The sequence below is a fragment of the Symsagittifera roscoffensis genome, chromosome 3 (genome assembly GCF_963678635.1).
Source record: "Symsagittifera roscoffensis chromosome 3, txSymRosc1.1, whole genome shotgun sequence".
NCBI lineage: Eukaryota > Metazoa > Xenacoelomorpha > Acoela > Convolutidae > Symsagittifera > Symsagittifera roscoffensis.
Genome location: NC_087064.1, coordinates 67,305,440 through 67,374,524, shown reverse-complemented (window position 1 = coordinate 67,374,524; position 69,085 = coordinate 67,305,440). Strand labels below are relative to the sequence as shown.

At 35.4% G+C, this 69,085-nt stretch overlaps 5 protein-coding genes across 5 annotated transcripts; all 5 read right to left on the bottom strand.

Moving 5' to 3' along the window:
- Window positions 1–9,895: 9,895 nt before the first annotated feature.
- LOC134841793 (uncharacterized) lies at window positions 9,896–12,021 on the bottom strand. The gene is made up of 2 exons (XM_063857830.1): window positions 11,984–12,021; window positions 9,896–11,232 (listed from the first exon to the last, which is right to left on the bottom strand). The coding sequence occupies exon 2, from the start codon at window positions 11,114–11,116 to the stop codon at window positions 9,896–9,898; it is 1,221 nt and encodes a 406-aa protein (XP_063713900.1). The 5' UTR covers window positions 11,117–11,232; window positions 11,984–12,021.
- Window positions 12,022–15,698: 3,677 nt separating this feature from the next.
- On the bottom strand, window positions 15,699–17,561 carry LOC134842880 (WD repeat-containing protein 5-like). The gene is made up of 3 exons (XM_063859386.1): window positions 17,237–17,561; window positions 16,662–16,877; window positions 15,699–16,297 (listed from the first exon to the last, which is right to left on the bottom strand). The coding sequence occupies exons 1-3, from the start codon at window positions 17,481–17,483 to the stop codon at window positions 15,747–15,749; spliced, it is 1,014 nt and encodes a 337-aa protein (XP_063715456.1). The 5' UTR covers window positions 17,484–17,561; the 3' UTR covers window positions 15,699–15,746.
- A 4,714-nt stretch (window positions 17,562–22,275) lies between these two features.
- LOC134842879 (lissencephaly-1 homolog) lies at window positions 22,276–41,267 on the bottom strand. Its single transcript, XM_063859385.1, has 8 exons — window positions 41,131–41,267; window positions 40,287–40,371; window positions 36,181–36,252; window positions 35,730–35,911; window positions 34,284–34,689; window positions 26,690–26,896; window positions 26,201–26,357; window positions 22,276–23,123 (listed from the first exon to the last, which is right to left on the bottom strand). Exons 1-8 carry the CDS (start codon window positions 41,157–41,159, stop codon window positions 23,050–23,052), a joined length of 1,212 nt encoding a protein of 403 aa, XP_063715455.1. The 5' UTR covers window positions 41,160–41,267; the 3' UTR covers window positions 22,276–23,049.
- Window positions 41,268–46,318: 5,051 nt separating this feature from the next.
- On the bottom strand, window positions 46,319–48,224 carry LOC134842627 (stress-induced-phosphoprotein 1-like). Its single transcript, XM_063859053.1, has one exon. It carries the CDS (start codon window positions 48,174–48,176, stop codon window positions 46,503–46,505), a length of 1,674 nt encoding a protein of 557 aa, XP_063715123.1. The 5' UTR covers window positions 48,177–48,224; the 3' UTR covers window positions 46,319–46,502.
- A 4,150-nt stretch (window positions 48,225–52,374) lies between these two features.
- On the bottom strand, window positions 52,375–61,853 carry LOC134842550 (serum response factor-like). The gene is made up of 5 exons (XM_063858939.1): window positions 61,655–61,853; window positions 60,925–61,433; window positions 60,480–60,776; window positions 60,352–60,408; window positions 52,375–53,642 (listed from the first exon to the last, which is right to left on the bottom strand). The coding sequence occupies exons 1-5, from the start codon at window positions 61,839–61,841 to the stop codon at window positions 52,686–52,688; spliced, it is 2,007 nt and encodes a 668-aa protein (XP_063715009.1). The 5' UTR covers window positions 61,842–61,853; the 3' UTR covers window positions 52,375–52,685.
- Window positions 61,854–69,085: the final 7,232 nt, after the last annotated feature.

The following is a 69,085-nucleotide window of genomic DNA, read 5'->3' as shown; positions in this document are numbered from 1 at the left end:
ATACAATTTTCATGTATGGTACTACGTTTTCAATATGACACAATACTAGTCATACAATTCTTTAAAATGTGAGAAAACTAACCTTATAATTTTCATGCAATTTTTTAAATGTATGAAATGTATGGGCTATCTATGAGAATTGTATGACTAGCGTTTTGGATCAACCCGGGCATGAGCCAATAGAAACGCCAGTCACAAATATTGTATGAACTCTACATGAATGGCTCACGGAATAAAAATTATAGACACAATCGGGCAACCATCTACCCACATTACCGTCGGTTGCCTTGCTTTATTGTTTAGTTTTGTCTTTAGTCTCAGATTTGATTAGTCAGCTATTTTTAGAACAATTTGAAGCAGCTGGATGATGGTCTTAGAGAAGCATTTGAAATGGCTATGAAATGCACGTATATTAAATGCATTCTACAATACTGAATTGCAACCCAATCAACTTAAATTTCAATTGTGATGCAACTCTGAAAATTAGTTTTTGGTAGCAGTCTAGTGAAAGTAACTCAACGGACGTTTTTGTTCCGACTTTCGATGAAAACAGAATATTTATGCTTAGTTTGGTTTGTTCTTATTCAGTTTTTTTTCAGCGATCCCATTGAAGATCTAAATCAAAACTAAAAAGACTTTTTTTTAACTCAGATCATTTTTGCAAAATTTGGAAGTTGCAAATTTGGAAGTTGCAAATTTGGCTAACTTACTTCAATTTGACTAAATTCAATAAAAAACCTAAATAAGGAACCAACTGTTCAATTAAATATTGAAGAGATCTTTCTTCTTCTTCCTCTGACAACTGTTTTAGACAAAACTGTTTCCAATTCCCTCATGACAAAAAACGCATTGAGTTTTGTTTTGATGTCAAAAAATCAGCAACATACTTTAAGTTTGAATTTTTCAGAAGAAAGAACAATAAGATTGTGCATTAGTTTACTACATTTTAACTTCTATTAGCTATTTCATAATTAATCAATTTTTTCTAGTAAAAATTTTCAAATTTTTTAACATGGATAAAATCAAAAATAACACCAAATGTGCAAGCCAAAAAATGTTCGAATAAATGCAAAAGAATTTTTGACGAGTTCAGAGTTCATCAACGATCTTAATTTTTTAAATTATCTATTATTGTTTTTGTTTTTGATTATGGAACCCCTTATAGTTAATATCTGGATAAAAATAGTTGTACATGGGGGAAAAATCAGAGCTAAAAACAAGATGATCAGGGTCGTAGCGAAAGAAAACAAGGAAAAAGATAAAGAGCAAGATAGACGGGGAATAAAATAATCATTAAAAAAATTAATTTAAAGGTCTCTCAAATTGTAATTTGTCATAGTTCTTTAGTCTAGTGTTAGATTGCTTGATTGTAGCTCCGGAAAAGGGGGATTCAAATCGCATTCGAACGTTTTTTCCAAAATCGTTTAATTAATTAACTATTTAAAAATTATTAGTATAATAATAATTATTATTATGATTAGCATTAATAACTATTTTCAAAACAAATATTTTTTGACTCTTCAGTTGCTCACGGTAGGCTTAGAGCTGATCTCTAATTTTATCCTTTTCAAGTCGCTATCTTTTGCTCTTATTTGTTTATTTAGTTATATCAATTTATTTTGACTTGAATAAATTAATTCTTCTTCTTCTCATCTATATCCCAACAAAGATTTCTTTTCTTTGCTTTAACTGCTAGATTGTACACTTCCTTAAGTATTTCGGCAAAGAATGATATCGACTCGGTCAGAGCTTCTAATGCTGGGGCTTGGTTCGGATGGCGGTCCAAAAATTCCAGAGCACATCGAATTGGCGCTTCAATTAGCGATGGCAAGATTTCGTTTTTGTAAGTATTTAGCCGAGAGATAATTGTCTTGTGTTCAATTTTGGTCTCTTTGATTTGAGCCAAAGAATCTTCAGATAAATCACACAGAAGTTGAGCCAAATTTTTGTTCTTTTCGATTGACTTATCGAAATTTATTTCATTGTCCAACAAAATAAGTTGTTGTTTGTAAGACTCACATATTTTGGACAAAACCGGGTCTAAAACAGGTTCCTTCGAAATAAGACCCCATGGGCTATTTTCGTCATTTTTGCTCATGCGTGTTCTTCGACTCAGAAAATCATCAGTACTGTAAGTTGACCAGTTGCCTGAAAGTTGTTTGGCTCGTACGATGTTTATCTCAAAAAAGCATTTTTGTAAATTTTTTGGCAACAAGGATCAAAATATATTGCATTCGCAACTTTTACAAATGCCTCAAAAACTAACCGATTGAAAGATAGGTTTTCTTTTGATTCTGAGATGAAATCGCTGGTGAAATCGCTGATGAAATCGGTATAAGAATTCGCTGTTTTTTTCTGATTTTCTCCTGTTTAAGTTCCCGATTGCTTTCAGTCGTGTTGAGTAAAAGATGGCAAATTTTGCTCATTGTTAAAAAAATATGAAATAGGCATTCCTAAGCGACAACACTCGTTAGCTTTGTTTTCCCAGTTTTCCCAATTACACCACGGTTCACCATTCTGGAAACCATCGCCAACCTGTTTTTCGGAAAACCTTAACGGATCACTGATGTTATTTGAGTCCATTTGGTTTAAAAAGTTCACAACTCCAGAATTTCGGAAAATACTGGAAATCATATTAATAACTTCAAACTGATGGTAATACTTTTCGGAAAGAAGAATTCGCTCGGTATAACTATAGAAATCACATTGCAATGGCGTATCGCTGTGGTGGTTTCCAACAATAATGAATCTCCTTATTCCCACCTTAACAAATTCTTGTAAATCATTTCTTGTGTAGACGTCGTTATCTGAAGAATGATAACTTCATTTGTTCCCTTGAAGTATGTTACTGCTTTAACTTTGGGTAGATCGATATTTTTGCTCTTTAATTTAGATTTCGACATTTCGGTCAAAAAATTGAAACTGTTGTTAAAACCCACCAAAACTGCAACGCCATTCGTATTTGTGAAGGTGTTACGCAACGCATTTTCGAAACATTCGATTCTCATTTTTTTCCGATACAATTTTTCGCTAACTGTCTGAACAACCGTTACTAACTTGGCGCTTGTTCGGGTGATGGACAGGTAAAACTGCTGTGCCATGTAAGGATCGGAGCCATCATCAAAACACAAAACGACAGTTATCGCAAACTCCATTCCTTCAATTTCATAAGATGAAAATAATCGACTTGGTAGTAAGTCATTACTTTGGTATTCAGAATTCAATTTAGAATACAGGCTCTCACTATCATCAATATGAAGTTCCTTACGCCTCATTTCTGATATTACTTTAAGTTTCATATCTTCAGCATTCAAAATAATGACAGGTAAATACTCTAGTCCTCGTGAAATTTGAAGGTATTCTTCTACAGTTAGAACACTTGTGCTAATGAAATCAGATGCGTTTTCGCAAATTCTTATGTCAGGTTTCTGGCCATGAAAGTTACTAGCCGGTTTACACGGCAAATAGTGCGGTCCATGATTCTCGCTGTAAAGTCTGTCTTTCAGAAAAACATATAATTTCACTTGTAGATCTGAGATTGGCACCCAGGTGCAAAATTTTTAGGTTTTCATTCAAATAAACCAGGTCTTTTTCAGACGTGAATAAAATGTAATGTTGAGAGCTGTTCATTTTTATCAGAGGAAGATAGGTTTGCTTGATGCTTTACAGAAGAAGTATAGCTAACTTTGAGAAAGATTCAGTAAAATCTAACTGTGTATAAGAACAACCTGAATTGACAAGGTATCAGGGAAACCTTATTTAATGAGCTAAAAAACAGAAACGAAACTTCAGTTTCAAAACTTTGCCGAAAAATGATACCAATTGTATCAGCAATCTTTGCTTACAGTTCTGATCACAAAATAAGAAAAAGGTTTGGCCTCGTGTGCTGTTTTAAAAAACTAAACACTTGAATTGCTAGATGAGAATAAATCATTTTGCTAGTGTGCGTCATGTTGATGAGTTTTACAGAATTCATAATGATTGGACAAAAACAAAATAATGGGGCTATAGTTCAAATATAAATCAATAGTAATATATAAAATTAAGTTGCTTCCAAGAAACCTTTGCATAGGTTGCCACTGATGGATTTTCCTGAAGAAATAAACGATAAGAAATGGTTGAAAGTAAACTGTTTTTAAGTTAAACAATTGCAAATTAAATTAGGATTTGATCTTGATTTTGATTCTATATTGAAGCTGAACGTCTGAAAAAGCAGTTTTCGATGTAATGACAGATAGATCGTTATTAGAAATATAAGTTCTTGGTTCTTTTAATCTGTTTGATGCCACTTTTTCGTAATTGATTATTCTGTATGCTGGTGGAATGTTTTTTTCCAGAGCTATACTAATTTGCAATCGAGAAACATTGATACTGATAGTAAGTTGTGACTCAGTTTAAAATCAGATGAGAAATCGAAATTCTTTCTCATGCAGCAGCTCTTACTTGCCCAGCTGAGCTGTTTTTCAATTGAATTTGGTGTTATTTCAGTAAGGAGTATTGATGAGTTGTGTAAATGAATAATTACCAAGGCGTTCATTAATAATATTCGAGTATTGATTGGTACAGATTTTAAATTGATTGCAGAATTTTAATTCCACAAGCTAATTTTCTCAAGATTTTTTTTTTACTTCGCCCTTGCATGTTTGTTTTGGTCACTTCTGTTTGCTTCGTGCTGAAAACAATGAGCCCAGTTTTGTTAGTGTTTAGTTTTAATTAATGTCATGTAAAACAATGAAAAAGTTTTTGACAAGATTCCTGCAGATGCTGAAGAGCAAAATTAATATTATGATGATTGCGAAAACTAAGGTATCCTCAACATATTGAACTACGTTGCAATTTTGGGGTGAATGATTGCGTATATTATTTATGTAGAGGTGAGAAATGAAAGGTCCTAAGACTGTACTTTGAGGCAAACCTTTGTGGAGTGATGTCCAGTTCGATTATATAGTATTTACTATCGTCTACTGTTGCCTGTTGCTGATGAAGTTACAACTCAACTCAAGTAGCGATTCTGAGAAAACCAGACTACTCAAATTAAATTTAAAAAACTCATAATAATTGAGTCAAAAGTTTTTGAAAGATCCAATCAAGCTACGGCGACGTATTTTTTTCTGTTCATAGATTTTCCGGCTGAAAACAATAATCTCAATTCTGTCAGTGATTAGTTTTAAATTATATCCTGTAAATTATTCAGAAAAATTTCGACAAAATTCTTGCAGATGCTGAAGAGCAAAATTATTATTATGTGACTGTAAAAATTAAAGTATCATCTGTATATTGCACTACTTTGCAATTTTCGGTTAATTGTTTGCTTAGAACATTTATATAGAGGGGGAAAATTTAAGGTCCTAAGACTGTACCTTGATTGAGGCACATCTTGGTGGAGTGATATCTAGCTCTTTACTATAGTATTTTGTTGCCTGTTGCTGATGAAGCAATAAATCATCTCAATAACCGATTGAGAGAAACCCAGACTGTTTAATTTAGGTTTAAGGAACTCATGATCGATTGAGTTAAAAGCTTTTGAAAGATCCAATCAGGCTACGGCGACGTACTTCTTTCTGTCCATAGGTTTTCTTGCTGAAAACAAAAAGCTCAATTCTGCCAGTGACTAGTTTTAAATTATGTCCTGTAAAATAATGAGAAAAACTTCCTCAAAATTCCTGCAGATGCTGAAGAGCAAAATTATTATGTGGTTGTAAAAAATTAAGGTATCATCTGCATTTTGCACTACTTTGCAATTGTCGGTTATTTGTTTGCTTAGATCATTTATATAGAGGTGGAAAATTAGAGGCCCTAAGACTGTACCTTGAGTGAGGCACATCTTGGTGGAGTAATATCCAGTTCGATTCTGTGTTATTTACTATAGACTTTTGTTGCCTGTTGCTGATGAAGTGATAAATCATCTCGTTAATCGATTGAGAGAAACCCACACTGTTTAATTTAGGTTTAAAAAACTCATGATCGATTGAGTCAAAAGCTTTTGTAAGATACAATCAGGCTACGACGACGTACTTCTTTCTGTCCATAGAATTTCTTGCTGAAAACAACAAGCTTAGTTCTCTCAGAGATTAGTTTTAGATAATGTCCTGTAAGTTCATGAGAAAATTTTTGAAAAGATTCATACAGATGCTGAAGAGCAAAACATACAGGCGAAGTGTATTAACGCACAGTTTTTTCGATTGAACTCTTCATTTTTTATTTGATAGGGTAGTTTTTAAAAAAAATCAAAAAGTTTCTGAAAAACGGCAAAAAAAATACAAATTTTTGACTTTCCATATTCTGTAACTTCTTTGGTAAAAAAGGCGGGTCGTGGATGCTTAAGCAGAGAAGAACCAGACAACTCGGTTTCTCGATTGAACTTTTAGTTAGAGAAGAGGCAGGGTAAGTTAGTCAAGAAAATTATAAAAATTTCTAAATTTTTTACGAAGACTATACCTGTTTTTGAAAAAAAACGGTCGTAGCCAATTAGAAAGGCAGCTTTTTCAACAAACAGGGACTTCAAGCAAAACCTTGATATTAGATTTGGCAGAATAATTATTGGGAAAAATCGAAAAGATTCAAAAAAAGGTCAAAAATCAAAAATTTGACCCTTCTGAGAATTTTAGCTTTGTGTTACAAAAAATGAGCGTAGCTGTTCGAGCAGCAGAGGTTCACGCAACCTGTATATTCAATTGTACCCAAAAACTCAGTAATTTCACGAGACAGTAAAAAAAGCAAAAATTGATTTTTCCGAAGGCATGAATTTTTGTGTAGCAAAAAAAATCTACACCGGATGCGAACACCCCCAGACCCTAGGGTGCAAAAGCAACCAAGTTACCTCCAAGCCAAGTGGGAAGGAACCTGGAAAACGTTAATAAAGCAATTTCTGTAAGAAAAGTTAATTCCAGAGGAAAAAAGTCAAATTCCCGATTACAAGACACTTGCTCTCGTAAGTGTAATTACCCCAAATTGATCAAATCGATAAAAATTAAACTCTCATAATTCTACCAAAACTATGGGTTAGCTATACTTCGAATTGCAGTTTAAACTAGGGGAAAATTCGTCACAGAAAAAAACGGTTGACTCTCGCAGATGCCGTTCAATAAGTTCTTGTTTCTGCTGCACCTTTTTAGGTTTTTTCCATTCGCTGTAGGATCCTGAAGTATTTTGTCAGTTATACTAATCATAATATTGACAATTTGTTTTCAGCGGAAATTATGCATCACTATAATGACACTTTCTGAATACTAAAATTTCACTGCTACTTGAATTAAATTTTTGAAAAAGGTTTTCTGTTTTGTGAAACTTCTTGTCGAAAAGAATAATCGAACGTTTGAAGTCTTAAATAAATGTTTTTTTAAAAAATGCTAGTTTTTGGAATAATTTTTAGAAAATTTTGCCATTGACGCAGATGGGACAGCAAAACGCATAATGCTGTTATCTTACGTACTTAAAGAAATCATGAAACTAAAACCTATCCATTGTACCCTATGTCCTTTTACCCTATATACCAATCTACCATATGCCAATCTCTTCTCTTAATTACCCCAACTTCATTTAATGTTTTACCATATCTAGTGTTAGGGATATAAGGGTGTCTTACAAAACTCTGAAATGCTTCAACTTTTTGATGTCAAACGATTTGTTACCCCTCAACCTTAACGAATATTCTGACAAGCAAAAGAAAGATTTTTTCGTCAAACTTAAGAAAATATACCTGAATGACAATCGATTGCTTGTTGACATGCTAATAGGATGATTATATGTGGTATCCAAAGTTGCAACTCTAATAACTCTGTTTTTGCCTTCACTTAGTTACCTAGGTTTCCCTCGGGTTACTGCCAGTTGGGCTGTACTGCCCGTACAGTAACCCTGATGCAGTTTATTAGTTCATTAACGTTCTCTAAACTGTATCTAAATTCAAATTCAATTAAATGGAGGTGTTAAATATCAATATGGGTGAGTCCTGCCATGTAGTCTCTTCAGGTGCATCGAGACCCCTCGCGTTGCGATTGAACACTTAAAGTTTGTCCGATGCAATTTTATCAATTGTACAACATATTGTACAACATTCGCATTCTACTGACTGAATTTTAACAATCGCATATTCACACAAGGCTTCCAAATCGGATGCAACATTTTTTTTTCAATTTTGAGCTCAACGCATGTACACCAAAGAACCTTTAAGAAAAAGAAGCAACCTGTCCGGAGAGAAAACTACAGTGAGCTTCTAGGAAAATCTAGGCGCTTCTAGGAGAAAACTTTTTGGAAAATCGGATTAAAACGAAGAAATTTCCGCATTCTGTGAGAAGTTTGAGTGATTTTATTGCGGTTTAATTGGCGACAAGAATGAAGACTGCGTTAAACAAAAATACGCAGCCAATATCGCACACAATTTTGCACGATGACAATAAACAGCCACCAGCTTCGTCCCTCGTGACTTGGTTGCTGAAAGAATGGCAGATCGTTTCGAGCCGGACGCTACTATTCACGAAAAACTGGACGAAATAGCGTCTGATTTCCAACGCGACTGAATCAAAGAATAAACAATCGGAAGCGATTGTCCCGACCTACTATGGAACCACTCAATCTGAAAAAGCAGCCTCCACATGACTTACACGAACGACAAATGCCGTGTAGATATGGCATCTCTGCGTTAATGCGCTCTTTTAGGGCAGCCACCTCTCCCATAATATCTTCTTGGATCAGATTAAGCAGGATGCTTGCTGCAAACCAGAAAATCAAAATTGTAAAAGCAATGGGGAAACATCAACTCAAGTCACATAAGTAGAGACTGGAACCATAAAATGAGTAACATATCGAGCAGTTGGTAGGTTGTGTATTCCCTGGACCCGTTGAGTTACTTGATTCAATTGATTTTCCTAATATGTATATTTTCAAAGGTTCCCGGCACGTTAGACAATTGGTATTTTTGTAGGCTATAGAGGTTTTTATCCAAAATTTTTCCAATCTCTCTCGCCACATCAACCGTAGCATTTTTGTTCCGACTTTCGATACGAAAGTAACGGAATATTTGTGCTCGGGGTGGGTTTTTTTTTCTTCAGACAAATTTCGACTTTTTAACTAGCCGTTTTTGACGGAATTTTTTTATATCATTCGAAAGGTATTGTTTGCTTGAGCTCAAATTTGAAAAGATATTTCACCTGTGATCATTTTTCGTAAAGTTATGGGGGTTTAAAGATTGGCATTTTGGCCAATTTGGGACAATTAACGCGCGATATATTTCGCGCTATTAACGCGTAAGAGGAGAGTTAATCGTTCTAAATTGGTTGAAAGAAGCTTATTTGCCATAATTGATTTGTTACAAGGAACGAAATCTATCCTTTTGTACTTTATATGGCGTGTGGGGGGATGATTTTCATAAAAAACTTCAAATTTTAAAGAAAAAAAAATTTTCATTTTTTTACGTTCCAATTTTTAATGTTATTACTGCTCCATAAACCTTAAAAGGCAGTCGGAACATTCAGGGCTTTGCCCTGACACGAGTAGTCTTGTCTAAATTTCAGTTACATTTGACTTCGCGGTGCGTTGATCTTTCAATCTTGGCATACTAACCCACTTGCATTATCCACTAAGCTATAGCGACTCAGTGATACATGAATTTTGCTCGCTTAAGAATAAGGCGCAGTGACATTCTTGTGATGCAATCAGATTTAAATTTCGGTTCGTTCATACTTTGAACGAACTCACACTGATTAGGAAGAAACAAATTTTACGTTGGTTGTGTTGTTAAGTAATTCACGAGCGGTAATTATTCTTTTATCAAAATTAATGGTTCACTGATCTCTTTGAAAATGGGACAGATTGGAACATGGTGTAGGATAGTATAGGGTACAATGGCGAGGGTAGAATGTCATTGAACCCCGTTTATATGGATTTAGTATTATGATTTTCAAACATATTTACCCGCGGCGTCTACAATGACACCAGATGGTTCAAGAAGATGCTCCAATTTCTCTGAGACATATTTGCGAGTCAATGAGTCTCCGTTATAAACAACCACTTTGCCATGGTTATTTTGGCCAGGGTGCTGACTTTCAATTATCTTGACTGCAATTTTTGCGAGAAAGATTAGGAGCATCGTTTTTCCCGATCCTTTACATCCTCTAACGAGAAGCCTCAAACCTTCTCGGCTAGGATCCTGCAAATGCTCAACAACAGTTGATATTATCTGAACTTGTTCAGGTTTCCAGATAATATAGCGATCCCTCTTCTTGGAGTTGATACTTGTTCTTGAGGCCTCATTTAGAACTGCTTTTGTGTCTTCATCGGTCGTCCCAAACTGATTTTTGTTTTTATTGGTCGCTTGAGCGTAGTTCGTACTGATCTGATCGTGAATTAGGGCAAGTGAACCTTCAATAGAGTTTAAAGCCGCCAGTCGAGCTATGAACACCTCAAAGATCTCCGTTAACTTGTGATCGAAGTCCGGAACTCCATCTAACTTCTGACTCCACGATGAGCAAAATGTTTCCGGCTTCAAGTCTGATTTGGTGCAAATCAAAAGCGCGCCGCCCAGCTGTTTTGAGATACCCTCGAATTTTTCTTTGTTGTCATCAACTAAATGGCAGTAAACTGAATGTATCGGGGGAAAGTCGGTTTCGTTTTCGTAGCCATATTGCATGAGCATGCGAAGAAAGTTGGAATGCTTCTTGAAGTCCTTTTCAACTTTCTGTGGGGTCAACCCCTTGCCTCCTTGGGCTTTTATATTAAACAGAAAAACTCCTTTAGCGGGATGAATCAAAACTGTGTCAATTTCAACCTGCGCCGATGTTGTGGCAAACATTTCTCGTCCGTTTACTTTCGAAAGCACTAAAACTCCCTTCCGATTTTTATCGAGACTTTCCAGAAGTAACTGGTAGATTTTTATTTCACCTTCTTCGCCCTTTTGAAGAGGGTGGAACTCTTTTTGCTGGTCCTTGGACATGTAGACATTTTTCAGAAACAGCCTCGGTATCCTGGCTATCGGAATTGAGGTAACTTTTCCCGCCTCTTCCCAATTAGGGTACTGGGATCGCATGATCTCCAGGAGTCTCGCATTATTATTGAAAGAAACTTTTTCTCTTCCCGGCAGGTCTAACTCGAAGTTTTCCAGCTCCTTGTGGAATTCGCGCATGCCATGCCACTCTCTATCATTGCTGTTTTCAACTTCGAATAAACCAAAATGATAAACGTTTATTGTTAACTAATAAAAAAGGTGTTGCTGATTCAATGAAAATTATGCTGGTTTTGCTATACTTTCGAAGGATCAATTGAGCAATCTGCCCCCCCCCCCCCCCCCATTCTCGCGTGGGGGGGGGGGGGGGGGCAGATTGCTCAATTGATCCTTCGAAAGTATAGCAAAACCAGCATAATTTTCATTGAATCAGCAACACCTTTTTTATTAGTTAACAATAAACGTTTATCATTTATCGAACGACTGTGGAAAGCCAAAATTCACAATATCAAAGCTCAAAAGTTTCATTCAAATGGAAAAAAAAATCAATAAATCAGGCATAAAAAGCGCCTTTTTTTTCTTAAAATGACAAAAAGCTTTTGCGTACAATATTAAGGTGCTGCGGAGAACCGTTTTTGCTATTCAGATACAAGGCTAGAGCACCAACCCTGGTAAGTCGCTTTCCTCGATGAGGCTATGGTCGCTTATACAAAAATTTGCAAAAAAAAATTCATATATTTCGAGTTTTTTCCAAAATTTTTCTCAATACTCGTATAAAAAAAACTTCATTCGGTCAAATGATTGCGTGCTATAAACAAAACATTCATCTACTTCCGTTTGCTGACGTCTTTTTGAGGAGTTTATTCGTTTTTGCTGGGGGGGGGAGATAGCTCAATTGGTCATTACGGGGGGGGGGGGGGGATTGCTCAATTGATCCCTTTCGAAAGTTTTATTGCCAGTGAATAACGTGCTTAAAAAGAACCGAATGTAAAATTAACAAAAAACATCAAGCTCTGAGATACTTTTGTGGAAACAAAACAGATTTACCAGTAGAATTGGCAGTCGCGTACCATGTGATTGTGGTCATATGATAAGATATCTAGCACTAAATAAAAATATCGTTCTATCTTTTCAATAAAAGGAGCATTTTGCGGCCGCCTACATTTTTTCCAATTTCTCACTGCATGTAACAGCAGTGAAAGGAATGCGATTGAAAAATTAGCTTCTCATTAATTTGCGGTCTCAATAGTTAAAACTTTCACAAAACGACTAATTTCACAATTTGCTTCTGATTAGGTGAATGCATGAAATCGCTCCAATCGCCTAAAGTGACTTTCGAAGTGAACTAAAAAAACTACCAGTTTTCATTCCGTTCAATCTCTCTCAGTTTCATCCCAAAGCTCTTAACTGCTCTGCTAAGTTAGATGATACTTTCTTGTAGTCTAAGAGGCAACTTTCATTTATCGCTGGCCTTATAGTTTAAGCTATAAACCTTATATGCCTAAGTTGATGTTTTAAATAGATAACCTTCATGTATTGAAATGTTAATGCAAATTTCAGTTTACTTTCTAAAAGAGAAAGTAGAAAGGACCCTTTGTTCCTAGCTAGCGTTTGTCCGGCGGTGTTAAGAATTAGCTAATGTAATAATATGCCAGCGTAATACGTCTTCTCAAGTTGAACTTATAGCCTCCGCTCAAAAGTGAATATCGGATTTGGGGGTGTAGGGGATTAACACAGAATAATTAGAAAAGAAGGGGCTCTCAATAACGCAAGTCACTTTTCAACAGTGCCGTTTTAAACGTTCGTTTAACTTTTTAAACTGAGTTACGAGATCGAAAACTGGGAGTTCATTTTCATTTCTTTTCTAATCCATTCTCTAGTAGTAAAAAAATCACTAGCCGACCGTTTTACACAGAGGCTTAGTTGTTTCTCTACAACAAGTAAGAGGAGTGAAAATTTTTGAGATTATGGAACTTTTCAAAAAAAAACCATTCTCCTAGAAATGAATGACTGCTTCTGCAGGAAAACATCGCACAACCGCTTCTTTCGATTGAATTTTTTCCCAGAATTTGATAGGGTAGTTTTTAAGAAAATTCAAAAAATTTCTAAAAAACGGTTTAAATTCAAAGGGTGGACTTTACGAAACCGTTTTTCTGCTGAAAGCAGGTCGTAGCCGGTAAAGAAGAGAAGATTCTCGAAATCGTGTTTCGCAATTGAACACTCAAACTGAAAATTGGCACGGTAATTTTCGAATAGTCGAAATTTTCTTAAAAGCGGTCAAAGATCCAAATTTTTCACTAGTTAGAGACCATGATTTTTTTTATTAAAAAAAAACTGGGCGTAGTGAATTAAATAGGTAAGCTTCCAAGAACCTGTTGTGTCGATTAGACCAACTATATTCAAAGGCGCTTGCTAGAACCAGTTCTTTGGATTGAACCTAGATCTCGGATATGGGAGTGTATTATCTGGTAAAATCGAATTTAAAAGAAAAACGCTGAAAAAATTGACTTTTCCGAGGAAGTTAAATTTTCGTGTAAAAATGCTGTGACTGGCCGCTAATGAAGGGGAGCTTCCCGCTACCCGTTATCTCCATTGAACCCACAACCTCAGGTTTCGAGGTTAGAGTTCGAGGAAGTTATAAAAAAGATTTAAAAAATGGTCAAAAATCAAAAAATTGACTTTCCGAGGGTTCTGACTTAATGTCTAAAAATTTTTGGACGTAACAGCTTAAGGAGGAGAGCTCTCAAGTCCGTTCAGTTCATTGAAACCAAAGTTTCAGATTTGGTAGGCTATTTTATGAGAAAACGAACAAAAATCAAAAATATAGGTCAAATATTCCCCCAGAGACTTTTCGGTGTAAAGCAAAAAGAGACCATGGCAGTATACAAGTATACAAAAATGTGGGCGGTCTTTTTATGAAAAATTTTTTGAAAATCGTTATAAAAATTTTGAGAAATGTTTTTTTTGCAAAAAGTGATAAAACTTTTCAACGCGTCTCAAAAAACCCAATCCCATACTTTTGCATTATACCTCTTTTATGAAACAGGAACTCTAGGCAAACCTGTTTAGCAAGACGATTGAAACTCAAATTAGCAACTGAACAAACGTTACGAAGCGGAAACAAGACCGCCAATTTTTGAGCAGACACCAGTTGAGCCGAAAAAAAACTGATTTTGTTCAAAACTTCAAGTAGTTTCAAGTTCCCCTGAAACTACCCTACAGTAACTAGTTATTACGTAGTTAATACTTCTGTGCCGGAGATTGAGCATGAGAGCACGTGAGTGGAAGGACTGCACGTGAATGAATTCTAGAGATTCCAATGATTTTGTTAAATTAGTTGTTAACCCAAAAAATGTCGTAAATCCGATTTGATAACGCTTGCTAATTGCAAACGTAAAAAAAACCTATTCGGATTCTATGTAACGAATGGAAATACGAAATGGAAATACGAAAGATAAACTTAGCTAATTTAACCAAAAAATTTTAAAAAACTTCAACAAAGCCAACAGACGGATGGAAAAGTCAATGAACGCAATTAGCCAACAGACGGATGAAAAAGTCAATGAACCCAATTTACCAGGAAAAAAACCGACTTGATTTTTTGAGAAAATCTCAACTTTCGAATTTCAAAGAAAAAATAGATACTCTCAATGGATAAAATTTTTATTTCGCTGGATAACCTGAAAATTAAATTCCAGGTTCATAATCAGAAATCAATAATAGATTTTGCCTTCCTTTCAAAAAAGCAAATGAACTGAAATTTGAAAAAAAGTAAAACCGCGAAAAAGTGAATTCGAGCTTGAACAAATTTTATGACTTTTAGTGAAAACAAAATCATCGCGACCTATATACAGTGCTGATTTAACTTACCTGGACAAAACGAACAAAACTTGAATTTTCAAACACGTTTTTCTCCAATTGGGTTAAGATTAGACAAAAATTGAAGAGAACAAAAGTTGCTCAGAATTTCATCAGAATTAATATGGTGCAATTTTTTTTTCTCTGAAATTCTCAACCAAAATTTTAAAACCTTATTAATTCTGCTCAAATTTTAAGCAACTTTTAGTATCCTGTAAGAGGCTTCTTGTGATATACTTTTCTCATCTATAACCAAAGTAGTTTCAACGTAATTCTTGAATAATTAAAAAAAGCCAAAATGACTCATTTTTGAAGTAAAATTTTGGTGGAGAAATTCAGAGAAAAAATTGCACCATATTAATTCTGATGAAATTCTAAGCAACTTTTGTTCTCTTCACTTTTTGTCTAATCTTTACGCAATTTGAGAAAAACGTGTTTGAAAATTCAAGTTTTGTTCGATTTGTCCGGATAATTCAAATCAGCACTGTATAAAAATTTAAATTAGTTCATCGACTCATAAAAAAACTTTAACTGCAAAAGACAGAAACTAGATCCTTAAAAGAAAAATTAAGAGCTTAAAGGATTTGCCTCGAACCGCGGACCTCTTGATTTCTTAACATGTGCATTAACACTGCACTGCCTCAAGGATACTACCTCTAAAAACTAAAGACCAACAGCAACAATGTGCTTCAATCCAGCGGATAGAGCTCATTAAATTCAAAATCACTAACGAGAAGCTGAACTGAACACATAACTGAACAATTGAAGGAACGAACTTATTTATAGAAAAAAATTGCCTCTCATAAAAATTCGCTTTCGTAAGTTTGACACAAAACAAAATAATTTTGGTCCTCAAAAAACTATGCAATAATTCCTTATCGACCCCACAGGGCTGGTCATATAATACATTGAAAGAGTTTTTTCAAATAATTTAACTAAAAAGACAAATCGTTCAGTTTACAGAAACAAAGCGTTCATTGTTTGACCTCCAAAGTTTCACAGTTTTGTCATTTTCTAGCGACCCTGAAGCCAATAAATTGTTCTGTGGGTGAGCATCAACGCTTACTACAATATCAGTGTGTCCAGTCAATTTCTGAACAATCTGTCTCGAGTTCATCTCCCAAATATATATCTGATTGTCTTCTGAGCCCGACACAATGTACACTCCGTTACCCGTATGCGACACACAGGAAAACAGACAATATTTCTCATTTTTATGACCCGTGTATCGTTTCTTCGGCTTGCCTTGGCTGTAGTCCCATAGTTTTATATGACTGTCCATAGTTGATGCCAAGAGGAACTTTCCATTAGGGGTGAATTTGACATGTCCGACTGACGGATTATCGGGATGGTTGACAATGGTCTTGAAACACTGGCCTGATCCGGCATCCCAGATGCGACAGAGTCCATCGTAGCTGCAGGAGACAAGCAGACTTCCGTCCCGGTTGAAGTCGCAGGATGTGATTGGTTCTCCATGGGCGGGCAGGAGTCTCAAAGAGGTACCTGCAAAACTTTTATGAAGTAAAAGATCTGGCATTAATCCCGGGGGCAATTATAGAGGGTGGGTATGACGCGCTTTCTAATTTAGACAAATCAGGATCGGTGCTCGTTTATTAAAGAAAGGACTTAAATGCGATCCCGGATTAATAAAAAATACAGTTAGCTTATTTAAGGCCACACCACTAGTCACCCACCACAGCTCAAAAGCTGATTCTTTTTTCTTGTGGAAAAATAGATTTCAATTTGCAGTCTTATATTTACAAATTCCAGCTTCTAAAACAACTAACAATTTGTAAATGACTTCGATTCGCGTTTTTGGGTTAATATACAACGAAAACTGGGCATTTTGTATGAAAACTTTGCCAACCTGTCTTGACATCCCAAATCCGGATGGACTCGTCGAATGAGCCAGAGGCGACGATGTTTGACTGTGGGTTGAATTTGCAGCAGAACACGTAGCTGTTGTGGCCCTTCAGTGTCTTCACACACTTGCCGGAGCTGAAGTCCCACATTTTGAGGGTCTTGTCATCGGACGCAGTGCACAACAGACGCGAGTCAGAACTCCAGCAGACGTCGGATATTCCTAAATCCCCTCTTAGAGCTTATTATACTAATCATTTTACTTTCGAGCATAAACAGAAAATCATAGACAAACGCAGTATGAAATATTACGTTTACGATTTAGTTAGGCTTGGGAGAAAACCAAAAAGTCATCAGACTGAGGTTAAATGCTTGTCGGATTTCATCTTATAGCAACTTTTATTAAGATATTTTTCTATTTATTAATAACAAAGCGTCAAAAATGTTCGGATAACTTTCCATGTTTGCGACAAGTACCCATTGAAATTAAGAATATTTGCTTACAAAAAAGAAGCAAAAATTTACTCCATATCACTATCTAACTGAAAAATAATTTTTATCCAAGTTACTTTTGAAACGTACCCAACTTGTGTCCTGAGATTGTCTTCTCGAATTTGCCGTCATGTGCGGACCATATCTTGAGAAGTTTATCAGCAGATACTGTGGCCAACCAGTCACCACAGGGACTGAACTTGACAGCCGACACACTTCTCGTGTGGCCACTCAAAGTGTACTTCAACTCGTAATTAGGTTTCGCAATACTGTTCACACCCGAAAGCACTGGATCCGCAACCGACTGCTTGTGTGTTGTATCTTCATCGAGAGTCATGACAATTCTCGGAAACAATATTGATTAAATAAAACTGATCCTTACTGCGAAAATTAAGTGCAAAATATACTTTTTTATTAGCCCCCGGCCATCCTTCTTCCTTGCTATTTTGGGCATTGCTTCCATGGGGGAAATCGATTCCATCTATTTTGCCGAAACAAGGAGGTGGGTATCACTGGAAACCCTGCAACCGTGATGAGCGATCGTCAACATAGATTCGCATAGACAAAAATATATGCCAAGTGTTCAGGCGAGGAACAATCACTTTTCATATTTTCATTTCTGCGACACTTATATTTTCCAAAAACTAATGAAATTTTAAAAATAGGCACGGTGCCGCCAATTTCTAATATTATATCGATTCATAAAATAGTATTTGAGAAACTCAAACAAGACTAAGTAACCATTCGTGAAAATGGGAAATTATACTTTGAAAAAAAATCTTTGCAGTCAGATAAAATTGCGATATAATCCAGTAAGGATGAAAATTTACAGCGAGGTTTCACTGATTGCTTTCTTGTGATTAAAAATGAAATAAAACAAATAAAAAAAACGAAACAGCCAAAAGACCGTTGGAAAAGTGTCAATGGACGCAAGAAAAAAAGAATGAAGACTGGCATGTTTTCAGAAAAAAATTCAACATTCTAATTCAAAAAAATATATATACCACCTTAGAGCTCTTTGAATTTCATCGAAACATTTTTGATCGAAACTTATTTGACACAGAGGCGAAGCCGAGCTTCGCACCACTTGCGATACCAAACAGGAAAAAAAATGAAAAAATTTAAAAGATTGAAACAATAGATCTGTCAAAATGAATAAGGCTAATTTGAAACGAAAACATGCCAAGATAATCGAATGAGGAATAAGCATCGGAAGATAATGTACTCAGCGGTAACAAAGCCGAAAATACCTTGTCAGAATTCCTTTAGGCCAACAAAAATCAACAAGACTTCAGACTTCTGAAAAGATAATAAGTCCACCTCACTCTCAAAACACTCATAAAACTTTATTTGCTCGTCAAACTAAACAATATCAGGCCAATAAGCCGATATAATACAGACTGAAACCTATCAAGCCGAAAAAAGGAGAAAAAAAGCCGGAAAAAATTGTTATCATGAAAATGTTATCATTTTCGGTATGTTCTAAGATCCAGTGAGCATAAAAAATTTGTTTCCGTTGAAACGACTCAAATTTAGTTCAAAAAGCCAATAAAAATAGAAAAACAAGTCGAAATCATTAAGGCAGAAAAAAGTATTTCATCGAAAAAAAATTAAAAAATGCGAAGTCAGTCTAGTAAAAATACAAACAACAGGTGAATCAGAACACTAAAAGCAACTATAATGTAAAAAACACAATTCTGCAATATGGCAACTCAGCCGACAAAACATAAACAGACAATAATAAGCCGACAATTTTCTTTGAAACGGACTATTTCTCGTTTTAAAAAAAATAGGTCCTGTCATATTCAAACCCAGGAACTTTGGCGTACCAGGCGTATCCGTTACCTCCAGACTAAGAGTGCCAAAAAGACGCTTAGAAATTTGAATTCAATCTGAAACAAGATACCAATTGACTCAAATGCTTCTGGTAAAAAAAAGTTATTAACGTTATAAAAAGTCTATATTTCGATTTGATAACGCTTGCTAATCGCAAGTGCAATAACACTAGCCTAATGGGGGAAAACTGGATCCATAGGATCTTTTTCTTTGGTAGCTGGAGAGCGTTATTTGCCTTCTTCTTTTACCAAAAAAATGGAAATTGATTTTTAAAATTCAAAAAATGAAACCGCAGAAAATCAAATTTGGAGTAAGCCAATTTCGATTTTTTTTTCTGCTAAAACAAAAAATCAAACAAGCCTTAGAAGTGTCTTGTTCACGGTCATTGACATTTATACCGTACATCGCAAATTTTTCGTATCAGAAAAATTTGAAATCTGGACCTTCCAGTACCAAGCATGGACGTTACCTCCGAGCCAAACTTGCAGATTAAGACATTGAATTTGAATTGACTATAAGTCAAGCAACCGAATGATTCAATTATTCTATTAAGCAAGTTGTAAGCCTGTAAAAAAGTCTTCGCCCCTTTATGATAACGCTTGCTAAACCAAAGCGTATTGGCAATCAAAAGAAAATAGCCAAAAACAAATTCTGATACTTTACAAGAAAAACTTTTTTTTCTTTCACTGAATACACCTCAGGTGCTGACACACTACGGCTTTGCACGCTTTTCACGAAAATTACGCCTTCTAATTTGAATTTTTTTAAAAATGATTTCAGAAGCTTAAATATATATTCTGTCATGCTTCACCATTTCATGCACTTTGATGATCTATAACAATCTGAATAGCAACACTTCGATCCATTTAATATCTGCTTTTCAAAATCAGGATTACGACCAATAGGTCTTTATTATGACACGAAAACAGAAACCCCGGCCGACTTCCCACGAGTTACCTAAAATCGGGCCACAAAACCCAACCTACGCCATAATTCCTCGCCTTCGCCTGGTGACTCGCTCGGAATAAAAATTTGCATTGCTTTGTACAGCAGAGTATCGAATATCACATTAGAAACCCCAAGCACAAGCTTAGAAAAATTGATCAAAAGGTCAAACCATTTTTCGCCAAAATATCAATATTCAACCGGTTTTCCTTCAAATCCAAATCACTTCTTTCTAAAACCAAATCTAGTTTAAAACAGAGACGAAGCTTCGCTTCGCACACACTTTCAAGACGACAAAAAGCAGCTCTATAAAGTTCAATAACAGAAATTAGAAATAATCCTCGAATTAGCAAAAATTCGTCAACCTCTGAGATTCGAACTCAAGACCTAGAGATTAAGAGTCGTAGACACTAACCACTACGCCACGGAAACTTCATAGGTACCATTAACCACTCAGACACAAAAAAAGCAGAGAACAGATGCTATGCAATTTCGAATGCTAGTTAAATATCCAAATAAGTGAACACTTTTATTTGCTAATTGGGTTCGAAAAAAAAGAAGGTTCGTAATAACACAATAAGCTGATCGCTTAATTTATCATTAATTTGAAAAAAAAAACATGGCCAACAGACAGTTGGAAGTGTCAACGGATTGGTAGTGTCAACGGAAGACCTGTTTTTTGCAAAAAACGTCAACTTTCAAATTCTGAAAAATTAAATATATGCCACTAAAGCTCTTTGAATTTCACGAGCAACTTATAATTACCATATTTTTGATAAATATAACCCAAATTGAATCAATAGATAATTTTTGTATTCCACTGAGAAACCCAAAATGAAAATCCGCTTTCGAACCTAGTCATTCATAGTTTTCGTGACCTTACAATTTTACTGCTCGATAGTGGATTTTGCGTTCCTTTTCACAAAGTAAATGAATCAAACATGAAAAAAAAATCAAAATTCAAACCGCGAAGAGTCAAATTTGAGCGTAAACAAACTTGAAGACTTTCTCCTGAAAAACAAATCATCACGATCTATATAAAAGTCTTTTCTTTGTTCACTGGAGATTCATTTATGCTTCAATATGAATAAAGAAGAATTTCCGCATGTGATTTCCAGAAACTTTTGCGGCGGTTTACCAATTATTTCAAAAACATTTGCCAAACTACACGGCTAGCCAAACTACACGGCTAGCCAAACTACACGGCTAGCCAAACTACACGGCTAGCACTTTTTTCACTACGTCAACCATCCCCATGAAATATGAAAAAAAACAGGTTACCTTAAATATTGAATTCAATTACATGTAAGAATGTAAAGTAATTGTAAGAAATTCCAAAATCCATTTCACTTCTCTGACATCCGCGTAGTAAAGAGAAGACAAGATAAACAAATTGGTGTTTATTATTCCACTGCCCAATTTACAAGTCACATTATTGAATCATCGCATCTAGAAAAGACAAACCCGCCATCTTTCTTCTTCAATGGGGACAATATAAACGGGATGAATTTATGTTTTAGCAACGTGAACAACTGTACAAACCATTAACAACACACTGAACTTCTTGGCAATCCAATTGAGAGGGAAACTACTTAATACTACGTATTTGACCCTGAAAAAATATAACTATAGTTAAAGCCGTGTGTTAGCCGATGTTAAGCACTGATGATAAAAATAGTCACAAAATGATTTTTGAGAAAACTAATCAAGACAAAAAATAAAGAGAAAACTAATTTGATTTAAACCATTTAGTGTATTGGAAAGGTAAAACACCGTTCTCTATTTTTCTCACAAAAAATAATTAATATATCTAAAAGCAGAAACCCATTTTCGCATATTGATTTCTACTTTGTGACTACTTTTTCGTGTAAGTTTCTGCTCGATCTAATGCACACACTTTGAACACTACTAAATATTGAGATGAGATTGAAATGGTTAATTTGCTTTACAATTCAGAGACGAGAAACTCTCTGTTTTTGGTGTATATGACATAGCACAAGTGGAGAGGGTGACTCTAAGGCATTCAGATCGGAGGGAGGGGGACCTTTAAACTCTTATGACAGAAGCACCCTTTCGTTTCTGTTCTACGGTCCAAAATTGATCTTTTTGTTAGACTTTTTTCATTTTGAAAAATGAATCAAATTGCTCGAATATGATTGGTTGAATAATTAATTCCAGCAAATAAAAATCTAGATTTTCATCAAAAAGAGAAACTCAATAAACAAATTTGGTCCGTAAAACGGTAAAGACCCAAAGAATCAAATGACCGAAAGTTAAAGTAGCCAATCATAGTCAGTACTCAAAAATACGAAGAAAACCGTGCTTTTTGTACAATTTGATTCGATAGATCTTTTTTGCAATTCGGCCCTTCTGTCATGAGAAATTGGCCCTTCAATTCACACATCGCTGCATTAGCAAACTGTAGAAAACTAAGACGAAAAACAAACCTTTACATTCTCCATACACATCAAACTACCTCGATTTTAATGTCTGCTTATTTTGCTTACTTATTAAACTATTTATTTATTAATAGGGTAAGGAAGGGTGAGCGAATTCATTCGATGGCAAAGGTTAAGTAAGATGTAAATAAAAGCGATAGATGGGCAAACGTAATCAAGGTGAAATTGGATTCGGGTCAAATTATACCTTTCAATTTAAATTAACTAGGGCCGCTCAAATCAATCAAAACAAAATCTAGGGACACTTATGAAACAAACAAGGAGAGGATTCAATTGAAAATGGGAATTTTAAATTCTACGCGGATAACAGGGAAGCTAAAGATTCAATGTATATAATGTTTTGTTTATTAGGGGAACTTTCTGTAATAAGATTTCATTCCTGGAGAATCGGAATTTTCTTAAACGTTAGTTTCAATATCATAAATCTTTTCGAGATAACCTTCTTGATCTTTTGTGAACACTACTCTATCGTTCATCTGTTGTGTAAATGGTCTGTCTTCTGAGATCTAGTTTTTCAGTGGCTGTTTTTATTTTTGTCTTCTCTGTTCTGTTATTTTGTAACGATCACGATTGTCTGTCCAATGACAGCGAGGGGGTAAAAGGGAATGAGGAGAAAAGGAGGAACGGGGAGCGAAAGATTCTTCTGGATGCAATATTCTGGCATCACCTGCATTCCCACACTTTAATGAATGTGTCGACAGAACCAGTGATCACAAAAGGCCGCTCGTGGTGGAAGTCTAAACACAACAAAGCCAGAAAAATCATCAAACAATTTGATTGTTCTGAGAAAACTAATAATCCAGCCAACAGAAAGTTGGAAAAGATTCAATGAATGCTAAAAAACGGGAAAAAACGAATTTTTTTAAATTAAATATCTCTCAATTTCAACGAAAAAAAATAAAATGGCTCCGAGAATTTCTAAAAAAATTTTTGATTGAAACTTTTTTTTGCTAAAACTAACCCAATTTAAGATAACTTGGTTAGTTTCTACCTTTACACTTTAGCTTTTCGATGGTGGAGTTCGCCTTGCTTTTAACAAAAGAAATATACAGAAGTAAAAAAGAAACCAAAAACCAAACCGCGAAATCCAAATTTGAGCATGAACAATTTTTAAGAATTTTCCTTAAATACATAGTCAAAACTTCGCAAACACTAGCAAGACCATGACAAAAAACAGCTTTATAAAAAAAATAAGAAAAGATGGAAATAAGCTTCGAATTAGTAAAACTTTGCTACGTATGGGCTTCGAAGCTGCGACCTCGAGAATTGGAGTCTCATGCCCTGCCCTCGGCCACGAACGCTTAAAAACCGGCAAACACTAGTCACAAATAAAGCAGCTACATATGCTAACAAATTGCCAATGCTATGCAGCAAAAGTGGAACCAAATACAAAAAGACACAAATTTGCTATTAATAGTTTGGAATATAACAAACTGAAGGCATCCACATTAAATTTGCATGTAATAAATTGGAAAGCATAAAGCCACACTATGTATAAATTATTCATTTTTAAAAAACGCGAGATATCTATAGTTTTAAAATTTCTGAAATCGAGTGTTTAATATTGTTATGTTGCTTGAAACAAATAAGTTTTTTTCGGTTCATTTGATGAATTTAAAATGGATCAACTGTGCTAGCGTATTACTATTCGAATGTCAAAACACGTGCTATCAAAAAGTCGTGAAGGTGCCCCAATAGTGGCAGCAAAATTTGCGACTTAGGTTAAAAAGAAGAGAATAGTCTTAGTATAACAACAACGCTCACTAAAGTTCGCTAGTGTAAGCAAAACAATAAATTATCACGATCTATATAAGTGTCTTCACTACACTTTCATCGTTTCTTAAAAACGAAAATATGTTCGCAAACATAACTGCATAAGCTTCAAAACTTCACGCAAATGCAAAAGAGTTTTCGCACTACTTGCGATACATCACAAACATAGCATGGATAGTTCGCCGACATAAAATGACACAACAAAGTCACTAAATCCAAAAAATGGGAAAAACATTGGAAAATTCAAACTTTACAAATATGGATTTGCTACCAATGAAATTTTGAGGAAAACATGACAAAAAAGACAATTACTAGCGTTTAATTAGAATTGAATAAATATTCAGTCACGAAGACGACAATATTGGAAAAAACTCTCGTCGAGCCGAAATACAGAATATTTATGAACTACAGAAAAAATTGAACCGAAAAACTTGAACTACAGAGTATTTTGAAATATATTTTGAAACGGCACAATAACAGGTATTTAAAACGTACAATATGCAAACATGTTGGTACAGACATATAAGTTGGGAGTCCATCTCTTATTGAAGATGAGTCTTGTGAACAAAGTTTTCAACAGAAAAAAGTCAACTACACGGTTAATCGCAAAGATAAACATAGCCAATCGACACAGAGGCGAAGCTTCGCTTCCCAAATACTAGCGAGAACACGATCAAAAAGCAGCTCTAACAAGTGACATAAGAAAAAGCAGAAATAAGCCTCGAAAATGGCAAAACTCGAGGCTAGCAAAACCTCGAATTAGCAAAAATCTGCGACCTAGCAAATTTGAATCTCACTCACTAACCATTCAGCCACGGATGCTTAAAATTCCCAAAAACTAGCCACCAATAACGCAGCTACATATGCTAATAAATTGCCAATGCCATGCAGCAAAAGTAACACCAAATACAATAAGATCCAATTTTGCATGTAATAAATTGCAAATCATAAAGCCACATTATGTATAAATTATGCATTTCAAAAAATTGCAAGATATTTTGAGTAAGAAAATGTCTGAAATCGAGATTTTATTATTGTTAGGTTGTTTGAAAAACTTATAACTATTCGAATGTCAAAGCACATGTTATCAATTAGCTGTAAAAGTGCAACAAATAAGTTGTCATGCCAACTTGATGCAGCAACAATTTTTGCTTTACATCGCAACAGTATTTGCGACTTAGTTGCAACAAAAGTTGGTAAAATTGAAAGTTCATACTATAACACTTTGCTTCGCAAGAGTAAAGATCGGAAAAGATTAATGAATGCAAGTAAACATGAAAAAAAACATTGACTTTGTTTAAAAAATCTCAACTATCGAATTTCAAAGAAAAAATAGATTCCCTTTAAGCTCTTTGAAGTTCTAGAAAAATTTATGACCGGCGCTTTTTTGATAACATGAATCCAACTAGAGAAAACTGGATCAATAGGTAAAGTTTTTATTCCGCTGGATATCTAAAAAATAAATTCCACTTTTGAAACTTGGAGAGTGTTATTTAAGTCACTTTCAGCAGATGAATTTCAATTGACCTCAAACGTGCATTATACCTAAGTGCATCAATATTTTAAGACTTTTTCCTGAAACTATTTATCAATCACTTTCAGGCTCAATGATTCTTTAAACTTTTAAAATTAACCGAACCTTTTTGACTTTCCTCATAAAGATAAACACAGAGGCGAAGCTGCACTTTGCAAACAAATGCGAGAAAACGGCAAAATTAGCTTAATAGGCAAAAAAGCCGAACACCGAAAGAAAAAGTTGAAATACAACTTTCGCTATAAGTCAGAGTCGAACCACCCACCTGCAGATTATGAGTCTCAAGTCATCGCATCTGTGCCATTGCTTCTTGATAGGCAAATACTAGCCACCAAAAAGGCAGGCAAAACAGAGGCTATTAAAATGCCAATGGTATGCAGCAAATTGAATTAAAATTTTATTTACAAGCAGCTGGGTTGGAAGAGAAGTAGATTCATTGCATAACACTATTTCGCTAGCGTAAATAACTATATCAACTCTATTGGAAACAAAATAAGCTATACCAACCAATAGAGGTAACAAAATGTGAATGTGCATCGAATGACTTGGTGAGTCGCTTGTTCTGTAGATCCCACACTCTCAGTGTCTTATCGTCGCCCACACTGATCAATTTAGTGCCCCCAGGATGGAACTTGAGCCCACGCACCCAGTTGTCATGACCGTGCTAAACAAACAAGAGTAGAATATTGGGCTCGTTTACAGTTTCCCTCAAACTTTTTCCCTCAAACTTTTTCCAGTTTCCCTCAAACTAATTTTTTTAGAGATACCTCAGCAACAAAAACATCTCTTAACAATTAATTCAAAATTTAAGAATTTTGGCTTAAAGTCGCCGATGGAGGCGCTACACGCGCGTCGCCGGCTCTAAATTTCGTATAAAGTCCTGCTTTCTATTGTTAAGCTCGCAAAGCAATGACGCGACTACGGCGAAGAGTATATTTGTCCTTTAAGGCGTTGAGTTGTCGTATTACGATTTTACAGCTTCATTTCATGACTGACCAGAATGTGTAAAGCTACTCCGACTGCGACGTCCCACAGGATGATGGTCTTGTCTCTGGCACCACTGGCCAGAAAGGGACCGGGGCTGCCCGGCTTCAAGTTCGCGTGGCTCTTCTCACATGCCCAGGCTATACACTCTACCACGTGGGTGTGGTCTCTCAACTCCATTTTGCACTCTTTACTCACTGCATTCCAGATACGCACTGTCTGCACAAACAAACAAACATAAACATAGCCAACAGACAGTTGAAGAACCATGAATGCAAGGAAGCAGAAAAAAAACTGATTTATTTGATAGAACAATGATTTCGAATGAGATAAAAAATTAAGCACTTAAAGCTCTTCAAATTTTGAAAACAATTCACGGTTGACGTTTTTTGACAAAACTAACCCAATTTGATAAAACTGGATCAATGGTAAATTTTAAATTTTGCTGTGAAATCTGATGATTAATATCCACTTTTGAAACTAGAATTCGATCACGTTTTTCGTGATCTTTACACTTTCTGTTCGATAGCACTTCATAATAAAGAAAATGAACAGAACATAAAAAGAAATCAAAAGTCTAACCGCCAAAATTCAAAAATGAGCGTGAATAATTTTAAATGATTTTTCCTGAAAGGGCTCTTTTTCCTTCCTCGCCCCCACCTGAGAAATTTCCAAGTAATCTATGGTTCCATATTTTTTTATTTTTAGAAAATTTCGTATGCGGACTTATGAGGCCATGTCAAACATTTGGTCTGCACATTTAACCTTGTAAAACCAACCGTTAGACCAGAAAACTGATGCTTATGCGAGGTGGGAGGAAAAGTAAAGAGCCCATGAAAAATTTTTAAAAATCACCACGACTTATATACGAGTACTCACTGCTTAACAAAACGGATCTCAACTATTCCTCCATGGCATCTAGCAAAGAATCTTCACGCTCGTGTGAATTATTTTGATTGTTATGCATTCAGGAATATATTATCTTGGGAAGGTATGGTAATTATATTGCGTAATATACTACAATAGGCGGCAATTTAAGTGAAATAGCTGGTTTGCTCTTTGTTATACACCAAACAGTATTTATATTTTATTTCAAAAGCCAAATTTTTGGCAAAAGAAAAAAAATTGAATTTTCGAATAACTTTTAAACTGGCAGACTAATATGTTTTCGAAAACTATTTTAGTAGGATGTACAATTGATTGGGTGAATGACAAGGAGACAGGTCTGATCTAGACAATGAACTTAATAACAAGCAAAACAAAAAAAATGAAGGCATTTTGGCAGGTGATTGAACGGATTCCGCGGTAAACGAATAATTATTTCACACCATGCTTGTCTCAGATCGAACAAAAGTAAAACTAACTGCTGTAATAAATAGTGATTCAACATTCAGCTAATATTTTTCTTCTAATTGCATGCTTTGCTTCGTCTTTGTTTGTTTTATAGTCTCTCATAATTGCTTATTAAGTTCACTGTCTGGATCAGACTCGTCTCCTTGTCATTCACCATTGACTAGCGTGTACCGCACCTCCGGTGCTTCGAATTTTCAACAACTCAAAAAACTATTCTTTGAGTGTACTCTGACAGCCTCCAATTACAGGGTTCGTAATCAAAAATTTTTTATTAAAGTTTTTTATACAAATTTTGAAGAACCATAAAATTTGGTAAGTTTTATAAAAGTTCTTCGAAAAATTTAAAAAAAACTAAGAAACGTCACATCTAGGAATTTGAAAGCAATTGAGCTGTCGCATTTGGACGCAAGATTTGCAACTCTTGAGAGTAACTTCAAATGTTGTAACATTTTTCATTCGATTTTTTAATTCAAATTTTGAAGAAAAAAAAAACCATAAAAATTTGTGACAATTTTTTTTATATCTAAGTTTATAATGAATTAAGAAACGTCACATCTGGGAAACTGAAAGCCATTGAGCAGTCGCATTTGGACGAAAGATTTTCAACTCCTGAGAGTACCCATACAGTACCCAACTACAACATTGGGAAATTCAGATTTTGAGAAATTTTACCTTAAGTTTTCTGAAAGTTTTTTTGAAAACCAGAAAAAAATTCACGTTTCGAAAACTACCAAAATTTGAGCAGTCTTTTTTGATGGCAATATTCGCAATCTTTGAATGTACACAACTACAGGGTTGGGAATTTCACTTAAACGAATTATTTTGTGATTTGAGTTTTCTGAAAACTTCCAAAAAAGACACAAATATCGTCTTACCTCTTAAACAAAAATGATTTGGGCATTCTTAATTGGAGGCCGAAATTGCAACCCATGAGATAACTCTGACAGCCCCGCAACTACAGGTTAGGAATTTCAAAATTTGAAAAAAATATATAATTTAATTTTCATGAAATTTTTTTTGAAAAAATCAAACAAATCGTCATATCTGAAAAACTGCAAGATTTAGAGCAGTCCAATTCAGAGTCAAGATTCGCAAATCCCTGAGAGTACCCTCAAAGATTCCAATAACAGGATTGATATCTTCAAAATTTTGTAACTTTTAACTTTTAAGTTTTTTTTTTTGAAAACTTCGGAGAAAATCATAAAAAACGTCAAATCTCGAAAACTATAAGGATTTGAGCATTCAAATTGGGAGACAAAATTCGCAACTCCTGAGAGTACCCTGACAGAGCCTCACTACAGAGATGAAAATTTCAAGCTTTGAGAAAATTTTTTATACCTAAGTTTTCTGAAAAATTTGGAGAAATTCCTAAAAAAACGTCATATCTCAAAAACAACAAGAATTTGAGCAGCCATATTCAGAGGCAAGATTTGCAACCCCCCGAGAGTACGCTCAAAGATTCCAATAACAGGATTGATATCTTCAAAGTTTCGGAACTTTTTAACAATTAAGTTGTTCTGAAAAATTTTGAAAAAATCCAAAAAAACGTCATATATAGAAAACTGCAGGGACTTGAGCAGCCATAATCAAAGGCAAGATTCGAAACCCCTGAGAGTATCCTCACAATATCCAACAACAGGATTGAGATCTTCAAAGTTTTGGAATTTTTTAAAAGTTTTTGAAAATTTTTTGAAAAAATCATGAAAAACGTCATATCTTGAAAACTACAAGGATTTGAGAAGTGAGAATTGTAGGCAAGATTCGCAACACCTGAGAGTACCCTGACAGCACCCGACTACAGGGCGAGAATTTCAAAAATTGAGAAACCTCGAAAATTGCCTATCTCCTAAACTGAAAGGATTTGGTTAATCATATATGGAGGCCAGAATCGCAAAACCTGGGAAAACTCTGACAATATCCAACTATTGGGTTGCTAATTTCAAACTTGATGGAATAAACCCCGAATTTAAACTGGAAAATTGAAAAACCTGAACCATTGCAATATACGATATAGCTTAAACGTGAAAAAATTCATTTATTAAACATGCAAAAATAATACGTTGAAAAAGCTTAAACATGGCGAGATAGTGAAGCCCGCATTTAAATATATAACAGATAGATAGATAATAAATGAAAGTTGAAAAATTAGGCGACGGGTAGACAGACATAATCAAATTAAATTAAAAAGCAGGTATACAGACAAACAGATAGACTTAATTTGGCCTCGAAAAAAATACTAAACAATTAATGACCTTACGGAAAACTAATTGAAAAATGTTCTTAAGCATTGCAATATATAATATGGCTTAAACATGAAAAATTTCTCCGATAAACATGCAAAATTATTATGCTTAAACATTGGAGATAGCTGTCACTCGCATTTAAATATAGTATAGATAGATAGATAGATTGAAATTGAAATGACTATATTATGCATTATAATTCGAAAATTGAATTTGAACGTAGGCAAAGCTGAACTTGGCAAACACTAGCCACAAAAAGCAGCTCTATAAGGTACAATAAGCCTCAAATTAGTGAACATTCAGCTACGCCTCGGATTCGATCTACGACCTAGAGATTATGAGTCTCACACACTAACCACTCAGCCACGGATGCTAAGAAAACACAAAAACTACCCACAAATGAAGCAGAGAACAGATGCTATGAAATTTCCAATGCTACAGATCGTGATTAAAGCGAAAGTGCCACCAAATAAGTGAACACTTTTAGTTGCGAGTTAGGTTAGAAAAAAAGAAGGTTTATACTAATACTCTAACGCTCGCTGGTGTAAACACATGCATTATACCCAAATAGTTCTCAAAATTACCACCTATTGTAACTTATCATCTTAAATTCATACAGAAAACACCAATTTTTTTACACTATTCAATTTATTTGAGCAAAACAAAATGCGTCTTGTTTGAAGCTAAATGTCGAGTTTCATTTTTGAAAGCTATTTACAAACTAAGCCCTTTGTTGAAAGTTTCAAAACCCGCATAGGCAACCCTAACTGCGAAACTCAATGGGCAACTCACGTCAAACTTTGATTTTACGGAGTACAATTATGTCTCAATTAATCACAGAAGTTTATATTGCACGCAGCAGTTTCTAACGCACAAAAAAACTTTTCATTATGATCGTATTTTCAAAATGACCTGTTTACTAATAACTATCGCATGATTTCTGTTAAAATTAAGTGATATTCTATTATAATTCATGAACTTTGCGAGAAATGTGAGAAAATTGTTGCTTCTTTGAAAACAGTTTTATGGTGCAACACTATTTCTTTTCTGATGCAACTTAATGTACAGGTTATTACACCCGATTTGTTTGACGACAATGCTTGATGTCATTGATATCTAATTGCAATGAGCATATAAGAAACAGCGTATAGACGTCAAATGAACTTATGACGAATTCAACCAGTTAAAAGCTAGCCAGCAGAAAGTTTCTGCTTCAAACACGAAGTGGGGGAGAATTTTTGGATCGGCGTATGATTTTATTTTTTTTTTTCAAAACCTTTTCCCCTAAGATCAGGTAAAACAAAAACGCTAGACAACGTCAATCAACCTTGTCTAGCGGCCGAATTCGTCATAAGCCGAGTCTCTAAAAATAGTCGAGAAAAAAATATATTTTTACTTTGATTCATTTTAAGCTTTAATTGCTATAATCCTTTTACAGGGTTGAAGTTCAATAGCAACCAAACTTGAAGAAAAAATTTTAACCGTCTATCTAATAAGCAAAAAATCGTCACCTATTTCAATTCAAGCCAATGCCATCAATCGTTCAGATGCTAAGAAGTACAACAGCTTGAGATCCTCGGCCTCAATTTAAGTTAGCGCTGGATTCCATGCATTTACGCAGAGGCGAAGTTGCACTTCGCATACACAAGCAAAAATATGACCGATAATGCAATTGGGAAAAACTGAATGAGTAAAACTTTGAGTGTACATAATTTCTTAAGTGACGCACGCCAATTATGAATCTGCATAATTACCAAGTGACGCATGCCAATTATGACGCATTAGCAGTACCAGTCAATTTGAAAAAAGAAATTTACCAACTTAAATTCCTCAATTTATAGAGCGGACGCATTTTAACTAGTCAGTCTATAAAGCAAAAAATCGTCACCTATTTCAATTCAAGCCAATGCCATCAATCGTTCAGATGCTAAGAAGTACAACAGCTTGAGATCCTCGGCCTCAATTTAAGTTAGCGCTGGATTCCATGCATTTACGCAGAGGCGAAGTTGCACTTCGCATACACAAGCAAAAATATACCAAAAAGTTAATAAAGTTAATATACTAGTTAATATAAAAGTTAATATACCAAAAAGTTAATAAAAACATGCGACCCTACCCAGGTTCGAACCCTCTTTTTTGTTGCGGGTCTCCTTCCCTACCTCTACGCTACAGATCTACGATACCTTGAAGCTAAAGTGCTATTTGTAATATAATAGTCTGTGTTATATCCTTAGCATTGGCTGAACTCAATAGCTTGTTATTAATCTTATGCACATACTGTTAATAAAAGAACACTTTCATACTTTAATAAAACAACACTCTCATATTTGCGAGTTCATACTATCACACAAGTTTTGCTGGTGTAATTAACACCGTTATAGAACATACGCACTAACCTATACGCACAAAAAAGAACGAAAAATTGAACGAAAAAATCAAGTACGAAAAGAATCAAAAATTATTTTTTGCATAAATAACTGTGGTAATTGCGGTACATTAAAATTTAACACTCTGTACTACCAACTACAACTATTGTTGTAAAACTTTCTGGATATCTTAACCTAACCCCCTTGCAACCGGGGGAGATCCGTTAGTATGTACAAAATTCAAATAAGTTTAACCGTTGAATTGGTCCTTTTTAGGACTGACAATTGTTTACACAGAGGCGAAGCTCCGTTTCGCAAACACAAGCTAGGAAAATGCAGAAAACAGCTCTAAACAGGCAAAACAAGGTGAAATAACAAAAAAATTGAAAATACATTATGAAAAAAAAATTTGGAAAACAAGAGTTCATACTATCGCACTATCTTTGCTTGTGTAATCACATATTGCGATGATACTGAAATGCGTAATTTTCAAAATTACAAAAAAAGGACTTCACGCAAAACCCTAGTGTTTCTCTGCCTAATTACGGAATCAACCACCCAGTTAAAGAAGAAAACTAATACTCTTTCTTTCAATTGAAGTCTTTATCTCAGATTTGGCTGGGTAGCTTTCGAAAAAAAAACTCCGAAACTCGATCAAAAATTCAAAAGACTTTTCTTAAATCCTTAAATTTTCGCAACTAAAGCATGAGATGGACATCGGCTGTCCGCACCTTGATTTTTAGATTGAAGATTTCCGCACCCTGATTTTTTAAATTGAACCCTTAATTTCAGATTTAGCTAGTTTTCGAGAACAGTGACGAAAATTCTGAATAAAAAACGGTTCAAATTCAATAAGGAATTTTTACGATGTCTATATCAGCTTTTCTACAAAAACAGGGTTAAATAGATAACGCAGGGAAAATCTAAGCACCTTGTTTGTTTTATTGAACTATCAACTTTAGAATCAGCAGGTTAGTTTTTGAAAACAAAAGAATAACTTCCAAAAAACGAGCAAAATTTTCAAAATTTCAAACGCACCATAAGTTTCTACCGCCATATTTTCTTCAAAACGCACGGCATAGCCACTTTCGCAGGTATTATTCGTATAACTGGTTTTTTCTTCGGTTTTGTAATCGGTTATGTCTCGTTAATTTTCGGTTAGGCTTTGCTTGTATAATTAGGTAATCATAGGTGTGAATAGTTGAAAAAATCCAATTTTTTCAGCCCTCTAGCTTACTAGGGCAAACTATTCCATCTGCATCTTCAATAATCAATTTCAAGAGCACTTGCGGAATCAAATCATTTTATACTTTTAAACTATGTCTACTTCTTAAAAAACAAAACATTTTACTCATGAATCAAAAATAACTTTGAAATGTGCGTCGGTACTTAGGTTCCATAACAAATAACAGCCTGAAATTTTATTGTTAACACGACTACAAAATGTGTATTCGAAAATTTCAGAAACAAATAAGAAAACCTACTCAGTAGTTGATAAATATGATGCGTTTATATCATATTCAAATCTTTTTGACAGTCAAAGATAATCGGTCTAGCTTTTATTGCATTTAAGACGAAACTGAAAAGTAAAGTATAAAAACCGTCAAATAACCATTATTTAGATATTATTGAAGATATGCTCACTTGGTCATTTGAGCAGCTAGCAATTAGGGATCCGTCACTGTTGGGCTTAGCCACTCGCACCCAATCTGAGTGGCCCAGATAAGTATTGGTGCAGAAACCAGTATTCATATCCCACAGTTTAATCGTCTTGTCTCTACTGGCCGACAACACATGGTCTCCCGAAGGCATCCAGGCTACACTGGACACATTATGGTCATGTCCATGTAGGGTCTTAATACATTCGTAGGTACTGAAGTCCCACAATTTGATGGTGATGTCGGCAGAGCAGGAGACTAGGCGGGTACCCTCGGCGTCGAACGCCAGACACTGGACTGAGTCACGGTGGCCCTTGAGGGTCCTCTCGAAGTCCCCGTGCTCCCAATCCCACACTTTGATGACAGTGTCTTCTGACCCAGACACGAACACACTACACACAAATCAAAATACTCATCCTACGATATTACATTTCATATTATCATAATTTTGAATGCGATCAAAAAACTTCTATTAGAGGTTCCACTCGACAGGCAAACCTTTCTTTTTGGCATCCTCTGAAAGATGCAGCTAAAAACTAGCTGAAATTTTATAAATCTTCTGTATGTAATAACTGCTTCCTGGAAATTCAATTGTTACACAGAGGCTTACTTTGCTGCTGGTCTCCTTCCCTATCTCTACGCTACAGATCCATGATACCTTGAAGCTTAAGTGCTATTTGTAATATAATAGTCTGTGTTAATATCCGTAGCATTGGCTGTACTTGATAGCTGGATCAAAATGATCCGTTTCAAAATGAACGCATTTTGTCGCAACAATTGCACATCGCATCAAAATTTGCGACTTAGGTTGGAAAAAAGAAAGTTAATACTATAACACAAGCTATGCTTGAGTAAATAAGCTAAACGCTAGTGTAATTATTGTAATTTCAATGAGTTACTTTAAAATATAGGAATTGAAAAATTCTGATCATATGGCTCTTTTTTAGTCTTAAATTTTTGGCCGACCTTTAGGCAATAGTGATTTTGACGAACACTTCAGCTATTTGGGAGAAAATTCATGGCAGAAAGGATTTCTAAAAAAAACTAGAAAAAATCTATTATTGAAAATCAAGTTCTGCCTTCGATTGTTGAAAATCAATTTAGATCGGAAAGCAACCACCAAATTTAAGAAATATGAACAGCAACAATTAACGCAGTTTTCTGATCCAAGCTTGAGAGGATATCATTAAAAACCTGCTTTTCCGTCTTCCCTGGCAATCTTCGATGAAATTCAATCACCTGGGAATTAATATCACCAAACGATCTCAAAATTGCTAACAATAAAAATTTCAAAAAAAAACGGATTATGACTTTTACTAGGGGCAATCATGCTAGCTCTCTCTCTCTCTCCCTATGCTGATCTATCGTAAAACAATTCGAATTTAAAGTCTAATCTGCTGTGGTTGGTTGGTTATGTTGCGAGGAGTCTCACTTGAATTTGGGGTGGAACACGACACAGTTGATGGTTGCCCTGTGCCCGGACAGAGTGTACTTTGCGGGCACTCTGGGAATCCACTCGGCCGGGTCTTTCTTCTCCCCCCTCGTGCCACCGCCCCCTCCCCCCGAAGAGGACTCGTTCTTGGTCGCTTGCAAGCTCTGTTCTAACTCAAAAATCTAAACAGCAAACAGCCCCTCTTATTAAAACAGTCAAAAATGAACAACCAATGGGATTCACCATTCTCAATCGAAAAACGCTAAATTGCAATCTTTCACAATTTTGGAAAATAAAGCATACTATCAATTTGTTATCAATTGTTCAGTACTTCACGTTTTATTTAAAAACTGATTATCTGCTTCCTAGTTAGAATGAACTAAGTTAGAACCAATTCTGACATCTGGCCATACTTAGCACGGGACTTTTATGGCATTTGCATGACACTCACTTTTTTCTGTAATCTGATCACACTTCCCCACTTCTTCTCCAGCAGACCAGACTGCTTTGATGTCAGTTCAGACTGAAACAAAACACTGTTGTTAAAACTGAATATTCAGAAAAGAGATTTTAACAAATCTGAAACTGAACCTAAATCAATTTCTATTTTAACAGTTTCTTTTAACTCAGATGCGAAGCAGAGCTTCGCATCAATTGCATTTTCGAAAAAATATATAGCCAACAGATATTGGAGAAATGTAAATGAATACAAAGAAATCAAAAAATGACCGAATTAGCTGCTAACAAGATACGGAACTCAATTACACTTTTAACACAGTCGAAGCAGAGCTTCGCATCAATTATATTTTCGAAAAAAAAACAGCCAACAGATAATGGAAAAAAGCAAACGAATACAAAAATGACTGAATTAGCTGCTAACACGATATGGAACTCAATTTCAATTCAAACACAGAAGCAAATCAGAGCTTCGCATCAATTGTATTTTCGAAAGAGAAAATATAGCCAACAGATATTGGAAAAATTTAAATGAATACAAAGAAATCAAAAAATGACCGCATTAGCTGCTAACAAGATACGAAACTCAATTACACTTTTAACACAGAGTCGAAGCAGAGCTTCGCATCAAATATATTTTCGGAAAAAAAGCAGCCAACAGATAATGGAAAAATGCAAACGAATACCAAAAATGACTGAATTAGCTGCTAACCCGATATGGAACTCAATTTCAATTTAAACACAGAAGCAAATCAGAGCTTCGCATCAATTGTATTTTCGAAAGAGAAAATATAGCCAACAGATATTGGAAAAACGTAAATGAATACAAAGAAACCAAAAAAATTACTGAATTATCTATTAACAAGATACAGAACTCATTTTCAATTTGAACACAAAATCAAAGCAGAGCTTCGCATCACTTGCCATTTCGAAAGAGATAACATAGACGACATATAATGGAAAAATGTTAAAAAAACGCAAAAAAAACCAAAAATTGACCGAATATTCTACACAGAAGCCAAGCATCACTTGGGATACACCAGAAATATAAAAATCATAGGCCGAAGAAAAAAATGTTTAAAAAGGGAGTTCTACAAGAAGTTCAACTTTCTTATGTCTGGATAGAATTTCATTCTAGGCACACATTAACAGTAAATTAGCAACGGTAAAAAAACTTACTGAGAGGAAACAACGCCGACAATCTTAGAACACACGAGTTGAGCCCAAAAAAATGATTTTATAAAAACATTCCTTTCAAATTTAAGTACTTCTTGAAACTACAATGAACAGCACTGGCACTTGCAACTACAGAGAAATTGGCTAACAAAGAGAAAAATCGTGATGCGGCAACGAAGCCGAAAACCTTTGAACAGACACCAGTTGAGTCGAAAAAAAAAATAATTTCATTTCAAAAATTATTAAGTTTCAAGTCCACCCTGAAATTACATTGAACACACTTGCACTTGCAACTACAATGAAAGTTGCTTAAAATACTAGCAAAATTCTTGATGTGGTAACTAGCAGTCAAAACTTGAGACGACAAACGAAAGTCCGACAATTCATTTTTACCGGAAAAAAATTTCAATTGAATACGTACCTAAAAAAAGCAGGTCCGGCCGGGACTCGCACCCCAACCTTCGGGCGCTGAGTCAACGTCGTTACCTCAACGCCAACCGAGAATGTATCTGGAAGTATTTAAGTTTCAATAATAAAGCAAGCAAGAAAAGCAAGTAAGATATGTACGAAAAGTTCTTTACGGGAATAAAGTCGAATTCGCATAATTCTAGTTTTAGTCTCGCACTCAAGATACGACACTAAAATTCAATTTAAACACAAAGGCACACAGTTTCGCGTCAATTGCATTTTCGAAAGAAAAGACTCAAATTTGGAGAAAAAACCTTTAGAGACCGTACAAAAATATGACAAAATCAATCTAGCATGGTGGTTAAAAATACAGAACATTATTGAATACCGCGTAGAAAAAGAAAAAAAATAAACAATAATGCAATAAAAAAAGTTGAGCTTAGAAAAAGAACAATTTTCAAGAAGCTGTATATCAGCATTATGTAGGCAGACACTTTCTAAAACAAAAACAAAATTAAGAAATTTCAGTCGAGTAGCTAACTTGAGTCGACGCTACACTTCGCTAAGGCAAGCAAAAAGAAACTAAAACACAAAAATACAAAAAAGTATATGAGCTATGAAACGTCAAAGAAAATGTTCCCTATGAGATTTGAATTCCAACTTCCAAAGCGAGTCTAATGTTTTCACCACAGCGCCAAGTAGAATTAGAGCAGCCAAAAAATACAACGCAAACAAATACAAAAAATTAGTCAGCTTTGAAATGTCGAAGATTTAAATTCAAAATTCGAAAGCCCAACAGCACCACGTAGAAAAAGAGCAATCAAACATTATTCAAGCAGTAGAAAAAACTGAGCTGAACACTTTTTGATCACTTACTTATCCGACTATTTATAGAGCCTTTCATTTATATCCTGATTCGCATCAATTGCGTTTTCGAAAAAACTCAAAACATTGGAGATAGACTTTTGGAGACATTAAAAACATAATACAAAATCAACCTAGTACGCTGGTTAAAATTATAGAAAATTTTTGACACAGAAGCGAAGCGGAGTTCCGCAGCACTTGCGATACAACGCAAACATAAAAACACAAAAAGCCGAAAAAAATGAACATTTATGGAAAAAAATAGGTCATATAAACTTTCATATGACCTAATTCAATAGTTCATTCCAGGCAAAAATGTCAGAAACTTGAACTTTAAAACAGCAACAATGGAACAGAAATTACGAAAAAAAAACAAAGCCGACAATCTTTGAGCAGATACAAGTTGAGCCGAAAAAAATATGATTCAATCAAAAATGTTTATAGTCCCACCATATAAAACAAGGGACAACACTTGCACTTGCAAATATAATGAAAGTTGTTTACAGCACGAGAAAAATCAGTGATGTGGCAACTAAGTCAACAATCTTTGAGCTGAAACCACCTGAACCGAAAAAAAAACGATATTTTGATTTTTCAAAAAAAAGCTTTCATGTCCCCCTTGAAACTAGACAGAACAGCACTTGCACTTGCAACTCCCCGCTGATATAAAAAAATGAACAAAAGTCCCCGCTGATTTTAAAATGAACAAAACTTGCACTTGCAACTACAATTAAAATTGTCTATATCACAAGCAAAATTCGTTGTAACAATTTAACCGAAAAAACTTCAACGGAGAACCAGCCATTCATTTCTCTCGGATTTTTTTTTCAATTTTCTTGATACTGAAAAAAAAGGTCCGGCCACGACTCGAACCCCAGACATAAGTGTACAAAGGCAACTTATTTACATCCAAGCCAACGGGAAGCAACCTGACATGTTAACAGAAGAGAACATAAGTGAAAAGAAGTCAGCTTCATAGAAAAGAAGTCTCCCCTCCTCAGCAAGTTATTCAACCGATTTTACTAAACTAGTTGTTAACCCGAAAAAAGTCTACATTACAGTTTGATAACTTATCCGGCTATCGCGTGTAATTAAAGTTGAGCCAAAAGCAAACTCAACCGAAAAACGGTTCAAGACTCAAAACGAAAAAGCAGAGACTACGGGATTTGAAAACTAGGTCTACGGGTTCTGATATACACACTTTACCGCTGCACTGCTGCTGCCCAGATGGTCCCAGATTCACACATTCTTGACTAACACATACAAGCAGCGAAGAACGCGCAAATACAGCGGATATTGCTCGAGCAGTTCAAATAAAAGCGCATTAATTTTTCTATAAAATTTATCAATGAAACCTATAACTTTTAGTGGTTTCTTAATATATCACAAGCTCGCTGGCAATGAGCGAGCCATAAGCAATGGAGTTCAAAAGTTATGATATAAAGACAAATTACATATTTTATATGTATTTTTTAAAATACATATATCATAACGATACACTCAAAATTTCACGTGTACATGTTCGTTTTGAACCTTCTCATCGTACTTCAATGACAAAACCACACAACTGTCACATTTTTCAGCCCTTCGTTCTGATCAAGAGTTATATCTACACAATATATGAACTGATACATTTGAAATGTGATAACGTACGGCATCTATGTTGGCCTCTTCCTGGAAAGACTGGAACGTCTCTGTGTAGCCAGAAGCCCTCAAGTAATCTGCTATTGCTTTGTTGCTGAAACAAACAAAGGCAGCCAATTAAATTTCAGCTACAATCTTCCAGTTCTCCTATCCTTTTTTGACATTCAGTTTTGTCTCATAGTCGCATTCCAGAATCAGGTTTACAAGGGTGCAAACTCAATTTATTAGTCACAATTTGAGTCGAAGATATCCAATGGTTCTGATACACTTGCCATATTAATTCTCAAATCTACTTCTGTATGGTCATTTGGTTGTTGCGCATTTTTACATCAATTCAATTCAGCTTAACTTTCAAAATTTTGCAATGAATTGTTTTTATGGCATAACATTAATAGCATTTGTAATCACAGAATTGCCGCTTTGCAACCAACAAATTTCGTTTTCAAACAAACTTCGTCTCACGATTCGTCTTGAGCAAAATAGTTAAATGCAAATTTGAACAGCTATATTTTTCATCCTTTAAATTTAACTGGCGGATTTCTGTTCACTGAATTCATATTTCAATGAATGGAAAGATGTACATGTTTGACCTATTTAGGTACAGCCAAAAATGGAAAGAAGCAAATTGGCAACATCACTAACTTTCTACTTTGTTTCTTGTTTTTAAAATTACAAAATATAATTATTTTCCAATAAAAAAAATTGAATTTTGCTTTTAAATTCGTTGTTGAGTGAATATTTTCATCTGCTAAGTATGCAATTTTTTCTGGCACTACATTTTCTCAAACGTACGTTCATCTATTTTAAATTCCTTCGAATTGTTTTTTTTCCAGAAAAATCTACCAGGACTTACAGTTCTTCTCGCTGTTTTTCGGTCAACATTTTGATGGAAATGCAACCATGTAATAGAATTAGGATTGACTTATTGTTGGAGTGTCTTTACGACGAATACTGGAACAAAGCGAATCAATGATCAGCCTCTTTTTCATGATACCTGAAAGCAAATGATGGTATGTTTTAATAAGAAGTAATAATCAAACATTTATACTTGTAATAAAAAGGCAAGATATAACCAGGATAGCCGGTAGCTCTGCAAGTAGCACTAAATATTCCGACTATATTCTTAAAAATACAAAATGTATTTTCATGTTCATTTTTCAAATTAGTGTTGCTTTTTGTGCGAGTGATATGATAGGATCTGACGAAAACCTGAAATTTAGACACATCAGACAATTACAATAAATTAGACAAATCGGGAAACTGTTTGTGTCAAAAATGAAAATATTAACGAAAACAATATTTTACTTTTTTGCAGGAAATGTTTTGAATTAATTCATGGTGTTTTTGTGTTCAAAAACGGCGCCAAAAAACTTCAAAAAATTATTTTACTGGAGTTGAACTAAAAATTCATAGTTTATCTTTCTATAATAAGCATGCTCGTTTGCTTTACTCGCTCGAAATTAGACTAACTCAAAACCTTCAAACCGATGTTTGCCGACACTCGGACAACTTTTTGAAAATTTTCGCTCACCTTTTAAATAACTTTAGAGAAGTTACGCATAAAAAAGTTAGAGAAAACTCAACAAATGGGCACTACATTGGCGATTTATGAAGAAATATAAGCATAATCATCAGAAAGAAAAAAAACGTTGAAGAACTTAGCAAATCGATAAAAAGTAATGGCTGTATGAAATTTTTCCTAACTAGTTTCATAAAAGAAAATACAGCTTTAAAATTATAATATTTTCACGAATATTTTATGACTAGACGGTTTCCGATTAAACTAACGCAGTTTAAAAAAATCGCCTACCAATTCAGGGATTAGATTCGATGTGCGCGCCAAAAATACGATTCTTGATCAAAACCTTCAAAAAAAGCCCAAAAAAATAATTTTGACCAGTTTAAACCAATTGTCTGCAGCGCAGAAAACTTCAGTAAAATAGGGCCTTTTTAGTGTTTCGGAGGAAATCAGAAATTCAATTCAGTCAACATTAAAATTTTTTGAAAAAACTAGAATGGGGATTATAGCGGAGCCGTAGCCATTGGATACGAATGAGAAACAAAACTTTTTTTGTTATATTTCCGGCTTTTTTAAAATAAAGGCAACCCATTTTGAGAAGACCAGTTTTCAATGCTAATTGGAATTACGACTGAATGGTATTTATTATAAAAGATCACTTGACTTAAACGAGGGGCTTTTGCGTACCTGGTTTTATCAACAAAAAATGGTAATTTTTCTACCTCAAACCAATTAACTTTTATCAAAATTCCTGCAGTTTTAAACAGCTTCAATGTGGGACTTTTACTTCAATTATTTTTTAAAAAATAAAATTTTTGTTTCCTTTAGCAATGATTTTAAGACACACCTACGATTGCGCCAACTTCTATTTCTTTTGAAGGATAAAGATGAGTCCCTGTTAAAATCAAACGCGAATTGCGACAAAACATTTTGCGCCAAGAAAGTGGTCTTTCGAATGAAACAACCAGTAGACACTTCAAAATAAGCAAAAAAGGACTAGATTTCATTAAAATGTTTCAACATTTGACCGCATTTGAGAAAAAATACTTAAGATCCGTTTTTTTACTCGCGAGAGCATTTTTCCTTCCAGATAGCAGATGAAATTGAAGAAAATTTGAGAAAAAATCTTGTGTCAGACAGCCAAAACAAAAAAAAAACAAGACTTATGGTACAAGAGCGAAGCTCTAAATGTTCCCAATTCCAATTTTATGGGTCGGGTGCAGTTTTGAACAAAAGATTGATAAATTTTTCATTTAAAAAATCTCCCCTCACATGACAACCAAGCACCAAATAAGAGTTTGCATTTAGTAACGCAGCAATAGAAATTTTTTAAACTTCGAGCAAAGGACATCAGTATCATTCAGATGTTATAAAAACTCCGTAAAAAATTGCTAGTTAAGAAGCAAACCACAAGAATCAAACCTCAAAAAACAAACCACGCCTCAAGAAACAAACCAATAAACAAACCACGCCTCAAGAAACAAACCACGCCTCAAGAAACAAACCACTCCTCAAGAAACAAACCACGCTGATCACAAATGTTCCGTTATTTTTTTTCGAAAGTGGTAAAAAACCAAAAAAAAACAAATAAACAAAAGAACTGAGAGGGCAAACAAACACACAGAGGCAAAGCCAACTTCGCACCATTTGATATACAAAAATATATGACTATGATTAAAATCAAGTAAAAAAAACGATAAAACTGAAAAAAAAATCTTCAAAAAACCGTTTTCGTCCAAAAAAAATTGGAACAAAAGCCAAAAACATCCCAAACAAAGATACCAGGACTTTACTAGGAGCTATACCCGAGCTTTGCACCACTTGCGATACAACAAAATCATAAAAAGCAAAAGTCGAAACACAGAAAAATGCGCAAAAATCAAGGTGAACCAACATTTCGGATGTCTCAATTAAGGACACAAGGGTCTAGCTAAAGCTGGAGGTACGCGTTTGATATTTTTGAACACGTTATACTGATGCGGACGAAATGGGTTATTAAAAATTGGACTTTGCTCAAAACCTTTGTTGTTTCTCTAATAAAATAAATGAGAAGAGTAAAAACTTTTTGAGATTTTGGAATTTTCACAAAGACATAAATTTTCTCTTACAAAAAAACAGAGGAGTAGCCACTTCTGCAGTAAAATTCTCGCTACCGCATCTTTTGCCTGAAATTTTCATCTCATAATTGATAGGGTAGTTTTCAAGAAAACTTTCTAAAAAAACGGTCACAGTTCAAAAACTTGACTTTCCGGAATCCGTATCTTTTTTTCTGACAAAAGCAAGTCGTGGCCGGTAAAGAAGATTCCCAAAATCGGGTTTCTCGATTGAACACTTAATTTGAGAATTGGCAAGGTAATCTTCTTCGATTAGAGTCCAAAACATTCGAAAAAAGGTGAAAATTTCAAAATTTCTTTTGTTTCAAGGGCATTACTTTTTTTCTAAAACAAAGTAAGCATAGCAAAATTTAAGGGTAAGCTTCCGAAAACCTGTTGTGTCGATTAAACCTATGATATCAATTTTGGCAGGATAATTATCGAGAAGAGTCAAAATATGGTCTAAAAAGCAGAAATTTGACATTACCCAACTCATAGTTTTTGTTTGAAAAAAGTTGGATGTATCCACTTACGCAGAGAAAATTCACCCAGCATGTAATTTCGATTGAACTCAGAAACCCAGGTTCGACAGGGTAGTTCTCTGGAATGCAAAGGAGCTTCATACAACCCGTTCTTTGGATTGTTCCCAAATCTAAGATATGGGCGGGTATTTTGAAAAAAGCTCTAAAAATTGACTTTTCCGAGGGCGACAACTAATTGTAAGAAAAAATTGTGAATGGCCGCTAATGCAGTGAAGCTTCTCACTACCCTTTATCTCCATTGAACCCACAACCTCAAGTGTGAGAAAATTGAAAAAGGTTAGTTTTCGGGGTTAGTTCGAGAAAATATGAAAAAGATTAAAAAACAGTCAAAAAAAAATCAAAACTCGAGTATTCCGAAGGCCATAGTTTCATTCATAAAAAAATTTAGGCGTAGCTGCTTATGATGAGTAGTTTTTCAAATCCGATCTGCTCATTGAAACTAAAATCTACGATTTGGTAGGTTAATTTTTTGAGAAAAAAATTGAAAATATCGGTCAAAACCGCCTCACAGATTTTGCGAAGTTTGTAGAGAAAGGGGTGAGCAAAACGAGACCAGGAGAGTATGGAGTACGCACAAAAGACTGAGGGCGGTCTTTCTATGGATACCGTTTTTTAGAAAAACGGGTTTTAGTTTTTCTCAAGAAGGAGTTTTGAAAAAAAAAAATTTCGCAAAAAGTGATTAAATTTTCAAAGTGTCTCAAAAAAAAGATTACAAAGACGCAACAAGGCCAAAAATCTATAAGCAGACAGCAATTGAGCCGAAAAAAACTGATTTTTCAAAAATAAAACTTTCAAAAATTTCAAGTTCACCCTGAAACTACCCTTTAGTAACTAGTGAAACCCAGTGGTTAAATTTGAATTTTCATGAAATTCAGCATGTCAGCATCATAATGGATTCAACTGATTTTGTTAAGCTACTAGTTTTAACCCGAAAACAGTCTACATTCGATTTGATAACGCTGGCTAATCGCAAGCGTAAAAAAGCAGTTTCCGCGGAACTAAGCCAAAAAACGCAGAGACAATAATCTTAACTAGACAAAAATCTACACTTTGCAAAAAAAAGGTCTCGACTGACATCTAACTCGATTTCTGACGTCTCACGCATGGGTGTTACAGCAACTTGGAAGAAAGCTGAGTCTTTAACAAAAGTCGGGCTATGGGACGTAACAATTCTAGTTTGCAAAAAAAACAGGTCCTGGCCGAAACACAAGCCTTTGCCGTCTCAATCAGTTCTGTTATCTCTACGCCAGATGCTCCGAGTAGCCTAAAACTCTTCAGAAACCCTTCAAGCCAAAAACATTCAAGAAACTTCAAATTTATTTAAAAAAAACTTTCAGTCCCGCTTCCACTAAGTACACACACACGCAAACATTTTGTTGGGTCATCAAACCGCGCAATAAGAAGCCACTAAGTCGATATAAAATAAACCGGAACCTATTAAAACGAAAAGACAATGACGAAATTACTATGAACATAAAAAGCAAATTTCTACTAGTCCGGCTATTTTAAATCCTTAAAAGGCCCAGTAGATGAATGAGTCCAGGTGATCAGTGCTTTGATCAAAGCTGTTTACGAGAAAAATTTCTAGTACCCAATTGCATTATCCTTGCTTATCGCAAGAATAAAAAATCAAAACAACTTCTCAAGTAATTTTTTCTCTTTTTAAGCGTCTTTTCTGTTTTTTAACAAAAAATCACAAAACCTAATAAAGTAGGAACTAATTTAGCTTATTTACACTTGAAAATACCATTGTTATTCTCAACCAATTTTTAAACTCTTTCACAGATCTACACTTAACTCGCCTCTTCGCGCGAAACGAGTAACTGATCTCGAAAATAATAACTCGAAAAATCCTAATGGTCTTAACGAATAAAAAGTAATGTTGAGTACATTAAATTAACTTTGCAACCGAACCAGCATCTGCAAAATATTCAGCCGGATCAGGTGGCTTGTCTTACACGCCGCCAAAACTCAGTAACGCAAGCATGTAAGCAACAGTCATTAATTCGTATAAGAATAATAAAAACGATAAAGCTCCGCTATCTGCGAAAAATATAATAACTCATCTTCATCATCGCATCTGCAAAATTCCAGATTCCATCAACTTTTCTATCTTCTTCGCAATCACCGGATTCTTCAAATGATCGGCAAGCGCCTTAGGATCCTCTTGCATTTGGTTGAGAATCATTCGGATTCCAGGGTCGGCAAGAATCTCCTGTACAGCTGGGTCCTGCATAGCCCTTGCCTTGATTTCCTCTTCCGTTAGATTACCCGTATTCATCATACGAGACGCTTTCATGTCTTTGATGTCAAGCAAGGCGTCCGCCACTTCCTTGTTATCTGGTTCAATACTCTGAGCTGATCGCAAAATGTCAGCAGCTTTGTCGAGATCTCTCGTTTTCCAAGACTGAGCTTTTCGCAGGTACGCTTTCATGAACTTCGGATCGCGTTTCAGAGTCTCGTCGCAATCTCGATCCGCTAGCGAGAACTCTCCTACCTTGATGTAGCAAGCAGCTCTGTTGCAGTAGGTCTTCGGATCTTCCGGGTTCCTATTTATAGCCTCATCGTACATCTTAATCGCGTCAGGGTAGTTTCCTTTCTGGAAGAGCTCATTTCCCTGTTGTCTGGCTTCTTCTGATTTCACAGGGTCAATGTAAGCCTTACGCTCCTGCTCTTTAATCAAATTTTCAACCTGTTTGCACTTTTGTACAATTTGAGGATCCCTGAACTCAGAAAGAGAGCTCTCAAAATTCTCCAAAGCGGCTTTGTAATCCTTTTGTTTCAGGTAAGCATTTCCCATTCTACAATATCCCTTTGCGATTTGTTTGAACTCAGCACGATTCTCGCGACCAATTTCAATAGATTTCGAGGCCATCTCAATGCATTTCGAGTAGTCTCCCATTTCAAAATAAACAGCGGCTTTGTTCAGCACATAGCTCATATTAGTGTTATCAAGTTCAATGGCTTTGTCGTAATGTTGCAGAGCAGTTTCGAAGTCTTTCGACTTGTAGGCAGCATTTCCCTTCTCTTTTTCTTCGTCGGCGGGTGTCATTTTTGGTTTTTCAGGTGCAGGTGGAGTTTTCTTAGCTGGCTCTGACTTGGAAGCCGTTTGAGGTTTGGCCGAAAACACAGTCGGCTCAGCGGTATCCATTTCCGAATCATCGTCCCCTGCCGCACTCATGTCGGAGATATTAATTCCCAAAATGACTCCCAGAGCCTTCATGAATCTGGGATCGCTTTGCATCAGTGACGTCATTAACTGTGGGTTCGATTGCGCCATCCCCAACATCTGCATAAAAGAAGGGTCATTGAGGTATTCGCGGGTAGTGGGGTCAGCTCGCAACTTCCCAATTGCTTCTGGACTGGCAAATGGGTTGAAGCTTCTTTGCTTCTTGCTTCGAACCTCCGCCAGGCCGTCTTTAAGAGCTTGGTTCTCTGGATCCACTTTCAAGCCTTCATTATAACACGCTTCCGCCTCCTCAATTTTGTCCAAGTAAGCCAAGGCTGCCGCTTTTCGCGAATAACCCTTACCCCACGATTTATTAAGGGTCACACATTGTTCGCCATCTTTAAGAGCCTCTTCGTACTTTCCCTGTTTCGCGTATGCGGCCGACCGGTTGCTGTACAGCACGTGGTTCGAGGGGTCAATAGCGATCGCTTCCGAGTAGTGTTTGATGGCCTCGTCATAGTTCTCGCTCTGGAGGGCTTTGTTGCCGAGTGCTTTCAGTTCGTCCGCGGTTGACATCTTCGGTCAGCGAAGAGCGAAGAAGAGAGTGAAATAAACACAGGATCTGAAACCAACAAGATTACATCAGACTAAAACTCAAAGACCACATGAACAATCTACCCCTGAATTAATTTAAGAGGGAGATTGTTTACTTCGTTAAAAGTAAAAACTTTCAGCCAATCAGACTTATGCATAGTACACGCAAGCATTACTGATTGAATTTCTCATTTAATGTTAGGGGCAGATTTTTCACTTGGTCTATAAAGGGGGACATTGTTCAATTGGGTCAACTTCAATCAAAATTATCAGCCGAATCACCAAAAATGAAGCTGCATGGCCAAAAATCGCCACCAAGGTGGATGTATGTTATTAAACTCTTATTAAAGGAAATCAAAAACGAACTACAAATTTCTTTTAAAAATTCCAATTTACCGAGTTTCATAATTTCAATTGCATAACTATTTGAACTTGAAGACACTTGGTGATTGACACTAGTCCGATAACTCTAACTCAAATTGAGACAAGACTGTTCGTATCAGGGCGAAGCCCTGAATGTTCCGACTGTCTATGGAGCCGTAATAACAAGAAAAAATTAAATTTAATAAAAAAAATAAAATTTGAGATTTTTGTGAAAATCATCCCCCCACACGCCATAAAAAGTACAAAGTGATAGATTTCGCTCCTATTGACAAATCAATTATTGCAAATAAGCTTCCTTCAACCAATTTGGATCGATTTCTAAGACGGATTAAATCTCCGCTTACGTGTTAATAGCCCGGAATATATCGCGCGTTAATTGTCCCAAATTGGCCATAATCACAATCTTTAAACCCCCATAACTTTACTAAAAATGATCACAGGTGAAATATCTTTTCAAATTTAAGCTGAGGACAACAATACTTTTTGAGTGATACAAAAAAAATTCCGTCAAAAATGGGTAGTTAAAAATTAGATTGAAGAAAAAACCCAACCAGAGCACAAATATTCTGTTACTTGCGTAACGAAAGTCGGAACAAAAACCATTGCGAACTCTAAAAACTAAATCCAATAATCAAAGTTAGATTGACGCCATTGCTACTAAAATTTTCACCACCACGTGTAAGACGTTTTCAATTCACTTTCGAAAGTGCATTTTATATTCAAAAGAACAAAGAAATTCACATAAATGTTAAAAATTGCTCAAGCCAATTAAGGCTTTTTTCTGAAACAGAATACACAAAAAACCAGACGACCGAAATGGATAAAAATTCACTTCTTTCATTAACAATAAAAAGACCGTTTATCCGCTAGGGAATCGAAGTCTTCATCGCCCAAAGGGTCCATTGTTGACCGAAATTTCTCTTAGATTAAAAAATTCATAAATGACGTCTACGTCATAAATAAAAACTATTTGTTTCTTTTCGATTTTAATTCAATTTTACATCGTATTTTCCATGTGTGTAGGCGCTTTGTTCGATCGTATGTCTAAACCACTACTGAAACCAATTATTTTTTAAAATCAAACAATATACCTACCTACTTGCGATACAGAAATGAGTGACTATGGTGCAGATATACGAAACAAATTACATTTGTATGGCAAAACAAAATTATAAAGAAAAACTAAAAACAATCACATTCATTGTCATATACCCTGGATAAAAACTTTACCACCACAACCTTTGCAGATAAGATTGTTAGTAACTGGAATTTTGAATGCGCAGCAAAATTGAATTCAAACAGTTATCCTTATTCAAGCTTATACTGGGAAATTTAGCCAAAGAGTAAACAGCTGACGGTATTTCAGCCGGAAAAATTTTAACCACCAACTCAATTTTCCGAACTTGTTGGTTTCGCATACAATTGTCAAAAACTTAGATAAAACTAAAGCCAACTTAAGCTCAATTACCTGGAACATAATCACATCTCGGAAAAAAGACCGATTTAATTGGAGCCGAAAAATAAACAGCATACACGAATTTTCCGAAAAGCACCTACCGATAATCCAATTAACTACACATCTCTGTGAAGCCTCATACATTGTATTTACGCCTTTATGCGCTGTTTAACATAGCCAACCGGCAGCTGGAAAAATGTCGAGGAAATCAAAAGAGATAAGAAAAACTATTGACTTTTTAAACTTTCAACTTTCGAAGTTCGCATTGAAAATATACCACCATAAAGCTATGGTAACATTTCTTATGATAATACTAACCCAAATTGAGACACAGAGGCGAAGCTGCACTTCGCAAACACAAGCGAAAAAACGCCAAGAAGTAGCTTTAAAAGGATCAAAAAGAGATAAAAGGCAAAAAAAGTATGATGAGTTTTGAAAAACCAGTAACCTCTACAGGATTCAAATCTCCCTCATCAAAACATCCCAAGCTCTAAAGTCGACTGTCGTACAGACCTGTGCCAATGAAGCTTACAGAATACAAACATTCACTTAAAAAAAATTGGAGAAAACGTGCCTTTAAACTGCCAATATGCAACAAAAAAGGTACCAAAATGATCACTTTTGCTAGTGGGTTTGGAATTTCATAATCTGACACCACGCTCGCTAGCTCGCATGTGCAAAAACTGGTCCAGTTAAAGGCGAACAACTATTGAAACTTTTCACGAACGAAAATCAACACAACTTATGATAGTCTTCACTACGTTCATTGACGCTTAAAAACTATAATCACGGGCAAAATGAACCCAAACATCAACAAGACTGCTCGTATCAGGGCGAAGCCCTGAATGTTCCGACTGCCTTTTAAGGTTTATGGAGCAGTAATAACATTGAAAAATTCAATGAAATAAAACAAAACGAAAAAAAAAATCCATATAAAGTACAAAAGGATAGATTTCGCTCCTTGTAACAAACCAATTATGGCAAACAAGCTTCTTTTACCCAATTTGGAACGATTTCTAAGACGGATTAACTCTCCGCTAACGCGGTAATAGCGCGAAGTATATCGCGCGTTCATTGTCCCAAATTCACCAAAATGGCAATCTTTAAACCCCCGTAACTTTACGAAAAATGATCACAGGTAGAATATCTTTTCAAATTTGAGCTCAGAACAACAATACCTTTCGAATGATGTAAAAAAGTTCCGTCAAAAATGGCTAGTTAAAAAGTCGAAATTTGTCTGAAGAAAAAAAAAAACCCACCCCGAGCACAAATATTCCGTTACTTTCGTATCGAAAGTCGGAACAAAAACTAGAAAAGCTGAATAAATCATTTGCAATTTTTTAAACCAAAAACAAAAATCCGCAAAATCTTGGACTAAATTACCTGCACCGATAAAAATTTTGATGGCATTTTTAAGCGGGGAAAAAATCCAAAACTCCCAATCTTAAAATGACGCTTTTGCAAGTGTTTTCAAACAAGTCGAAATAACTTTTCGTCCTATGGCATCAAATACTTCAATCCCGTTACAAGATCAAAAATTAAACATAATCGCAAGCGTAAAGATAAGTTAAGGCATAAAAAAACATGAACATTCCGCTTTATCTAACCGTATTTTGTCAATAAAACGATGTCTGTCAAATATATTCAATTTTGAATTGGTCAATTTAAATAATTATACAGTTAATGCAGTGTTGTCAATTTACAGAAAATTAAAGTTGCCTTTGAACTATAATATAGAAAAGTGAAACAGTAATGGAAATATAGAGAAAGGCAGCATATATAAGGTCTACTTTAACAAATAGAAAAGTTATTTATTCACTTAAGCGAAACTGGCTGGTAGCAGGAATAATATCAACTGGCTAATCCATTCGCTCCCCCCTTCATCTCACAAAAACATCATCAGTTTAAAAATAATATCGAATTTGGAAAAAATCGGTATCAAGCTCAACAAATTTACGAAATTTTAAGAAAAAATCAAAAAAGGGGAAGAAGAATGGCTGACATTCGATCGGCTCATCTTCAAAAACTAACCAAAATTGAGCTCAAACAAAATGACTTTCTTCCATTTCAAAAAAATTAATAGATTTATGGCCTCAAATTTTGTTGAACAATGATCGATTAAACACCTCTTTATTTCAAAACGGATTTAATAGGTCTGCTGGGACTTTTTCAGTTCGCACAAACATACATTTAATATCAATTAAAGTCACTACTAATTTTGATGTAATTTAAAAGTGAGCAAGTCTTTTAAAAGGAACGAAAAATAGTATAAAACAAAATACAAATAAAATCGATGTTCCGATATGCTTGGTTCAAACTAAACTTAGAAAGAAAATGCTCTGCATATAAGAAAATAAAAACTATTTAGGATTTAAAGTATAAAGGATTAGATTAGCAAACGATTGATTAGTTCTGAGAGACATTTAAGATCTTCGATGCTATGATAACATTGATGAAATGACCCTTCAACGGCTCTTCGACGGTAGACAACGAGATACATCTGATTTTTTATAGCATCTAAATTAGTTCAAAGGCTTCAAATCTTATTTCAACCTATCTGCGACGTTCGTTACAAATTCCTTACGTATCAGATGTTCTGCTTGTCTCTTATGAAAATTTTCTCGAAAGCCTCGAAAATAAGCTCGTTCCTTTTAAGTCCTAGTGGGAGACAGACGTCCATCGCGACTGTTGCTGACAGGAGGCACAGATCTGATTCTGGGCGGTTGGGACTGGTTCAATACCTGGAGATGGGTTGCCGGAATACTGACTGTAGTTGCGCCATGACTGTGCGATGACACTAGATTCGCAACTGACGGGTCAATATGTACTGGTCGCAGGGAGATCAAACCTCCTCCCCCGACTGACGATGACGCCAAGGAGGGATGTCCAGATACTGCGGAGTTTGCATATGATACGATTTGCTGTTGCGCCTGGAACTCCTCTTTGATTCTCGGAAATTGTCCCGAGTTGGAGTGCACGGCGTGAACAGTGGGTACGGATGTGAGATTGACAACTGTCTGAGCACCTGCAGATAATTCGGATGACGATGACGGTGCGAAGATGTAACGCTGTTGTGGGGCCACATGTCTTTGCGATGAGGACATAACAATATTAGTCACTCCGCTTTGTTGATTATGACTCACTGGTTGCAGCAAGGAGTTGTTCATGAATGCCTGGATTATGTTTGAGTCCGCTTCAGTCGTACGTTGTATGGTTCCGTTTCGAGCTAACAGCGATGAGTCTAGGATACCGGCAGCTGTAGGGTAAGTCTGGATATGATGGTCCGAATCGCGCACTAACCCGTGATGTGAGATGGCAGTCGGTTGATTTGTCAGAAATATTTGAGGCGTACTTGATGACACCCTTTGAGGCGGGGCTAGGATTGTTGTATACTGTTGTGCATTGTTGTTTGAGTTCTGTTTCTGATCTGAGCGTAGAAGTAGGTTGTTTTGATTCATCTGCTGGATGGAGATACTGTTTTGTGGATTATTGTTGGAAGACAAGTGTTGTGAATTGCTGCTCTGTTGGGACTGGGCCAGGAAGTTATGCTGGACTAGGTCATTCACAGGTTGGTGCAATATTTGCTGATACGAATTGGGTAGAGGCACCTAAATAAAGGCGTAATACACAAAAATTCAAACGCAATTAATCACATATCTTTCAAATCAGACTTGTATATCAAACTTGGATAATCTAAGTGTTCATAAGCACTATGACCACTTCATGAAGTGCGAAAGAACTATGGCCCAGAGCAAACTTTTTGCCATACAATTTTAGGTAATCTAAAAAATGTCTTGATCTGATGTGACATTATAAATAAGCCCTTTCAGTTGTGACTTTATCGCAAAAACATAGCCATTAGACACTTGGAAACGTGTAATTGAACTCAGGGAAACTTATTGTAAAGTATACTCATTTTAAACATTTTTTCAATCTTTGAGTTTCGAAACAATGAATCAATTTTAGAGCTCTTTTCACTTAAATAATCTTTTATGAAAAATAGTTAATTTCTAACGATGAAACTAACCCAATTTGAGAACATAGCCAACTGACCGTTGGAAAAGGGTAATGAATGCAAGGAAACTGAAAAAAATGGTCTTTTCAAAAATCTTCAACTACAGAATTTCGAACAAAAAAATAGATGGCCTTAAAGCGCATTCAATTTGAAGAACAATATATAATGGACACTTTTTTACACCCAATCAACACAATTTGAGAAAACTGGATATTTAGGTAAAACTTTTATTTCACTGGGAAATCTGATAACTAATTTCCATTTTCGAAATTAGAAGTCGATGACGTTTTTCGTGACCTTTACAGTTTTGCTGTTCGATGGTGGAGTTTGCCTTCCTTTCAACAATATAAACGCATTGAACTTTAAAATAAATCACAAGTCAAACCGCAAAAAAAAATCAAAATTGAGGGTGAACTAATTCTAAGGTTTTTTCCTGAAAAGAAAAACAAACAAAAAATCAGCAAGACCTATAGAGTACTCACCACGTTCATTACTCTTAAAAATAAGAGCATCATTCTTTCTTCCGCTAAGGAAATCTTAACACAGAGGAGAAGCTGAGCGTCGCGCCAATTGCGATACAAATATGAATGACTATAATTAAAAATATACGGAAAAAAACTGTCGATAAAAACTGCAACAAAGGCCCAAAATATCCTGAACAAAACTGCCTGCACCATTAAAAACTCTACAAAGAGCTTTGAGAACGCTATAAAGAAGGCAAGTGTTTTTTTAAAAAAAAACAGTCCTTTCTGTGGAGCTAAGCAGACAAAAAAAGCAAACAGACAATCAAAATTAGCCAACACTTTCTATTTGCAAAAGAAAACAGGTCTCAAAGGAATAGCATTCCAGGCTTTGTCGTCTCAAGCAAGGGGGGGGGTGGGGGTTAAAACAATTTGGAATAAAGATGAACCATCGAGTTACGAGAACCAAGTCGAAAAAACTAAACAGATGGACGCATGATGCGCCGGATATGTGATTGGAGTTGAATTTTATTGCCAAGCGGTAACAAAGACAAAAATACCTGAGCAACAACCCTTCAGGCCAAAAAAAATTCAAAAAATTCTAAACTTAAAAAGACCTTAAGTCCTTTTTACCCTCAGAGCACACACACGCGCAATAAGAGGCTACTAAGTCGATATTAATCAAGCCGAAATTTATTGTCGATAAATTATACAAAAAAAATGAAAACAAAAAATGAAAACAAAAATGAAAACAAAAGAAAACAAATTGAGCTGGTAAAATTAAAACCAATGCGAGAAGCAAGTTCGTCAGGATTTTTAAATGCTAAAAGCAAATGCAGTGAGAATTGTTCGCAGCTAAAATAAACAATTCTTAGATGAGGCAACTAAGCCGACAAAACATAGGCAGACAAATAATAAGCCGAAAAATAAAACCCAGCCAAAAGACATTGAAAAAATGTACATGATTACAATGAAACCAAGAAATTGTCAAAAATAAACATTAATAAGATATGGAACTAATTTTATTTACACGCAGTGGCAAAGCAGAGCTTTGCAACACTTGTTTTTTTTTCAAAAGAGAAAACATAGCCAAGAGATATTGGAATAAAGTAAACGAGGATAGCCGGTTACTGTGCAAAAAACTTTTTTCAAACTATAATAGTTTTTTCTGCGTGTCGAGATAGAAGGATGAAAACAAAAAAAACTAGACCTTTGACAGTTATAGTAAAATAAGCAAACTGGAAAACAATTTTTAAATGAAAATAAGTCGAAAAACAAAAAATCGAAAAACATTCAGTTTATAAAACTTTTTTGCAGTTTTTTGAGGTTTTTGTTTCCAAAAAGGCGCTTAATACTCAAAAAATCAACAACAACAGTAGAACAAAACTGAACTTTAAAAGTCATATTAAGTATTTGTAGGCTTTCAAGCTATCAAAATAGTTTATTGTAAGCCTGCTAGCTCACTCGAAACTAGACGAAAAATCTAAAATTTCAAACCGGTTTTTCTCGACGCCGATAAAGATTTTTGAAAATACTTTAAGGTCGTTCGAATCACGACTGAAAGAATTTCAAAACGATATATCATTAATTTTCCTCTGATGATTATTTGTGGCAGCTGAAACTGAGTATAAAACAAAAAAAAAGAAAAAAAAATTAAAACAAACGTGAATACAAGGTTCCTCCCCATTTTCAATAGTCGAAACAAAAGTCGAAAAACAAAACTTTAAGTTTTTTTTCTGAAAAAAAAACACCGACAATGAACTCGACCTGAAAAACTAATCACTGAACGAATTATCTTGCGGCAGAGACTTGGCATTGCTGTACAGCGTGGAACAGCCGCGTGTGTGCGCGAAACTTTTACTGTTGAAGTCGACGACCTGGTTGGAGCCGACTTTCGGCGATAACCAAGATTGAATCTTGACTGTTTTTTTAAAAAGCATTTAAAATGATTTTTTATATAAATTTGGTGCTACTCTTGAAACATTCCTCGGACTTTGTCCGTTTTGTTCTTTTTTAAAGGTGTCTGAATTCACATTATTCCGCCTTCACTGAATACCTAGGCACTTTTACATAAATTCATTCACAATACAGAGGATTTATCAGCAGCTTGGAGAACTTTCGGAAAAATATAAATTCCCTTTAACTTTTGAACTTAAATCGCCAATTGCGATACGCCCTACTTGACATTAAATCAATTAATTGTTACCGTGGAAAAAAAGAAGATCACTGACTACCAGTCTCAGACAAAATATTACAATTTCATGAAAAAGAAACCATGAATTTTTCATGTTTCCAGGAAGCTGCAGAAGAAGCCACTAACCAATTCTAAGTACAATAAAGAGAAAAACTTATACGCAGTTTAGAAAACACAGTCACGCAACTATTATAGCAAAAAAGTCAAAAGAATTTTCGTATGTCTCAGAATTCTTGATTGCTCTACTATGTATAAGTTAAAGCAATTTACTGGCCAGGGAATATCAAAAATTTCCGTCACATCATAATTTGGTCACCCATATTTGAATTAAAAAAAAACAGCGTTTTTGGACGAAGCTTTCAAAAATGGAAGATGAAACACCGAGGCAAAGCGGCGCTTTGGAAAACTTGAAACAAGCAAAATAAATAATTTTCTTAAGTTTTACAATTCAAAAAACAAACACTAGCGTCAGCTTAAGTTGTTATTACGAACCTTCTGTTTCTTTCTAACCTAACTTGCAAATAAAAGTGTTCACTTATTTGGAAACTTCAATGCAGCAGTGTAATTTACATAGCATCTGTTCTCTGCTTTATTTCTGGCTAATGTTTTTTTTTCTATCTTTCTTTTTTTTTCAAATCCATCTTGCAAATAAAAGTGTTTATTAAAAGTGTTCGCTTATTTGGATATTTCACTGTAGCAATGTGAATTGCATTAGCACTTGTTCTCTGCTTTTTTTGGCTAGTGTTTATTTTCTATCTTTTATGGACTAATAAGATGCGTGACTGATTGGTCAATGTGTGTGTGACTCTTGGTCTCAAGGTGGCAGGTTCGAATCCAATACGTAACCGAAATTTTGCTATTTTGAGGCTTATTAATACTTTTCTTTTTCTTGTACTTTATAAAGCTGCTTTTGTCTTGTTTTCGATAGTGTTTGATGCATAACTTAAGTCGCAAGTTTTTTGCGCACGTTCACCGCTTTTTGGGGCACAATCACAGTCACAAGAAGCTACTTGTTTCACGCAACATAATAACAACTCGATTTCAGAAATTTTTAACTCAATATACCTCGCATTTTTTGAAATGCATATATTAAACAACATAGGCGCTACGCGCAATACACCGAAGGCATAGAAACTGAAGCAAAAACCAAACAACTTGAACAACTAATAATTGAAGAATAACAGTTCTAGAACAAAAAATCGTACTAATACATGTATACACCAAAATTTTGCTATATCGAGAAAGAGCCTGAAATAACAGTTCTAGAACTAAAAATCGTACTAACACATGTATAGGTTAAATTTTTGATATATCAACGAAGATCATAAAATAACACTTCTAGAACTAAAAATCGTACTAACACATGTATACACCAAAAGTTTACTATATTGACAAAGGGCCTGAAATAACAGTTCGTGAGCTAAAACTCGTACGAACACATGTATACACCAAAATTTTGCTATATTGGCAAAGATCATGAAATAACAGTTCGAGAGCTAAAAATCGTACTAACACATGTATACGTCAAATTTTTGCTATATTGACAAAGATCATGGAATAACAGTTCTAGAGCTAAAAATCGTACTAACACATGTATACACCAAAATTTTGCTATATTGACAAAGATCATGGAATAACAGTTCGAGAACTAAAAATGGTACTAACACATGTATACAATAAAATTTTGATATATTGACAAAGATCATGAAATAACAGTTCGAGAACTAAAAATCGTAATAACACATGTATACACTAAAATTTTGATATATTGACATAGATCATAAAATAACAGTTCGAGAACTAAAAATTAAATAAATACACACGCAGAAATAATAAAAGCAAAACTAAATGAAAGAAAGAATCATTAAATAAATAAACAAAACACGTGATAAAAATAAACAAAAATAAATATGTACATACATAAATTATAAATAAATATAAGCAAACTAAACATAATTAAATAAATAGAAGAACAGATAATTAAATAAATAAAGATGAACAAATAAAGAAACAAACATACGCAATCACGTGACATAGCGCGATATAGTCCAGCCCACATGATAATTGATAACTGTGGACGTTATTTGTCGACACTTGACAACAGACAACATTAAAAAAAAACCCGTTACACGATACCATAACACCTTGACTAAAGTCTTCGGTGTAATAATGTGGCTTTATGTTTTGCTATTTGTTAAATTTAAAGTTAGTGTGGATGCCTTCAGTTTGCTCAATTTACTAACTCGCAAAATTCTGTCTTTTTGTTTTGGGTGCCACTTTCGCTGAATGACTTGGGCAATTTATTAGCATGTGCAGCTCTTTCATTCGTGACTAGTATTCGTCAGTGGTTAAGCGCGCGTTTACTACGTAGTTAGTGCATGAAACTCAAAAGCTTTGCTTATTCGAGGATTATTTCTATTTTTTTTCCTATTGCACTTTCTAGAGCTGCTTTTTGTCGTACTCTACACTTGCGAGAACACGACAAAAAGCAGCTGTAGAAAGTACAATAAGAAAACATAGAAACAGCCCTCGAATTAGTAAAAACTCAATCTGCGACATACTGCAATATAGAGATTTTGAGCCTTACGCACTAACACTCAGCCACGCACTCTTAAGCATCGACAAATTTTTATCAAAATAAAGCAGCTACATATGCTAATAAATTGCCAATGACATTCAGCAAAAGTGGCGCCGAATACAAATAAACGATATCGGAAAGCATAAAGCCAAATTGTGTAGAATTTGCATTTTAAAAAAATTGCGAGATATATTAAGGTAGAAAACCCACGTGGCACCAATAATTGCGACTTGGGTTAGAAAAAAAGACGGTTCGTAAAAATACATTAAGCTGACGCTAGTGTAAAACACTGAAAACTGAGGATAAAAAGATACATAACAGTAAGCTCCTAACGAGATAAGCTCCCGACAAGACCAGATAAAAATAACATGAAGAGACGCTAAAAACCAAAAACGAGAAATCGACGGCATGAACTATGTGAAGCAGCAAAAAGAGCAAGGACCATAATCCAAGAGCGATTACTATATGAACAAAAGTTGAATTGAAAAAAAAATCATTAATCTAGACTCATTTGAATTTCGAAAAACTGTAAGATAATTCACCCTGCTCCTATCTCGTCTGGTTTTAATTCAAAGTATAAAACATAGCCAACAGACAGTTGAAAAGAGTCAATGAACTCAAGTAATGAGTTCACGCAAATTTCAATTTGAGACAACCTTGAAATATAATTTATCTGAAAATTTAGATTTTGCATGAGAAAATTGTCCGAAATAGTTCATTTGATCTTTTTAATAAATTACGTCTGTACCAGCCTTTTGCAATTCTCTATACAAAAAGAGTGCACTGAATGTTGCTAAGTTTCACATTGTCTTGCATGAGCTCCAAATGTAACACTATCAGTTTATATCACCGATTTTTTTTAACTTCAAAATGTCATGAGCTATTACATTCGCATATGCCATGCGCATCCGCAACTTTTGAAAATCTATTTTTTTTCACCGAAACAACTTAGGAGCCAGTTTTCGCTAGCAAGTGTGACTGTTATGTTAAGTATTTAACTATTAACAAGGAATTTTCAATAGGAGAAACGAATATCTTTGGCAATTAATTAGAATAAATCTGAACCAACCGATTTATTTGCATCATTTCGCATTTCTCGCAGCTCGTCCAACTTTCGTTTGCGATTCTAAACAACTAAGAAATTATCACTCTGAACATATTTTATACTCTCATGTAAATTACATCAACGGGACTTACATTCTTTGGTATTGAAAAATCTTCTAGTTTCGGTTTGAAAGAATTCAAATTCCCATTGACTGTTTCCGTGTTTGTTTGCTGAGAGCCACAAGGAATCACCTCCATTTTGATAGGCTTAGAGCCCATTCCTTTTTCTGCATCTTTAGGTGTTTTCAGACAGCTCAGCACTAACTGTTCGCCTTCCGATCCCTGGATTATGGGTCTTAACTTCTCAGTGGCGTATGAGTAAACATGTCCTGTTTCGCTAGCAATTAGTAACATTACCTGGGCCCCTGTTAGCACTGCGAGCTCTCGCGCCTGAAAAGACATTTTCACACTTCTTTCAAAACTATTTACCTCTGCAATATTTATGAAGCCACAAAACAGAGCCTGGTACAACGTTTAACTAGTTACCAAACCATTTATTTTGTCGCTAATGAGAACATATCCTTTTTTTAAATCTTGCCTTCTTTAGGATGCCGTTTTTTCTCTTGCTAAACGTAGTCGACCGTCTTTCCTTGTCTTTGATTAACTCAATGTTAATTTTAACTCTTCCTCTAGTCTTTTTTCCTTTCGCTTTTTCTTCCACAACCGACGTGCCATCGGGTATAGTTTCGGTTTCATCGTTGTCGATACAATGGTCAAAATCTACACTATTAACATCATCATCATTCTCGTCAAATAAACTTTTACTGGGAAACAAACTTCCGTTGGCTGTCGGATTATGATCTATTGACTTGGCCACGCTCTCTAGCGAGTCAATGAGTTCATCGGGGTCGTAATCTGTTTTCAGCTCTACAGTCGCAACTATGGGCTGTCTTGGAGACACTTCACTTAAGTGACTTCCGCCTGAGTGATGTCGGCGTTTGACTCTGTGTTCGAGTGGGTCCGCTAACTTCAGAGGGGCACCAGAGTAGTCATCTAATTGTTCGCTGTCTGAGACTGAGTTGCGCCTACTGTGGATTCGTTGCCCATCTATATTCACAAATTAACAGTGTTACCAAAACCTGAAATCAGTCACAGAAATCATTAAACCTCTTCAAAATTTCCACCTACTTTGCTCGTAAAAATTATTCCGAAGAAGCTTCTGTTCATTGGTAACATGTTCTGTCAATTTGGTTACTCAAAGACCATGTTGCTATTAAAGACAGCAGATCGTGTCAGGATAAACATCAACAAAAACACATGGTTGTTACCTTTCAGGAAATCTACGTCTTTGGCTGCAAAGCTCTGCTGCTTCGATAGTTGCTCCTCTGATGTCGGTTGAAAATTGAAAGTGGGAATATCAAACAAGGGAGTATTCTGTGATCCAAAGAAATGCTTTTCGTCGTTGGTCGCGGTTTTAGGCGTATTTATTAATCCACAAAACCTCTTGTTGGACATGATACATCTGAAACCATCACCAAATATGGTGTTCAGTCAACAAAGAAAGTTAATGCAAACAATGTCTACGCTGAATTTTGAATAATACTTTAAGAATAAGAAACACAATGGGTGGAATGGGTCTACCATTTCAAACATCCATCAACAATTGATAGTCTGGTTCCAAATTTTTTTTGTCAACAACTTGCGCAATACTATTTTCTAGTTCCCAGAGTCGCAAGAGGTCCAGAGTTCTTGTTTTAGTTTGCTGAGCATGTACTGAAACACGATATATCAGAAAAACAGCACAAAACATCAACTAAACAAAGAAAAAAACAAAAGAAAGGGAGATATATTGTACAAACGCGAAGAGAAGGAACTATGGATTGGCTAAAGATTTTTACGCATTTTCAAGTTCCTCAACGAAAGCTCGCAGGGGGTCAAGAGTAAAAGGTACTCGTTTAGAAGGATGGTCCCGCCGTTTGTGGTGAGTCCCATTCAAAAGCTTGTTTAAAAGTGTGGTCACGCCAGACAACTTGAACACAGAAATATCTCCAGAAATATTTTCTCTTTAAAATATCTCCAGAAAACATTCGTTATTAGTTCTTTTATGTTTTCGTGCTAGATGATATCGAATTTGAGGTGTTCATTCAAGGCGTTCGTAATATTGCAGGCTCTCAGGAAAAAATCAGATTCTGATTTTTGCAGTAGAAATTGTTTGCTTTCGTATTTTTTTATACTCTCATATCTTGTTTGTCCTTTTTCCTTAACACTTATGAAGTTTTTCCATTGTAGCTCAGTTTTTTCAATTGGGATTTTGTGCAGTGGCAGTGGAATGTGTAGTTCATGATAAAGTGACAGAGGAAGGATATGTAGGGAAATCAATCGATCTTTGTATTCTTGAGTTGGATTCAACATCCATGCTGTTGCTTTCTTTTTTTCAATTATTTTAAGATCTCTTTTTGAGGGTTTCAATAATGATGAGCCATAACTTACAATAGGTGCAACATATGATTTGCATGATTTTAATTTCTTGGCCTGATTTGTTAATTTGGAGATGTTTCTTTTCACAGAGCGCAATGCCTTCAGAGCTTTGGCAGAACTATTTGTAGCATTTTCAGTCCATTATTATGTGCTAGTGATTATAAGACCTAAATCTTTAATTTCTGCTGTTTCTTCGAGAACAGTTCCATTTACTTCAACTTTTGCATTTCCCTTCACAATGAGAATTTTTGTTTTTAACACATTTACTGGCATAAAAAATCTTTACACACCAACTCCAACTTCTCTTCGCATCGATATTTAAAATTGATGGGTCATTGCAAACAATTTTGTAATCGTCTGCGTAGCCAAAATTGGCTGACATGGCACAATCTGGTAAGTCATTTATATAGAGAATAAACATCAAAGGCCCGAGAATTTACCCCTGAGGCACACCACTGTGTACTGGTAAGGGCTCGGATGCTGCTTCTCCAATGCGAACGGTTCGTTTTCTATCTGTTGGATAAATTTTTAGTAGCTTTAAACATTGTCCCGTGAAACCAAAGCTCCTAATTTTTTCAATTATCATTGCGTGGTTCATCTTGTCGAAAGCCTTTTGGAAACCTAGGTAGAGGCAAGCCAGATAATTTGTTTCGATATTATCATAGTAACTATATACCTCATGGAGATACTCAATGAGGTTTGTAACAGTAGATCGTTTTTGTCGGAAGTCGTGTTGTGAGTTTGTGATGCTAAATTTTACTGATGAAATCAATTTATCGAAAATTAATTTTTCTAACACCTTTGAGATAAGCGTTAGCAGACTTATTGGCCGGTAGTTTGAGACAAGTTGTTTGTCTCCCTCTTTGAAGATAGGAATAATTTCGGTTATTTTCCATGTTGATGGAAAAACACATTTCTTAGAAATTGTGTTAAAAAGAAGAAAGAAAGATTTAGAGATAGAACAGTTTAGTTTTTTTTCGAAAGAATGTCTCCTAGGTTATCAGGTCCTTTGGTTTTGTTGATATCCAAGTTTTCGAGAATTTTTTCTATTTCCATTATGATAAAATAGAGAAGAGCTGTTTTACATTCATGAGATGGGTTATTCTTGCCTACAAAGAGAGAGTGGCTAAAAACTGACTGAAAGTATTTGTTAAACAAATAGGTTCTATCGATATTAGATGTAGCTCTTTGATCATTTAGGTAGGTTTCACCTGGGATTGTATCTGTTTTCCGAATACCTCTAAAATAATTTTGCAATTTTGAGAAGCTACCATCAACAAATAAGTTTTCTTCGTATGCTCTTTTGACTTCTCTGAAGTTTAACTCGAAGTGTTTTTCAATTGTTTTCGGTTTGTCTAACTGACATTCGGTCAGGTTTTTTTTCACATTTTCAGCGCATTGTATCTATAATTTTGATGAGATTTGATGTTTCAGATGTTACCCAAGGTGCCAGAGAACTTCGATGTTTTTTTCCTGGGTATGTGCTTTTCGATTATGTTAAGTAGCCAAGTGTACCACAGTTCAGTCATTAGATCAACTTTGCTGTAGCAGTATGGGTTAAATGGGTTTTCATTGATGTATTGATTTATTTCTTCCCAGTTTGCTTTCAAGAATGATAATCCCTGGAAAAAATTACGGTCATTTTTTTCGTTTTCTCTGATGTAATTATTTTTTAAAATTAGGTTGAGTTTTGCGTTGTAAGGAGGATGATCCGTTTTACAAAGGGATGTGAGTCTATTGTCTTTTTCCACGAGACTTAGCAAACTGGGTTGTTGCAGAGTTTTACGTCTAGTTGTACTTTTTCTTTTCCCGTTATCATTTGTTCGAAGTTAAAATCTGCAAGAGCAACCAGGAAGTCCTGTTCGTCTTCATCAGAGGAGATTAGGGTCAACCAGTCCGTTTGAGCAAAGTTGATGTCTCCAGTAATCATCACGTTTCTTACACTTAATTCTATTTGTTTTTGCCTAATAAAACACAGAAAACTCAGTAGGGCTTTTGACGACCAGCGGTATTTGCTTCCTTTGGGGGCACAGTATATGCAAGCTATAATGACGGGGTTTTCGATCAAGAGCTTGACTATTAGGCAGTCCTTGAAAGTTGAGAGTATGCAGTAGTGAGGTATTTCGTGGTTTATCGCAATTCTAACACCTCCGTATTTTGATTTGCCGCTAACTCTTTGCCTGTCAATCCTATGGATGTTAAATTTGTCAAGAAATATTGCTCCTGTCGTCACATTTTCCGTTAACCATGTCTCTGTTAGACAAATGATATCGCAGATGTTTTTAGATTGGCTGGCATTCGGGACGAGAGTTCTTCTAGAATATTCTAAGATGCTTCTGACATTATTGGATGGCATTGGATGGCATTCGGGACGAGAGTTCTTCTAGAATATTCTAAGATGCTTCTGACGTTATGATTTGCCGCTAACTCTTTGCCTGTCAATCCTATGGATGTTAAATTTGTCAAGAAATATTGATTTGCCGCTAACTCTTTGCCTGTCAGTCCTATGGATGTTAAATTTGTCAAGAAATATTGCTCCTGTCGTCACATTTTCAGTTAACCATGTCTCTGTTAGACAAATGATATCGTAGATGTTTTTAGATTGGATGGCATTCGGGACGAGAGTTCTTCTAGAATATTCTAAGATGCTTCTGACATTATTTAGTAGGAGAATAACTTTTTGTCTTAGTCAATTGTTGTCTGTTGTTTCAGATTTAGGCGATATCACTATCCATTGGTTTCCATCTCTTTTGTATGGCTTGCCATCCCTTAGACTAAGGTTTTTCTTATTTCGCCCCTGATCTATAAATTCTCTTCTTTTCTTTAAAAATTTCGTTTTCTATCGCGGCTTCTTCGTTTGTTATTTCCTTGCTATGAATACTGGAGCTCCATAGTTTTTCTGTTATCGTGCTGATGATGAGACCAACCATTTCAGCCATAAATTTGGCAGTTTAGGAATTATCATTCTGTCACGATCATTACCTCTTTGCCCTAGTCTAATCCATTCGTTGAACTTTCATTCAACCTCCATATGAGTCAGGATTTTTGTACTTCGCAGAAGTCGTGTTGTTGGCGCTTTCTAGGATCCTTGTCATCGCTCTCTTTTACTCCTCTAATCCTTATTCCTAATGTCTGGTTTTTTTTTGTTTCAATCCGATGTGGTTAAGTTTGATATTTTTTGATTTGGTTTTATTTCTGGTTGTTTTGCTGGTTTTGATATTATGTTTTTAATTTCCGAGACTGTCTCCTTAAGTTCTTTCATCTCATTTTCCTTTTTTGTCAAGTTTCTCCTCCTTTACTGGGTCTGGTTTTGCCAGTAGTGACTTTATCTAATCTTGTTGGTATGCCGAAACGCACGTGTAACACAGTAAAGTATGTTCTTGCTCAATTCCTTTATACCTGACAATGCGTTTTTACTAAGTTTGTTGAACTTTGCTGTCAGATGCATTCTAAATCCCTATGTTAGAAAATCAAAAGATTGGTCTCTTGCATTTATATTGCTATTGCAAGTTTTGCATGTATTTTCCGCCATTATGGTGGTGGTTTTCATTTCAACCTTTGGTTTTTCATTTCATTGGTGGTGTTTTTCATTTCGTTTCTAAGGGCACCTTTGAAGAAATAGGACAGGGACACATGTTCTCACCGGTGGTACCTAAGGGTACCTTTGGTAAAAACTTCGGGACTTGTTTTACTATTGAATGACCTTTGGAAAACCAATACTAAAAAGTATTAACCATTCTTTTGGCGTGGTTGATACAAACGGCTACAGTGGGAGTTGTTTGTTTTGCAGTTGACAACTTTCGTGTTTCCAGCGTCGTTCAATTCTTCTTTGTATTTCAAATACAAAACTTTTTCTTTGACTAGCATTTTGCCGTTGTTCGGATCGTCGTTGTCATAAAACATTTTTTTCTAAAAACCTCCCATTGAAGGCCTTCCACACAAGATTTGAGACATCATTATATAAAACTCACTTTTTAAGAATTTTATCACAACAATTAGGCTATTGGTTGGCCTCTGGTAATCTCTCAGTTTTAGGAATGAGTTCTTTGAATTTTCGTGGTTGATAGGATCGAAAGCTATGATAGATCTTATAAAGATACAGCAACAGAACTGTTTTCAACCATTGATTTGCAGAAGATCTCAGTGCAATAAAGGATGGTGCACATCGTTGAATATGAGGTTCTAAAACCAAATTGGGTGTTGCTGAGCAGGTTATTAGAAAATAAGTATTCATTAATTTCTTTGTATAGTAGTTTCGCAAAAACTTTAGAGAGTGCACCTGTTATTGAGATTGGTCTATAGTACTCTGCTAAATCTTGGTAGTTTTTTTGAATATTGGGGTAACATCGATCTTTTGAGTCCAGTTGGAAAAAATTGTACTTAAAAAATTGATATATAAGAAAGGTAGGTGTGGATATATTTCATTGCACCCATATTTCAGAGCCCACGCTCGAACATCAGAAAATCCTCTACATCGGGTTGACAAAATTGTTACTACTTTAACTATCGGCCGAACCGCATATGCAAAATTAGTGCAAAAATATTAACCGAACCGCTCATGCGAAAATAGAGCAAAATATCGACCGAAACGCTCTTACAAAAATAGTGAGCTCAAGGCTGCGTCTCTTTATCCCCAGAAATACATACCGACCGAAAGTAAAACTTGATTCTAAAACGACTGGCTAGCTTCTAAAAAAACTTTGGGTGCTTTTAACTGTCTCTGCCATAGCCAATTCCTATGGTCTTCGTAACATCGGGTCGACAAAATCGTTACTTCTTAAAGGCTATCGGCCGAACCGCAAATGCAGTATTAGAGCAAAAAAAATTGACTGGACTGCTCATGCAGAAAAATTGAGCTCATGGTTGCGTCTTTTTATTCTTCATCCCCAGACCACAAGGTCTTTCCTAAGATAAGGGTCGGTACTCTATTACTATTGTTTTTGTTCAGTAGAGAAAATCATCCTAACCATCGGAGATGCACCAATCCCTCAGAAGGCACAGCAAAACTTTCCAGTGCAGGCTGAAAACGACGATAACCGTCCTTATTACTAGGTTAAGATGAAAAAGAGGCTCAGAATATTCCAGATTTTTAGTTTTTAAATCTTTCGATTGGGACATGAATATTTCTCAGAAACACGAAAATTGGCCATTTTGACGAGGACAACGTGTCAAACACATAACAGCTGAAAACCTCACAAACAACAGTCGTGCGAAAGAGAAGAAAACATATAAGAAAGGAAACGGAAATACTATCGAATTCTCCTATTGTGACTTTGGAGGCCTTCCACACAAGATTTGAGACATCTTTATATAAAACACACTATTTAATAACTTTATCACAACAATTAGGCTATTGGTTGGCCTCTGGTAATCTCTCAGTTTTGGGAAGGAGTTGTCATAAACCAAGATTCTTAGTCGCTCTATAAGATTTGATACGTAATATTATTAACCATAGCATTTGTAACACTAGCTCGGAATTACTTACCGACCAAAAGTACAACTAGATCCTGAAACGACTGGCGACCTTCTGAAAAACCTTTAGAAACTTTTAACTGTCTCTGTAATAGCCAGTTCCCTATAAAAAAAACGAACACTTTAATTGCAAAATGAAAATTAATTTTGTTAAGCAAAAGTAAGCCACACAACTTTTCTTGGTTATATGTAACCTTCGCCCAAACACTATATAGTGACGGAGCGTAGCAAAAGCACCTAATGACGACTGACAGGAGCCAGCTACCTTAATTCTACTCGTGTTTCACCATTTAGAACTAGCCAGTTAGTTTTCTGGTCGGTGTAGGGCTAAGTAAAAAGTTACCATTTTTAGGCCATCAGTCAAACGACTTTTGATCAGCTTTCATTTACATGCAAAAATAACATAGCTGGGTCTCGGATCCCCAGACTACATGACTACTATTAAAAACCCGGCTCGAGATCCAATATTTTGTGTTTTTAGTGGCAGTTATACACTAAATCCATTGGATCTGGATTCACCTTTCCTCTCTCTAGCTACTCATGCTCTGAAATACATCGTAATTCTACTATTCAGGGCATCACAGCAGCAAGAAAGTAGTTTGATAATTCACGCAGTCCCTGGGCACCAGTCCTCCACCTCCGTTTTCCCCCTGAGATAATGCAGTTATCTCCTCAATCTTGTGGCACAGGAGGATACGGATCCGCTCAGGCTGTCCCACTGAAGCCACTTTTCTTCATGTCTGTTCCAGCTAAGTGTCTAATCGTGTCCGATCGTCACGATAAGGGACCTTGTTTTTTCTCTTGCTCTA

Bases quoted from the DNA above. Each gene is read 5' to 3' on its own strand.
- LOC134841793 (XM_063857830.1), bottom strand. From the start codon at position 11,116: ATGCGCGAATTCCACAAGGAGCTGGAAAACTTCGAGTTAGACCTGCCG.
- LOC134842880 (XM_063859386.1), bottom strand. From the start codon at position 17,483: ATGACTCTCGATGAAGATACAACACACAAGCAGTCGGTTGCGGATCCA. The intron at 16,878-17,236 runs GTACGTTTCAAA...GAGGGGATTTAG, and splicing joins AATCTCAGGACACAAGTTGG to GAATATCCGACGTCTGCTGG. The intron at 16,298-16,661 runs GTTGGCAAAGTT...AAAGTTTTGCAG, and splicing joins GATTTGGGATGTCAAGACAG to GTACCTCTTTGAGACTCCTG.
- LOC134842879 (XM_063859385.1), bottom strand. From the start codon at position 41,159: ATGTTGACCGAAAAACAGCGAGAAGAACT. The intron at 34,690-35,729 runs GTGAGACTCCTC...ATTTGTGTGTAG, and splicing joins GTGTTCCACCCCAAATTCAA to TGTGTTCGTGTCTGGGTCAG. The intron at 26,897-34,283 runs GTGAGCATATCT...TTGTTTGTGCAG, and splicing joins CTAGCTGCTCAAATGACCAA to ACAGTGCGTATCTGGAATGC.
- LOC134842627 (XM_063859053.1), bottom strand. From the start codon at position 48,176: ATGTCAACCGCGGACGAACTGAAAGCACTCGGCAACAAAGCCCTCCAG.
- LOC134842550 (XM_063858939.1), bottom strand. From the start codon at position 61,841: ATGTCCAACAAGAGGTTTTGTGGATTAATAAATACGCCTAAAACCGCG. The intron at 61,434-61,654 runs GTAACAACCATG...TTGTGAATATAG, and splicing joins AGACGTAGATTTCCTGAAAG to ATGGGCAACGAATCCACAGT. The intron at 60,777-60,924 runs GCAAGATTTAAA...ATGTCTTTTCAG, and splicing joins AAAACGGCATCCTAAAGAAG to GCGCGAGAGCTCGCAGTGCT.